General features: G+C 42.2%; 2 protein-coding genes across 4 annotated transcripts; both read left to right on the forward strand.

Moving 5' to 3' along the window:
• Positions 1 to 31,669: 31,669 nt before the first annotated feature.
• On the forward strand, positions 31,670 to 36,245 carry kbtbd8 (kelch repeat and BTB (POZ) domain containing 8). Of its 2 annotated transcripts, none has more exons than XM_031878487.1 (5): positions 31,670 to 31,905; positions 33,475 to 33,682; positions 33,872 to 34,178; positions 34,368 to 35,187; positions 35,358 to 36,245. In XM_031878487.1, the coding sequence occupies exons 1-5, from the start codon at positions 31,890 to 31,892 to the stop codon at positions 35,819 to 35,821; spliced, it is 1,815 nt and encodes a 604-aa protein (XP_031734347.1). In that variant the 5' UTR covers positions 31,670 to 31,889; the 3' UTR covers positions 35,822 to 36,245. The 2 variants fall into 2 exon arrangements, with proteins under 2 accessions (XP_031734347.1, XP_031735155.1); XM_031879295.1 differs by having other exon boundaries at positions 31,886 to 32,211.
• A 38-nt stretch (positions 36,246 to 36,283) lies between these two features.
• On the forward strand, positions 36,284 to 51,441 carry LOC116387359 (monocarboxylate transporter 2-like). 2 transcript variants are annotated; one of them, XM_031854365.1, is made up of 5 exons: positions 36,284 to 38,850; positions 39,710 to 39,930; positions 43,860 to 44,003; positions 45,299 to 46,114; positions 49,840 to 51,441. In XM_031854365.1, the coding sequence occupies exons 2-5, from the start codon at positions 39,714 to 39,716 to the stop codon at positions 50,028 to 50,030; spliced, it is 1,368 nt and encodes a 455-aa protein (XP_031710225.1). In that variant the 5' UTR covers positions 36,284 to 38,850; positions 39,710 to 39,713; the 3' UTR covers positions 50,031 to 51,441. The 2 variants fall into 2 exon arrangements, with proteins under 2 accessions (XP_031710225.1, XP_031710216.1); XM_031854356.1 differs by having other exon boundaries at positions 36,284 to 39,930.
• The last annotated feature ends 11,849 nt before the right edge of the window (positions 51,442 to 63,290 follow it).

The following is a 63,290-nucleotide window of genomic DNA, read 5'->3' on the forward strand; positions in this document are numbered from 1 at the left end:
ACGTCTGCTCACTGACTCATAATCCATATGATCACTAAGCAAAACAACCCACCCACAGACACAGACACACAAAACCTCTCCTTTGTACCCCACTTCCACAACCAGCAACCCTCACACGCAGTCAAACAGTATCAGTGCCGTTGCCATCCCGCTGAACTTGCTGGGTGCGAATCTGTGCTGTGTTTAGCGAAGAGAGATTGTGTATTTTGAGATTGTATTGGAAGTACAGCAGGTCAATAAATATTTGATGACAGTGCCACCTCTCCTCAATGCCCAAGCCCAAGCAGATGATCTCCTGACCTTCACACACCCAGGGCCAGATGAATTATTAAGAGCAGAGCTGTCAGTCAGGAGCGCCGGGACCAGCTCCAGGTGGAATAGAGAGGGAGGGCTATCTGTGATCACATCTCGCTCAGATGTCAATCGCCAGACCACCACCTGCTGATTGGACACTTTGACCCAGAGGAAAAGTTTCTGTCGGCTCAGCAGGATTATCTTTGTGACAAATGCACAATGTAAGTGCTAAAGCTGATTCAGTACGGGTAGATGGATGAAAGAGTGATCGATGTACAGATAAATTAGAAAGTGTCCTTTTCATCTTTTGGCATGATGATGGACGCCTATGTCCTGACATCCAAGATTAACGGGATTCTTTGATCTTTGTGGCGTTAGTAATGCATCCTGCCTCATATGGAATTATCTTTTTAAAATGTTTCAATTGTCTTCTACGAGACTTCTGCTTTATATTATCTTAATATTTCCTGCTTAAATATGTGCGTTCTCAGAAGTCTAATGTCTGATGAGATTGTAAAGAATTGTTTTGGATTTTGCGCGTGGTGCGGACTTTCTGTGGTCTCAAGGCCCTGCGAGGGACAGCAGACTATTGAATTGATTGTGACCTGTTTAGCTTTGTTTGGGTGGAGCCCTCTGATTTCACCACTCAGCTGTTAGAAGCTGTTGTGTTTGTGCTAGCCCATATGGATTAATCAATGAGTGTGTGTGTGCCGGCAAACGAGCCTTCTGCTGAGAATGTGCTTTGGTGCCCGCTTTCGTCTTTGAATATTTGTGTGTATGTGAGCAGAGAGTGGTTATGTGTGTGTGTGTGTGTGTGTGTGTGTGTGTGTGTGTGCGTATCCGTCAGCTTTTCCCAAAGCCTGTGGTCCAGGAGGCTGGCTCAGCCTGGAGTAACCTTCTCGCATGAAGGTGTCGCATATGATACTTCCTCAGGCCTTGGCCAAACATCACCCGATCCCTCGTCCAACACTTCAGCCTGATCCCCTCCATCCCCTGTATTCCCTTTCTGCCCTCCCATCGCTGCCGCCACCTCACCGCCGCCCCTTTCCCTTCTCCCCGCACTGGACATTTAGTCCCCACCCCACGCCGCGCTCTGCTCCATGTGTCCCGGCCCCAGCAACAGCTGGGCTCAACTTGCAGCTGATCGGCACTTTTGCTTTTGTTTGGCTGTGGCTGGATGCTGTAGCTGGGTGACAGGGGACCGAGGCCAGCTTCTCTGACCAGACAAAGTTGTGTCTCAGGCTGAGACGTGACACAAGCAAAGGGCTCATTTTCCAAGTTATGTTATTTACCTTACTTTTATTTATTTTATTTTGCAATAGTCAGTATTATTTCTTTTACACTTAATAATTATATTGTTCATATATGTTTATATTTTTATTCTATTGTTTTTGCTATTCTTCTGTTGTAATCTTTAATGAAACTCTGGCACAAGAATTTCCTTCTGGATTAATAAAGTTCTATCTTATCTTATCTTATCTTCTCACCAGAAACAAGAATAATGATACTGAATTAGAGAGCAAATCGTTTTTACCATCAAGTAAATACAATAATTTCTCATTTCAGACAACTTACTGCACAACTTAACAAAACCACTTACATTTCAGAATGTGCATCTATGAAACAATTCTATCAGACCACGTCTCGACCTGCAGACTTCCTATCCATCTTGTCTTTCTGGCCAACTTCTGTGTGCTGTTGACTGCAGGGTTTAAACCACGATAAGCAGGGACAACAGCAGGGCATTTCATTTTCTTAGTGAGTTAAATGCTGGCGGGCCCACCTAATCAGATCCCCTGGGGGCCTGAATGGTTTAATGGCGCTCCTGAGTGACAGGTGACATTGTCGTCTCTTGAAGGCAGATGCCCGTGAGAAGAAGTGGCTTGGCATGGTGGATACACAGCAGATTGCCCCCAGCTGTCATTGTGCGGTTAGAAATGAAAGGCTAAGGATGTTCCTCTTCTTGGATCTGACAAACAACATTAGAGTGAAGTGCGCTGAGCCTTATGGATTGGACTTCAAAAGAAGCAGATTTCTATGTCTATCTCAAAATGAAAGGGGGATTTTTTTCCTCCTTCATGCTGAAAGAGAAGGTTGGAGTCAGGGTATCATATTAATATGATGTGTCCTTGAACGAGAAAGCTCTTATGCATCTTTCACATGTGGACTTTGATTTGCAGGAAACCTCAGACACACATAGCACACGCACACACCAGCCCATTCTCACTCCCAACTTGTCAAATACCGACGGTTGGTCAGTTCCTCGCAACACTGGAGATCAACGGTCAGAGGCCCCCTTTAACGGCTGTATGCGACGCACCGGGCTTTCAACTAACTCCAATGTAAACCCTCCCGCTGCATAAGTGGACAGTGAGAGAATGTGACTTAGTATAAAATCCATAAGAATCTGTCCAGGGTGAGTGGGTCAAACAATTGCAGGACTTTTGTCCAGGAGATCGGGGGTTTGTGTCCCGTGTATATCTAAAAATGTAATTTGACACATTTTCTCATCTCTAGCAGCTAGTAATGTGAGTTAGTTAGTAAGCTAACGTCAACCACGCTCTTCTTCTAAACCTATCTAAGTGGTTTGTTGCTTAAACCTATCTGCCTGTGAAGACGGAAGTTTATTTGGAAAGGAAACTATGCATGTAACGAGCGTGTATTGACACACTAGAGGGGTACCTCTGGGTCGATAAGCAATGCAAAGGGGCACTGACCAACCATCTGTGTTTCACACACACACACACACACACACACACACACACTTGTTTGCAATGTAAAGAACGTATATTCTCATGTTGCCATGAGAGTGATTAAGCCAGCATCAGTTTTATTGTGCCCTGTGGACGCAGGCTTGTGTTTATTTCAAACACAGCGGCCCTACTGCCGTCATTTGCTATCTCAGCTATGGGTGTCAGGGGAGGCATTCTGCTCAGGGTTTGGATTCTTATGGGTTTTCTAAGTGAAAAGACAGGCCCTGCCAGGATTACTCCTCCACTTTACTGCAATGGCTTTTCCAGTGACTGGACACTTGCATACAGTAAAGCTCTTTCATAGGGGGGTTGTTTCTGTGCTGTCAGCGCTTTTTTTGCACAATGCCTCCACAAAAGTTCAAGCTCAACACGGGTCTGTCTGCTTTTTAGATCTATTGTATCTGGCAGAGAAAAGCAAGACGGATTTCATGTAACTTCCTACATCAGCTGGGACAACGGTACGATTTTTCTGCGTCTGATGTCTTGAGCAGCGCATTGCTTTACAAGGTCAGCAAAAAAGAACAAGCCTCATCGTTTTACCTCCATCAACACTCCGCCAGTGAAATATTATCGAGTTAAAAACACAGGTGCTGAATATGACTGATATTCATAATCCAACGTGTGTCCAGTTTCATAACCTGTGAGGAAGACATACGGCTGGTATCAGTCTATTTGGCAAATGATCACCCCTACTCTATTTCTTGCTTGATTTTCAATTTCATATTTATCACTTTCTTGGTGTCTCTTTAACACGTATCCCTATCTATCACCCCCCCCCCCCTTTCACCTTTACCATTTCTCATCTTCTCCCGTCGCTTTGCTTTCTTTTCTCTTCCCCTCCTCTGTGTCACTACCTCTGCATCCTCTCTCTGTTGCTGTGTGACTCGTCATCATGTCACGATCAAGCTTCGTGTGTGATGGTGTGTGTCTCGCAGTCGCACCTGTGGGGTTTTGGATTCCTGCCTGTCCGTGGAGAAACACTTATTTCACAATTAAACCTATTAGCACAAAGTCCTGTGGGCGCAGCCAGGGGGAGGCGGTGACAAATTGCTATATGAATGGAGGAGGACCAATTATGAACATCTTCTGTGTTTGTTTATCTGTGACTGCGGTCTGGGGACAAGGAGGTACAGCCTTCTCCTCAAATATATTACTGAATAAATTCTCCATACACTGCTTGGAATTATACTTGAGACAAAAGAATTCTCCACTTAACTCATTTCATCACCCAATCAACAATGTCTAACTCCCGATGAATCAGTAATTTTTCTTTTCCAAAGGCCCCCTGAGGTCTATTTCCTCTCAGGATAGTCATGAGAATACCAGAGAATTACAGTAGACGAATCCAAGGAACATTTACTTCATCTTGTATTTCCGTGGGAGGCCCTAAGAGAGAAACAGAGATGGAGAGAGAGAGAGAGAGTCAAAAAGAGTTTGACGGCTGTGATGGTGAACTTTTCCCCAGTTCCACCTGGCTGCGGTGGAGGGCTTTTCAGCCACAACGGGCCCCTGGGACCTGGTGCTCAGCAGAGCAGACCATGCATATGGGCTGTGATCCTGAGTGTGTGTGTTTATATGTGTGTCTGGAGAGACAGCTGTCCAGCTCATCTTCCCCCCTTGCGGCCTGCTACATTTATAATTAACCCAGATGACCAGGTGGCTATGTCCCTCTGTCCCTGCCAAGGCATGCTTCGTTCTGACCTCTGAACTTCTATCAGACATTCCTCGGCTCATGTTTACCGCTCATGTACTGCTTGGTTGACTAGACATCCCTGCCCTGGTTTTGGAACAGTACAGTAGATACAAAAGTTCTACACGATAGAGTAAGGGCATCAGTTAGCTTTAACTGAGGTGCTTGTCACCCCACAATCAGACAATCGCTGCCACTTCATGCAGCAATTTGCTGCAAGCTCTCTTTTTACATTCTTCACACATTTATATCTGTCACTTTACTGTACAAACTTTGCTCTACAAATGAGTGCATCATTATGAATGCCTTTGAGGAAAGGGTGTATGGAAGTCTCTCTCTATAACAGCAGACAGTAAAAAAAAAGTTTTACTGGTGTAGGAGGCTCTCTGAGATCCATGGTCAGGTCAAGGCAACAGGAAGTTACATTGCCACCTGCTACTCTCTTTCTTGTTAACCCTTGGGATGACTGCCCTTGCAATTGTGCTCAACCAGTAGAGAACACATTGCATTTCCACCAGGCCCACTGTCAAAAGCAAGGCAATAGGTCCTTAGATCTGCCTGATCATAATAACAGCCTGCAGTCTAACCTTTGGCTTCTCTACTGCTCTTGCTCCTCTCCCGGCCATCACCAACTCAACGCCCTATCCTCCTGCATTGAAAACTTTTCCAGATGTGTCTTGGACCTTCGGCTAACAATGCAAACTCTCTACAGTCTCCATGCAACCTTTCGTCCACAAAATATGTCCTTATAGCCAATGGAGCTGCCCACCAGTGTTCAGTCAAGAACGGGTTGAAGCGCACACATTCTGTGGGCCCTTCTTTCGTCGCCCTCGCTGAAGGTCCAAGGGGGGCTGAGGGCAGGACAGGGACCCAAGGTTAGTGAACAAGGCGTATCCGGTTTCTGTTGTGTAACAGCAATGCCTCCAGGCTTCCTGTGCACATGTTCTGTGAAATGCTCATGTCCTGGTGATTAGATGGGCCATTAGAGGACATGAGGCAAGTGAAACTCTACCTGATCCATACTTCCTCCCACTGCTGCTGCTGCTGCAAGTTGGAGCTGGACTGAAAGTTGTCTTACAAGTGCAAGTAGATGAAAAGTAGATTGCCCTTCAAGCACTGCCTTTTGTTGGGCAGAGAAATGAAAGCTGACTTGGACATTTTTCATTTTCTGTCTTGCATTATTTCATACTGAACTCTGTTCTGAGGTCATTCATTCGGCACCTTGCTTGAAAACACAAAGGCATGATGCAGCAGAATGTGACCCTGTGCCCTGACACCTCTCTTTTTCACTGTGCTCCCTCCCCTTCTCCTCTCTCTAAAGGGCAGGGCCATGGCACACTAATCTCCCCATACCCGCTTTACCCTTCTGACTGCCCCACCCTGACCCCACCTCGCCTCCCTGTGTTTGCTTTGGCACTCCACGGGACATCCGTCACAGCACCTGCCACTGCGGCCCGCAGCCTGCCTTCACCCATACTCCCTCAAGCGTGCTAAATCGTGAGCCACGTGTCTCCGGCACCCTCTAAATGGGTGACAATACCACTGTCCTCGCCCGTCTGGATTAAGCACCGGTACAATCCACTCTCCATACCCATGTGGCTGCTCCAAGGGGAGGGAGTGGAGAAGGCGTTAAAAGGGGGGTAACAGGTGTGTGTTGTTTTTCCTTAGCTGTCCCCTAGGCCCCCATACAAAAACATTTCTCTGTGTCCCAGAAAAGTAGCACCGGGGTTACTGGGAAGGGGACAAACTAATGGGCTGGTTTAGTCAAGGCTGAAATGAATTTGAATGCGGTAAACATTTTTGTGGCTATTACACATGCTTTCCTATGGCTACAGCAAATGCTGAATGTCAGAAGATATCAGGATCTAAAAAAATATCTGAATTCCGATATACCACCCACCTTACATGTAGGGTTGTCTGAGTAGAAATGTCTGTTGAATGGACAAGGTAGAAGAAGGCCTGGCCTTTCGGGGCCTCTGTCGCTTTGTCCCTTTGAGTAAAAAGTAACCTAAAACAAGGGTTGAACTCAACACACCGACCAGTCAAAATGATTGGCACCTCTTGACACCTGTATCAAGGCGTCTTTGTGTAGGTACCCATATGTGGAGCGTAGTGGCCCTGCATTGGCCACAACTAGGCCAGACTGAAAGGGAGAGAAGCTGCTTTTGTCCTCGGGGGTCTGTAATGGACTGATAGCATCGTGCTGGCCTCCCTCCTTCCCCACCTGCTTCTTTTCCTCTCTTTAGTCTGCTGGCTGTTAAAGGCCCTATTTAGGGCCGCTGATACTCTCAACTTTTGGCTATCACCGACTGAGGGCCAGTGAGTGGTGCAGATTGTGTACTGCGATAGATGAGGTAAGTGAATGGGCAGAATACAAAGAGTAAGCTCTTGTTCAGAGTGAACTCTGTCTTTAACTAGTGTTACACATTCTGTAACATTATATGGTATGCATTTATGCTCACTGATACCGGCTCATAAATAAAGCTTTAAGGGGGCACAATTGAAATTGACGAGCTCATTTTCAATTTGTCGATGCATATCAGCACAGGTGGCTTTAAAATCCTCGTTGACTTCACAACGTCACCACCTTAGAAGCTCCCACCTCTTCCACCAACAGGGAAATAGATGACAGGATCACCCCGATGTTAGATCTCTCGTGGGTGATTAGGTCCCCTGACCATTCCGACAGCCAACATCATATCGTGATTCCTTTCACTGTGTGAGAAGACCTCTGTCGCAGTAACCCAGAATGAAAGAGACCACTTTTTTCTCCCCTCGCTGGGCCATCTGACAATCCAATCTACCAGGCCAGCAGTAACATAATATCCCTCTTCGGATAGGGACTCTCTCCCTATCTCTCTTTACCTCACTAGCTTTTCTTTCAGCCCCTTTCAGCCCCTTTTCTTCTCTGTCTTTTTCTCCTTGTTGTTGTGGCAGGGATCTGCAGAGAGGGGCGAAGGTTGGCAGGGCAGGTGTCTGATTTTCATTAGAATTGCAAATATGAGTGAGTGGATGCCCGATCAGATAAGAAGGAGAGGAGAGAACAATGGGGGAGAGCAGAGAGGAGAGAAGAGGAGACGGGAGGAGAGGAGACGGGAGGAGAGGACTGTGTTTGGGTCTGACTGGGCTACCTTTGATCCCTGAGGGGTTTACAGCCAAGGCTCATCTAACCCCACCACACCCAGAGGACAGGACTCCTTACCTCACTTATCCTTCCTCCTTCCCTCCCTCCATCCACTGGAGTCTCATAGGTCAGAGCAAGGGGAGCAGGTCAATAACACACAAACATGGATAGAAAAGATCTTTTAACTCGTACTGGGTAAATCATAATTACATGTTCAGTGATTTTATATCTCCATCTCACTGATATTTCACACCTCATCACAGCTCATTCCAGTCTCTCTCAATCTTGCTCATATCATTTGAAAGGCACAATTAATTGGTGGACATCACACTGCATTAAATTAGCTATTAATAAAAATAAAAGTGAATGGACTTAACGGATATGAACCAGTGGTTACCTTATATGTGCATATTAGCCACACCTACACCCACATACACACCCACACATATACACACCCACACATACACATTCTCTTCCGAAAAACACACACACACACACACACACACAGAACATGAACAGACCGAGACCAGCTGTGCCCTAAAGCTGTCAAACCCAACAGCTGGACTTTACAATTCTCCCCTCTCTGTGAAATATCACACCACATTTCTGGCACCAAAACCCAAATTAACAAAAAGGATGTGTGTCTGAATACCGAGTTCGGAGCAACAGGCAATCGTCAGGGTTGTGTGAAAATGGCTACGCTTTAACCCTGTTTCTAATCATATTTTTTAGTGTAATATTCTTTTCGTTGGCATAGACACACCTTGCAGTCCCTATCGTCAACAATCAACACACTCCCTGAGGGGGAAGTGTTGAAAATCATCAATTCCTCTGGGCTTGTTGCCGTGGTGAAGGCTTGCAGCGACAAGGTTGGCTGTATGTGTGTGTGTGTGTGTGTGTGTGTAAAAGGACAGGATAGGCCTGAACGAAGGAACAGCTATGTCAATACCGCCAAAAACAAACATTTCTGGGTGAAGAGTTTCAGTTATTTTTTCCCCTGAATAGTTTTCCCTCTATAAATTCCCCCTAGTATGCAGACTATGTAGTCAGACAAAACTATTTTCCTGTAAACATTTGAGTATTTTTCCCCTCCATGTTCCACATTTCCTACAAAATCTCTAAATCAGACATCTTTTTGCTTGCTTTGCATCAACAGCGGTTGTTGTGACAGACAGGGATATGAAGGAGTTATACAAATCTTTGTGAGTAACCCGTCTCTTATCCGTGGAGAGCCTCATGAAGCAATGGTAGCCTGCGTGGGCGAGCTGGCACTGTGTTAAACTCTGCTCTGTCCTGGATCAAGTTTACAGTTCTGCTTGGTTTAATAAAGTGGATTCCCCCCCGATGAACATGGCTCTGGAGCACCTGACCTTGCCATGCTCCCAGTGGGCTCTGTGTGTTCTCACGACACTGTGCTACTCCGCAGCACCTGTTGGCCGGACCTCGGGCAGCAGATGTTCCAGCTACATTCCGTCAAAAAAAGCGTGACTATTGATTTGGAGGAAATCCCTGCCAGAATCCATCATGTTGTTTGCTTTGAATTGTGAAAGTGCTGCGCTCCAATTTTTCCTGCTCTGAAATGGTGGGAAGCGGATATACTTTTGGTGAGGCGCTGGAAGCTGTTTCCTATTTTTTCACAAGATATATATAATTTAAGGAGAAAGACAGACAGGTTAACACGGACACACATGAACATGTGCATTTAAACACACACACTGCCACAAACACCATGCTCCATTTCATACAAATCAACAATTTACTGCTATCCGATATCTGTCCTGAGACAAGAATCATATTTTCTTCTCTCTAACGATCACAATACGAGCATTTACTATGAAAAGGTGGTGTTTTTCCTGCCACTATACTGACACAAAATGGGCTCAGCGTGCCTCAGGAGATACGGATTGCAGAGCTTGTCGGCTGACGGATAGGAGTGTCCAAACGAAGCAGATCCGACAGACTAACAAGTGGCTGACTTACCGACTTTACAGCACATGGTTATCTTGTCAATTACAGAGGTACATGAAAGAAAGAGAGGGGGGTTGAGAAACTCAAGGGAAGTGAGTGACATAATAAGTGAAAAGAGTAAAGAGGGCATGTGACAGAGCTGCTGACAAAGAGGTGGGAAAGTGAGTGAGCGGCAGAAACAAACTGAAGCAATGAGGGAGTAGGTGCAGAGAAAGAAGAGGACAAAAAGGAGGGAAAAGCTTGATACTTTTGAAAGACGGAAAAAGTGGGAGGCCCCCCATTTAAGACCCGGGCCAAAACTCCCTCTCCTTGCCGTTATCACCAATGGCCAAAACAGGGCTCTGTCACGGAAGAGCCTGTGCAGCTGCAAGCTCTAAAGTACTAACAGACAATTACAGGCTCTGGTTGCCTTGGCAATATGTTGCTTTCTTCCAAGCCATGCTACTTACCACAATGTTCAATAATGTGAACAAAGGCAAGGAAAGGCCAAACAATAGACCTTTGGCCATTGCTTTTCTCTCTCCCTCTTTTCCCCAAAATGATGCATTCTCCCTCAATGACTTCAAACGTCCCACTTACAAAAACATTATTGAATGTTCTGTGCGTTTCAGACCCTGGTATTCAGGGGTGCAAAGGGGCTCCTCAAACTCCTTCACTTGTTATTGTGCTGCTTTCTTTTTTATTAATAGGGCATGAGAAGGGTCTGGCATGGGTGTGTGACATGTCCTGTGGACTGACGCACTGTGCATGTGTGTGGATGTTTGCGGGCATTGTGTGTGTGTGTGTGTGTGTGTGTGTGTGTGTCCTCTGCATACAGACCCCATCTGTTTGGTGGCCGGACACAGTCTGGGAAAGTGTGTGCAGGCGAAGAATTCACACACAGCATAAAGGTCCAATTATGAGCCCCCACTCAGAGAAAGAGAAGGGGGGTGCACGAGGGCATAATAGGGGCTTGTCCATCTCGGAAGGGGGTATGATGGTTTCCTTGCCTCTCACCTCGACCTCCTCTCTCCTCCCTGCCCCAAACAAATATGTGTCAACAAGAACTTAGCATAGAGGAAATTCCCTTAAATAAAAACAGGTAAAAGCAGTATTTTATGCTGTGAATCAGCAGTTGTCAGAAAAGCGGCACCTTTAAATTAAATACAAGGCTGTAAAGGCAATGAAATAAAGCTGATAAGCAGAAAAATTAAAACAAAAACCACAAATATATATTCTCTACAAATAGTTTGAATCTCTCATGTGCGTACATGAAAGTGCCGCTTTCCTTCCTATAGACTGTCTCCAGTCTCGTCTGATGTGAGTTTAATCTCTGGAGTGTTGGGCTTCTGGCGTCTATACTGCTTCACCTCCAGTCTGTCTCTACTGTAATACAACTGATTAGATTAGTTTGTATTGGAAGAAATGATAGTAGCTCTGCCACCATCACCTTCCAAGCCCCACTGTTGGCTCAAATGGTGCCAGCTCAACTTTGATTCCTTATCTCCAACTTCAGGCACACACTTTGGGCAAATTGCTGTTTGATTCAGGATCGTGATGTGCCTGTTTTATCTCAAACAAATGTCAGGCGACTCCACGCTTTAGTCTGACAGCACAGTGCTGCGGTAGAGTCTAGACAGTCTTTGATCTTACGTGTCTTGTTTGAAGTGGTCAGGACAATGTGTGTGAATTCCCTTAATGTGCTATCAGTGGAAAGCTGTGTGCACAGGTACAAACCTCGACACTTGTGGCTGGGACAAAGTAAACAGCTAGAAGTACATGACCAAGTTAAGAATTACGAGGGCTGAGCTGTGGACAATTCACAATGTCAAAGACACTGTTAAAGTGTACCTACCTGCTGTTTACCGAGTCAGAGAATGAAATAATCCCACACTGGGCCTATTAATCATTTAACAACCCCCCTGAATATGTTTTTGAAGAACACGTTCTCTGAAAGAGAATCAGTCCACAACGTACATTAAACACCAAGTGAAAACCTTTTTTGAATGAAGGCTAGAGCAGATAATTGTGTTGTTTTTATGTGTATATTATCACTATAATAAAATTGATACTAAAAGGGAATTTAGCAGAAAAATAGGACTTTGAACTGGTTAGGAAGAGTTAGATATTTTTGGAAATCTTTATTCGCGTTCTTGCCATGAGTTAGGTTTGAAGATCTCATGTCTGTAGGTAAATATGAAACTACAACAGCAGCTGGTTAGCTTAGTTTAGCTTAGCATAAAGACTGGAAACAAAGGGAAACCGAACGTTAGCCCATCTGTGTTCAAAAGTAACAAATACACATCTTGTCATCACCGTGAGGCAAACAGCACAGACTCGAGGGAGTCACTGCACCTGGTGTTGGTAGGTGGACTTTGTAAGAGCAAGGCTAGGTTTCCCTAGTCTATATGCTAAGCTAAGCTAACTGACTGCTGGATCCAACTTTATATTTGATGGATATATATTATGTGAAGTGTGGTATCAATCTTCTCATCTAACTCTCAGCAAGAGAAAGAGAATAATAATATTATTATAATATTAAAGTATCTCCCAAAATGTTGAGATAATAATTTAAAGGTCCTCACTTTTATTCATTAACGTTTGTGTACTAAGGTGAATAAGACAAATATAGGTACATTGTAGCTAAGTAGTACAGTATATATATATATATATATATATATATATATATATATATATATATATATATATACTTATGCATCTGTTGACATAATTTACTTTTAAACTGCACTTAGGTTTTTTTTTAGATCAGAGTATTTAGGTTCATTGTGTCCCAGGAGGAGCTGCATTCAATATCATATTGCGTTGCGTGTCATTCTTTGTTGCACTTGTGAATGTAGAAATATGCATCCATGCATTATATGCAATGCGTGACATGGAGGAGCATGTGTCAATGCAAGGGCGTTGTATACATGCACACATGTGTAGGGAATGAAACGAACAAATATACAGTTGTGTGCATACCGTATGAGTGTGTGTGTGTGTGTGTGTGTGTGCATCTGACATTCAAGCATCAGCAGCTGGTGAAGTGCTCTCACACACCAGGTGCGACTTGCAGCTCTAGGCGCTGTGTCAGCACATAGTGTGGCAATATGACACTCTAAAGCACAAACTCACACACAAACATTTACAGTTATGCACACGCATAGACAAATACAGAAGAAACTGTGCGCACAGATATGCATACAGAATACAGCAGGTTTAAATATGAAAAGCATAAATCACTGATCGTATCACAGTATTCATTTTGATCTGATAGGCTGACGGCCTGGGGAGCTTTGTAGATTGAGAGGGAGAGAGAGAGAGAGAGAGAGCTCCGTGTCATGTAGTCCCTGCAGTGTTCATGACTGATGTGATCGGGACACACAAGTGGTAAAGGCAGGCAATAAAAGGCATTTGGTTGCCATCTGTCTCTATGGCCTCAGTGTCAAACAGTTGGCTGTCAGGCTCATGCCATCGACACACAACCAGGATAACCATTAGGCCATAAACAGGCGCCCTTCTATAGACAAATGGTTAGGGATTTCTATGGTCATATCTGTCGTGAGATAATGGCCATAACGCTTCGGCATACAGCCGTTCACGTGAAATGCAGGCTAAGTGGAACTGGAATCAAGTAAAAAATGCCTTTAAGGAGTGTTTGTTTATGTGTCAAAGAATAACTGGGTGACTTATTGAGGATCATCTAGGATGATGTGGTTTGGTCTTTCAGCACAAGGACAATTCACGTGGAGACCTCATCAGAAATGACTGTTTGTTTGTCAGATTGATACATGCTTATTATAATTTATCCAAATGAAACATTCAATTTTGCCATTCATGTCAGTTGGAATTGTCTTCCTCTTCCTCTTTCTTTTCTTCTCTCTAAAAAGAACCGGATGGCCAACGGAAGTCAAACGTAGATAGGTTTGAAATTTCAACAACTATACGCAGGCAATAATACTTCTGTGAATTTGCCAGATAGTGGTGCAATGATTTCCTCTTGTACACCCTAGCAATACTTGTACAGATTTTTAATATTTGATGTATGGTTTTCTTATCTTCAGAAATTCTGGAAAGGCAAAATGCAAACAGACTTGGCAAACTATAAACTACATGACTGTAGAGGTCTTAGGGTGCCGTGGCTTGACCCCACATGGTGCCACAATTTCAGCTAATTGCTGGACTTGACATTTAGTCTGTTGATCAGTACATTTGTTTTATGGCTCTTTACCTAAAGTCCTTCTACCTTTTCCCTCCTAATTTTAGGAAACTGTATGTTGTTGTGTTTACAAGTGTACCAAAGTACACCATTCTTTTGAAGGTTGTACAGCGATGTGTCTACTCTGTCCTTTACCTCTGTTTGACTGCACATCCTGCATGTCTGTGCAAGGCATCAACTTCTCCCAACTACCGGTTAACAGTAGGCACTTTATTGAAGCTTGATAATCTGCAGAATTAATCTTTTTCTTATGAGGAAAACAGAGTGGGCGATAGGAGCAGCGCTGACAGACAAGCTGAGGATACAAACACAGCCGGCTCCCACATCTCTCCCTCTCAACAGCAGACTTCCCAATCGTCTCCGGCTTCACATAAGCCAGTCATTGGGATTTAGAGGTTATTACTTCGTGTTCCCTTCTTTGTCTGAGGGGTTATCTTTCTGAGTTGAGGTGAGACTGGGGTGAACAGCGTAACTGGGTAATGCAATAATGATGTTAAACACACAATCCTGAACACTCATCGAGTGTGATGGAAAAAATCTTTGATGACAAACGTGGGAGTGTGGAGTTAACTAATATTTGTCAGTGAGAGGTAAAACGATGAGAGGAGAAATGGTAAAGTAGCTCGTGAGGAACCCCTCCCCCTGCACCCCTGTTTGTGAGGCCTGTAGTGTTTGAGCACTGAAGGTCATGGGTGACACCTGTTTCCCGTCTCATCTCCCAACATCAAGTTGAGTCGCTGGGAGGGGTGGGGGGTCTCAACCCCCACCGCAGCGTAGCACAAAACCTCCTGTGTTCGTTTCCTGCCTCGAGCAAAAAAGAAAAGGGGATGAAACGGCCAAGTTTATAAATCAGGGTGGGAAATTAATTTCCGAGGTGAAAGGAAAGGCATGCATGCCTTTGAATAAAAGGAGTCGCTCTTTGCTTTAAAGCCTGTTTTGAACAACAGACTCAAACTGCAAGCCAGCCTCAAACTTCAATACTTGAGCCAAACAATTGTGCCACTTTTGTCGTACTTACAAGACAGATCTGTTGTTTGAGTAACTGCAGCGCACTTTAGTCATGACTCCAGTTAAAGCAGGTCCACATGGACCATACGTGCAAATGTTGGAGAGAGTTTGCCCCCTTGTGGAGGAAGATAGTGCCTCTATGTCTGAGGAGTGAAGTGAGCCAAGCCAGAATGTCTGCAAAATCAGACAGAATAATAATCACTTGTGCAATTTAAAATGTATTTAATGTGACATGAATTTCCCCAGATAATCTCGAAAAAGCCACAACAAGCAATGTTTGCCAAAGGCTTTGTGGTTTTATTGGACCTCTCGGGTTGGGAGAATCGTACCTGTTTATGCTGTGATGCTGGATGACAGAGAGACATCTGTTTTCTGTTGTCATGGTCAGGATCAGGCCCTTGTTTTTCACCATATGGTGATATTAAAAAAAGAATAGAATACACTCAGACATATCCACAGTACATACAATGTACTCAATACATACAGATAGAGTCCAACACCCTTTAGCTTGTGATGGGGAAAATCTCTACAAAAGCAGAAAATCATCTGCTCCCGGTCTCTTTATTAGCCCCCTGTTTCCAGGTCAATTTTCTGCAGCTGAGGCGTGAAACTGCTCCATGTTTAGGCCTGGCCTTAGCTTCCATACAACCCACTGTGCCTGCAGCTGTATCCTGACTCAAGGTACAACCCCAGCTGGGTCTGGGTCCTAACCCTCCTCCTCTTCCACTATTTCTTCTTTGCTCCTCCCTCCATCCACATGCCGAACCACTTATATCTCAGTTTATTAGCCTCTCTCGCACTTGCCCTCTCCGCCACCAAACGATTATATGGTTTTCAGAATGCATAAGCCACGCTTACTAAAACAGTTTGACTAACACTTCCAATGACTTGGAAAGTATTGGTTATTTCTAAGGAAAACAAGACTTACTTTAACATTCATTCCTTTATTGAAATTCGGAGTTGTATGTAACTGAAACTAACGAAACACAGTTTTGAGACCTGAAAACATCTTGCAGATACAGTGTGTGGACAAGGAACACTGTTCATCAACATACATAAGAATATCCAACAATGCCTCAAAACATAAAAGTACATTCTGGTCATATTTCATTCAAATCCAGTTTTGGGGGAACAGACAGCAGATGGCATCAGTGTGCCAGACCTCTCAGTGTGTTGTCAGCTGAGCTCTGACCAGTTGATACTTTGCTCAGGTTATTCCGAGGAGCACATTAGGTGCTGAATGTCTAATATTGACATCTGTCTGCCCTCTGGTGGATCTACACCTAATCACTAGCCATGATAATATGATAATTAGCATCAAACAAGTGAGTCAGAGCAGCGTCAGCGAAAAAACTATATGGGGTTGCCTCTGCATTCTTACCTCTCAGCAGTTTGGTACATGTATCCCATACTGCAGTCTGCAGAGGCAAACGGTGTCATTAAAGGAAGGGAGTCACACACAGTTAATATTGTAACTCGCACATTAACGACACCAATCAGAAATTATCACTTCACAAGCACTGTAACCAGATTTCTTTTCTAATCTTGCGACGATAACGTCAGCTTCTTCACTCCTCCGCCCACTGTATCCAGGTGCTGTCATGGGAACCTGCCGTAGATGGGAGATGACAGCTGTTTGGCGCTCGCGAAATTATTCAGCCAATCTGGCAATTCCGCCTCTTGGACAGATGGAGAGGTTGGCAAGGTAGTGATCACATTTAGCAACGTCACACATCACTCTGGATTTGCCAGCAGCCAAACTCGGTCCATCATTTTTTTTCCCCCCCACGACAAAAAAACAGGACTGGCAGCGTGTTTTTTCTATATTTCTAGAGAATAGCAAAGTGGAGAAATAATGAATGAGGATGGGATATGGGATTCAGTTGAAGCTCAATAAGGGACCGCAGATGGACAAACTCTTCTTGCTTTCTTGTGGTTCAAAAAGTAGCTTTTATAGACATAGATTTAACATAGATACATATATAGATAGACATAGGGGGTCACCAAAGTCTTGGTCATTGTCTGGGAGCCATGCATGTCAATAAAATTGTGTGCCAATCAATCGAGCAGTCGTTGAGAACAACTCTACACAGGACGTTCTCTGGAAAAGTGTTAGTGGATTACTTCAAAGCAGAAGCTGCACTCTCTAAATGTGGCTCATCAGAGGAATTTATTCACATGGCCGCCAAAGACCTAGTTTGTCTCCCACTTGGTGACGTCTCAGATGAAAGAGTGCTTGCATTTTACCCCCTGCAAGTGGCAGCCAACCTCAGACAGAGAGACTGAGTATGAATCAGGCCTCGCTCTCTCCTCTGCCGCCTCTGTTCTCACCCTCACCTCTCTGGGTGCTCCCACTAAATGGGCATCTGTGGTCAACACTGGAAATTAGCCTTGAAAGTGTAATTAATGAGTGCAATGGTGAGATAATTAGAGAGAACACAATTATTGATCAGGCCAGCAAACTCCTGAATCTTAAAAATGTCTGACCTGAAAAGTCTTACCTCATACTGGTGTCAGGAAATATGGCGAGTGAGGTAATGCAATACAGTGGACCGTACCTGCGAGATTATTGGGACTCATAAAGAATAAACTCTGACCTTTGATTTAACCAGAGCGGATATCTGTCTTTGGTGGAATGATTGCTCATTTTGAATGGGGGATTATAACAGCAGGACGATGCCAAAGGTTATCTCGTAAGTATTTGTGCTGCCAATATAGCACAAGTCACAATTTAAGTGCTTGATACGTTTAGCCATGAGTCTTATGTTAAAGCGTACGGTTTGTCCAAAATATGATGAGTAATGATACAGTATCCTAAGGAAAGTGCAAGCAGAATGTTATGAACTGTGACTATAAGGACATAATGAATTTATAACATCATAGTTTAATCTCTGAGGGTCTCAATTTACAAAAGCTATAGTTTGGATTCAACAAAGAGTTTATGTAAACTGTGATATCCATTGATATTCAATACTCTGTGTTAGGCCACCTTAGAGCCTCTAAAGCTGCCATGGGATTGACATTTATGGTTTTCAGTAAAATGCCTTAACAATTGGATTACCGGGAAATTTGGCACAGAAATTAACAACCCCCTCAGTATGCTTTGTTGATCCCTTAACATTTTATGAAGTGCCATCACAACGTCACAATTTAAAGTCGAATACGTTAGTTTGTGACCAATTATCTGCAAAACTATTGACTTCATTGTGTTTAGTAAACATCAGCATGTTAGCTTTGTCATTGTAGCCCTGTTAGCATGCTAATGTTAGCATTTAGCTCAACAGATAGCTGTGCCTAAATATAGCTTTACAGAGCCACATGGTTGAGGACTCTTAGTCTTGGTTGGTGTTCAACACCTGTTACTTTAAACATCCCACAACTAAAGCAGCCCGTTGAGAAATTTGACAGCAGCCATCTTCTTTCACTGGCCTCACGCATGAAAAGGAAAGATTAGTGATTTGGATCAGAATATATGGTAGTTGTATTACAGTTATTTTGTAATAAAATGTATTAATATTGGCTTATGGTTTTACATTTTTTGAGACATGAATAAAACAAGTAGCCTTACTACTGAGATTCTATTTTAGCAGCGTGTGCTGCTCCCACTGGAGTCTGAGCTGGTGGAGTTAATTGTAAACCTGCAGGATTTCATCTGAATTTGCGTGGAATCCAACCCGGTAGCACAGATGACAAGCATTAGGAATAACTATACAGAAATTGCTGATCTTCTCGCTGATGGTCTCGTTTACATAAGAAAATATAGACGTTGTTGATTGGCAGAACATATTCATGTATACTGTAAAGTATGCATACAAAGTAGTTTGGCTCATACAGCCTGTACTTTTACAGACTTCAAATGCAGGTTAATCTGTCTCACGTCACGTTTACTTAAAAGACCTATTTGAGATTTTTCTTTGACGTTGCAAAGTGGGCTGTGATATCTCAGTGGCTTGTGATCACACAAATATGTATAAATGAATACCGGCATTTCACAGGGATGACTGGGAGAACCTGTAACCCAGTAATGATACAGACTTCGAGAATGTACTTCTAATTGGTCAAAGAGTTAACTATCATGAATTAACCAAACAAACCACTGTGTTATTACCGAACCCCTTGGAATGTATCAGGACTGCACTTTGAAAGTGGGACCGAAAATGTAACTGAAATATTGATTACAGGACAGAAGAAAGATGATGATATTGCCTGAAATGAGATCAAATGATTGTCTGACATAGTGTTGAAGACCTGTTAAAGTGTGTGTGTGTGTGTGTGTGTGTGTGTGTGTGTGTGTGTGTGAGAGAGAGCAAGCGAGAGAGATAGAAAGTATATATGTGTAAATGTATGTGTTTGCCTCTCTCCTCTCCTCTTTCCTTTCCTTCCCTCCCCTCACCTGTCCTGTGAAGGTAATGAGGCTGCAAGCTGATGGCCAGATGAAAGATGGACAGTGGGATGGGATCTTTTTTTATTTTTGGTTTTCAAAAATACCACGTATGAAAAATTACGTGCCAGCTTGAATAATTAAACAGCTTCAGAGCTCCCCTGATCCACCTGTCCACAGATCAATAGACAACATTCAGATGGAGCATGCCATATGCTCAAAAGTGTCCCACACCACCCAAAACCTGAAAGAGGCTGTCCGTTTTATATCTGGCAAAGGAGCTGCTTAGCAGTTATGAAATGCTTCACAGATAGTACAAATGAGCCAATTTTTCTTTCAGCAGGAAGCCTGTTATAGTTTTGTCTTGTTTGACCAGAAGAGGTTATAAATGTCTTGCTCTAAACACAATATCATACCTGATAATAATTCCATAATACCCTTCCTTCCCTGTCCACTCATGGGCTAATACCTAATGAATACTCTTACTGTCATTGCTCTGTTCTCAGGGCTCAATTTTCTATTCTATTTCTGTGTATTGGACATCAAATGCTGTGCAGGGCCCTTTTGTGGGATTAGAGGGCTTGTTCCTTCCTAATAGGTCCTTGACCTTCGCAGATCCCTGACAGGGCTCTCTAACATTAGCCCTTTGTGGTCGCATCCGCTGCCCGAGCTCCCATGATGCAAATTTCATGTCATAACATCAAACAGCGTGCTGATCAAAGGTCAGCCCTCCTTTTTTGTAGGTGTTTGATATCAAAATTTCTATTTCATCTCCAGCTGTCAAGGGCTGTTAGTGCTGAAGAGCAAAGGATGGAGGGAGGCAAAGGAGAGCAAGAGAGGTAGCCTGATTAAAATATCTATTCTGCAGATGTATAGCATAGCGGAAATTATAGTGAGTGCACACAATGTTGTAATCAAATGCTAAGTCTGAAATAGCTATAGTCTGTACTCTTTTTCTGGGGAGTTTCTCTGCTTTGATTGTGTTTCTGTTTCCTCATGCATTCATCATAAGCCCTTGAAAATTGCAGAGGAAAGGGAATAAGGAAGTTGGAATCGATGCATCATTCCGATTAATTAGGGGAATGATTTGCTGAAGCGTCTCAGAAATAAACCAATCTGAGTGTGGAATTAGGATTCAGGAGAGAACAGTCGGTTAGCGCAGCATCCACATCTGTGACATTATGCATGAAATTATGGTTAAGAAAGAAGTCGTCTCTCTCAATCCTAATGACATACTCCTGTGGCATTCGCTGAGTGTGTCATGGTGAGTGGATGGATGCACTTTATATGTTTGCATGTGGGCTAATAAAAAAGAAAAGGTCATGCATCACACACTCTGATGTCACTGCTGCCATCCCAGCAACAGAGGAAACACACAGCCACATCAGCCACATGTTTAATCACCCGCACCACCTTCACTTGTAATCTTTCACACAGACAGACGGGCCACTCAATAAAACACACTCTTCACTAAATTAGCCGGGGGAAATTAAATCACATCCATGTGAGGCACCGGTGGGGCTTTTGGGAGCAGCAGCAAAGCGGGATTATTATTCGACAATGTGGCAGCATCACCGCATCCAATGCAAACACACGATCTGAGCGCAAGCCTAAGGAATAAATCTCAGGATGGCGGTGGAGAATTCCCATCCAAGGCCATGCTGGAAACGTTATATGCATGAGTACTGTCAGTATACCGTCAGCGTGTCAGTCAATGCAGAGTGATAGGATGGAGGGATCTTGTTTAGCTTGCTTCGGATACATTTTTTTCACTTCACAACCCTAACTTTTAACCTGCTTGGTATTCACTACGAATACTAGATTAAAACGTTTAAGATATTGTAGCATAAATACAAACAAGATACCACATGTGTGGTTTGTTTTAGCATTCTGTCAAGAGATCTTGTCTTTCATGAGTTTGTATTTGTAGACATGTAAAACACCCGATTTCAAGAAGCCAATGTCAGTTTTTGTTGTGTATCTGCATTTCCGTTTCTCAGGGATAGATGGCAATGTTGCTCTTCCATAGAAAACCACTCAGCTACACTTAAGTTTGGGGTATTTTCAAATCCTTCTTGCTAACTTTTATTCAGTAATTGTTCAATTTAAGCCCATCAGAACACTATTTTGGCAAATGTACTGTTATAAGGAAGCACAAATGAAGGTAACACTTTCTAAGGATGTTGGACTTTAAGCTTAGAAAAAGGGGATCAAATAACTCTCACTTTCCACTATAACTCCAAATTTGTTTTATTTCTATACTTTTTTTCTTCTATATTTCTTCATGCAACCTTTTTTATTCAGAATCTGTTGTCCTGAAATACGAAATATTCATACTACATCTGCATGAATCTCTGTATCTACAGTTCACTAGGATGAAGTGGTCGTGATACAGATATGACTATAGAGGCCAAGATTATGAGACTGACACAAATTTGCACTCATGGAATGTTTTCTCTGTAGTCCATAATGTTCCATCGGAATTAAATAATGACAAAAATGGGGGTTACCCCCTAATAAAGGTTGCCACATAGAAGATGAATCTGTAGCTGCAGAGATAGATTAGTTGCATGGGGGTAATTACTCTCCCCCTGATACAAATGAAGGCACAGGGGTTATCTCCCAGCTCATGAATAGGCTTTGCTTATAATGAAAAGGCCCCTCATAGCCGAGTAGCTACATTAATTGCCTGATAAGCTTAACCCTCACTATGTTCATGGAAAGGCATAAGGAGCAAAAAAGGGGGATCAGTCCCTTTCTTCTATTTCTTTCAGGGTTTTTTTCCTGGCCTCACCACCTGTGGAGGGCTGGGGAGTGAGGGAGAGAGGGGGAGGTTGAACAGAATTTAAATGAAGTTGGAAAAGTTGGGAGAGTGAGAAATGATAGGCAGAGAAAATGGGAGATAGGGGCTGACAGAAACATAATCAGCGGCAAAATGAAACAAAAAACAAGACAGAGGAGGGCAGGTGAGAGGAGAGCCGAGCGAAGACAGAGAGAAGTGGAGAGAAAGAGAGACATCGCTTCCAGAGACTGTTCAAAACCTCCTTCTGCACCAACTCTCATCCGTGATGTGGAGTGGGGCTTCTTCTGGGGTTGAACACCTCATTTTAGAGCACTTACGCACACACTATCCACACACACTGGTGGTTTAGTGTCAGCGTGGCAGATAATGCATCCCTTAGAAAACTACAGTCTTTCAAGGAGTTAAAAAAAAATTTCTCCACTAAGTGAGATATAACGGAAAACATCTCACCCTTGCTGCAGTGATTGTAGTGTAACAAAATCGTCGTGCTTCCCTCCGTCATCCCAAAAAATCCCCATAGTAAGACAAATGAGACAAGAGTGTAGCTTGCTATCAGCCCCAACCGACTGAGAGCAAGCCAAGCCAGAGGTAATAAACTCTGACATTTCTGGTCTCATTGTGGCAGACGGAGTCTGGCTGAACTCAACCCCACCACTCCTTGGTCTGCGCTCTATCCCGACACCTCAGGTCAGTAACTTTGACTCGCTAACCACCCTCATTAGTATTCTATAAAGCTCCGTGGCAGACATCCAGTTTCTGTGTGGGGGAAAACAAAGGCTGGCTGTGTAGTTGTACTGTAGGATTCTGCTTCTTCCAAATTGCTGAGATATGACTGCGGCGGAGCCGAGGATGGAGGGAGAGGGCTGAGGAGAATGGGGAATTTGCTCTGCAATGCACGTTTTAGTCTCTAAAGGAAACTCCTGCAGAAAAGTACATGAAAACCCAGCGACGCTTGTGTATAAGTTGAAGGGCTGTGGTTTAGGCCTATGCCTCAGAGGGTGTTAAACCCACATTTACTCAAGTTCTGTATTTAAGTACAACTTTCAAAAGCTTGTGCTTTACTTGAGTATTTCCATTTCATCAGATACCAACATTGTACTTTTACTTCTCTATATGAATCTAAGAGCTTCATCTACAAGTTATTATGAAGATTTTATATATAAAGGACAGGTCTGGTGAAATTCTATATTGTGGATCAATCCCTTGAAAGGACCAAAACCAACAATGAATTGATTTCATTCATCCGAAATAAAACAATATATTTGTGAGATTTACAACTTTAATGTAAAGAATGGACATAGGGCTGACAGCCAAAGAGAGGATAGGGAACGCAGAAAGAGACTCCTTGAGGGTCTGCTAGGGTCCGGGTGACATGAATTTTGCCTAAATTTCAAGGGTGTACGCGTATGTTCTGTGCGGACGTCAATACCTCTAATTTGTTGTAATCGTGAGGATTTGTCGCTGGAATAAGTCTTCCTGTATTAACCAATCTACTGTGCATGTTTAAAAGGTGTCCTCCAGACTACTACAGAACTACTACACGCCAGTGGTGTCCGCAGGTGTCCATGTATGCGTACACAGGATTTGTTGACTGTATACAAAAAACATAGAATATCAGCAGCTTTACCCTAAAGTAAATGAAACCAAAGAATGCTGCACAAATCTGCACTAGTGCTCTCTCAGTATAGTGCATGAAACATCCACATTTATGCAAGCAGACACATACAGACATACTCAATATAGGCAGTAAGTCAACCTAGTCAAAATGAATGGACCAAATAAAAGACAACACAGACACAAAAATGATCAGTTTTTAGGCACATAGACCCAAAAAAAGACTTTAAAAAAATGGCTTTTACTCGACAGTGTGGCGTTTTATAGACCTGAATAAAATAAATCTAATAAAAACAAATCGCTGATTGAAATGTGACCTGATGTTAGTTAATCATCAACATATTGCCTTACAATTGTTTTAGATGGTGCAGTTTCAAAATACAACCATCCACCAGCTCTAATGCGTTGCTTTCATATTGCATCAAAAGCAGCCGGGAGGAGAAATGAATGAATGTGCAGATGTTTAAAAAAAAAAGAAAATCCAGAAAATGTACAGTGTGTAGTCATAACTGTAATTAATCTTTAGCACAAATCCTACATGTGTTCCTTTTAGATATGTCCTAAAAACACTGTCTGCAGCTTATTTATCAAACAAATAGCTCTCGGATAAACCTCCTAGTTAAACAACCTTGCCCTTGCAGTTTAAGCAGCACTGTTATGCCTTGCCCACTAATTCAGTGACTTGGCCTACGGTCATGGGATTAAAAGACATAAGCACTGGTGAATATTCCACTGCTTCTCCCATTTATCACCCAGTGAGACCAGTGAATAATACATGGGCTTGTCCAATCCACACACAGTAAAGCAAGGGCACTTGTAGTAAAAAAAGTATCGCCCTTGTCTAACCAGTTAGGCCTCCCCGAGGCTGAATCCGACAGGTCTATTTGGAACAGTCTTGTTTGACCTCTCCCTTTGTCTTCCCTTGGAGCCATACGTGCAGCCGATCAATCACTTGATAATACACACACCTCCCTGTTCATTTCTATGCATTACACACACACACACACACACACATACTACTTTTTTATGTCTCTTGCTTAGCTTGGACAAACACATTAGGGCTTTTCTGTATCTGTTTCCTATCAAATGTGAACTCTGTGGCCTTGTAACATAAAATAGTAACGTCTGGTATACATGTAAGCCAATATCAATAAAGCCCCACATCACTCTACTCTGGCATGCATGGTCCTCCTCAGTGGCACGGCATTGATCACACTAGGATGACTCTGATTGCCGCGCACTCCTCAGTGAGGAGATGGGATTCATGAATCCAGCAGGAGTCGGCAGGTAACATCGCACCCAACTGAGGTCTTTTTCCGCATGGGCTGAACTGACATATAAGCACAGGTCTGAGGCAGAGAATTTGCTGATCTTCAAATGGGAAGGCGGGATATTGGGGATACACAACAGCATGCCCACCATGAGGGATCTGGTTTCACATTGTGTGGAAAACCTTCCCATAGACTGGTGCGGCAGCTATGGGTGAGATGATTAAGTGCTAAAGTTGCATTTTCTCCTCCGAGCAGGCAGCCCTGAGGCCAGAGAGCTTGCATGATTGCCTCTGTGTGCTACATTACGTTGACATGATGGAGAATACTCTCCTGGGGCCTGAAATAATGTAAAAGGAAAGTGGGAGAGAGGGGAAAAAAGCCCATCCCAGCCTTTTCTGGACCTCAGAATTCTCTGCGTGCAATCAGATTTGCTGATAGATCTCCCCGCGCTCCCGCCTCTATATTGATGACAGGCAGAGCATTCACACACGGGTGCATGGCGACACACACCAGGGGAGTCCTCTAATCCGATTCTGCTATTAGAGCCCGAGACCTCCCCACTGGGTGCCTTGAGCCCCCCGGCCACTCTGGCTCACCCTGACACAGAGAGCTCAACCATGCAGTGGACGCACAGGTCTGTGAAGAAGACCACAGGAGAACGATTTAGAGGGAGAAAAAAATAAAGCTTGTCAAATTGGACAAAATGTGTGGAGCGCATGTTTCTTTTTTTCTCCCTTAACTAATTAGCGGAGGCTAAAAAAAGCCTAATTTTTTAAAACCAAATCCATCAGCTGGACAAGTGGAACAAATGAGTCGACCTCACAGTGGGAGGCAGCACAACATTATTTGTTTGCTTTTACAACTTGAAGGGCAGACGATGCACGGTCACCCAGCAGCAGCTTAGTGAAATTGTCCCCAAAGTTAGAGCCAATGTGAGCCGCGGCTTCCTACTTGTCACAGGGATTTTTGGCAGACAGATCAAAACACATGAGCTTTGAACCAGTGTTATCAGTGTGGTTACATTTTTCGGCACAGTTTCAACACAAAATGTCTTCTTTCTTTCATGGGCTCATCTCTGCTAACCCGAGAGTTTGCCTTCCCTCTTATAGCTTTGAAAGCATAAATGGTTATTATCGCCACATTATAGGACCGCCCACTGTGATTCCATCAGCCTGGTGCAATTATTACAACTCCCAAAAGACTTATATTTGTACAATCTTATCTTTCCTTAAACAAACTCAATCTTGACGAGTTTTGTCTAGGTTGGAGTATTGAATTGTAAATATAAATGTTTATCATACCTTTCAACCCCTTTAATGCAAAAGAAGTTTGATGCAAACTATGAAAGATGTAGCCAAACAATTTAAAGAAATAGTTCAACATTTTGGGATACAACCTTATTTGCTATTGTGCCGCAAGTTAGATGAAAAGATTTATAACATCAGTGTGAAGCAGCAGCAGTCATAAACTATAAGTTAACTTAGTTTAGACCAAAGATATGAAACAGAAACAACTGCAGGGGGAACAGTTGCCTGGGGTTTGTCCGAAGGTAAACATATCCACCTACCACCACCGCTTAATCTCACTATAGCTAAAGTTTTATATTTTGTATTGTTTATTCTGTACAGAAACCAAACACACGACATTTGCCGTTTCATAGGGGGTTTACGTTATGTGTGGGACTCCAGAAAGTTACTGTTCATGGCAAAGAAGTAGTCAGGCATTTTATACAAATTAGATACAAAAATATATGACGTATTAATTACTGGATTTTGTTAACTTTTCCCCCCCGTTTCTAGTCTTTATGCTAAGCTAAGCCAACCGGCTGCCGACTTCATATTTAGTGTTCTCATAGCAAGAAAGTGAAAAAGGGTACTTCCCAAAATGGCAAGCTATTCCTTTAAAGCAAAGCATAACATCTTTTTTACTTCATGATTTATTTACAATCAACAAAGCCATCAACAAAATGTCCAAATCTGGAGTTATGCAGCAAAAAAACTCCCATTAGGAAACAGCTTTCTCAGCAGGTTGAGGTGCTAGGGTTGCAGTATAGTTGCTATCGACTCAGCTCATCTGCTCCTCAGGTGGGGTTAGTAGGAGAGAAAGTCAGAGGACAAGAAATGGACATTTTAAACATGGAGAAGCATCAGCTCTGTATTTACAGCAGCCTCCCATTGTGCTCCTATTTGTCTCCCCCTGAGTGGCGGGATGGGGGAGCCCGTGGCTCTTCACAACATCTGCAGGCATTCTTATACAGGCATATAATAACCCATTACCGCCATCTCTGACAAAAACACTCATTTAAACTACAATTACACCCCCTGCCTCCTCTTCTTCATGCATCCCATCTTGTATCTTCTTCTTCTTCTGTTCTGCCATTTAAACGTTGCCAACATGCGACTTCACCGTTTAACCCCCCGCACTGTCTCTCTCTCATTTTCCCAAGAGATCACAAGAGTCGGCCCCCACAACAAAAGTGGAGCCTTATGGAGAAGATGAGAACACTTAGTACAAATGTAGACCCTTTCACTTGTGTATATACATATTATACAAAACACAGTGATGAATATACATATTTACCTCATTCAGGAGGTAAATGTGAGTTATACTTGGAATACAAAAGGCAGTTGTGTTCCTGGATCTGAGAGTAAGCAGCAAACGATGATCCCATCTCTTCCTACATAGTCTCTGCCGATCTCTTCTAATTTCAATGGTTACAGCCATTCTTGCAGTTTTTTCAGGCTGAACGAGTATCATATTGTGAATGCACACTATGGTAATAAATCTCTCGTTCGGGGTGCAGATCAGAAAATTCTGTGCAACGTGGGCATAGGGAGTAGAAAGCGCAGACATCGGGTGATCAGCTTCAATGTATCAAATGGGACATCTGTAGAGGGGTAAACAGAAACCAGAGCTTTCATCAAATAACAGCGAAGCCAGGAAGCCTTTTTCTCTCATTCAACAGTAGGTAGGCCCAATTTCACAGGCCGCACTGTGGCTGAATGGAAAGAAATTGGAAAAAAAAGTGAAATCGATTGCTTAGATTGCAGTTGTACTTTTATTTCTCTCCCCTTCTGTCATTTTGCAGTGTTATGCAGTGTTAGAGTGCATTTCCGGCCTGCACAGCACTGATAAAAGCACTGCAGTAAAGGTGCCACTTTAAAGGTTTGCAACAATGTCTCCCTGCATTCAGCAATTACTGCTAAACATAATCCAGGCAGGAATGTAGGCATAATGTCGGCTGCAAGTGTCTCTGGCTACATGCTTATACACCTTCTGTCGAGTTTATTGTGTTGAAATATCTTCATAGAAAACATTAATAAAGAAGGCAAAGAAAGCAATATTCTGTTGTGCCGTTATTAGTTGTAAAAAAGTTACCAGAATCTCCAGTGCACATAGTCAGAAGTTGAACAGTGACACATTTTCTATTATTGGTGTGTACTCGAGCAGAATGGATTTGAAATGAATTTGAAAACAAAAAACGTCTGAAGTGCTGCCTTTCTGCCCTTAAAGGTATTTGAGGGTGTTCAAGTTCATATTGGGTAAGAGTGTACAGTGTTTCACTTATAGACCCATTTTATACATAGTCCACTAAATCTGAATACAACAAGACAATGATAGAACCACCTTTCCAAGAGTTTATCTAACTGCATGTAAACACCCTCAAATCAAAACTGACTGAGAATGTTTAACCTTATTGTCATTATTTTGTCCAGTATGTCATAAAACACAGAGCCAACACAATAGAAAATGTGTCAAATACTTTGAACTGCACTGTATCTTGTTTATTTATAGAATAGAGAAGGATGACCTTTCTTAAGAAAATTAACAATTTATTAAAATAGCTGAAATCCTGCAGGCTGAAGTGGGAGGAATACTTAAAGAAGTTGAAATCGCAGTTAAAAAGGAAGTGCTGCAAGAAGTTGAAGTTCAGTTTCAGTCTAAGCACTGAATGAAGGTGACGTGTCAATTTAAGTGTAGGTGCTTTATGAAGTTGAAGTATCAGCCGAGGTGAAGGCTGAAAGGAGTTGAAGTTGAGTGACAACGTGTAAGTGATGAAATACGCTACAACTGTCAGTTGAAGTGGAAGTCCTGAAAGAAAGTGCCAGTTCAAGTGTATTAACTGAAAGACAATGCCAATTGAAGTGTTGAGGTGTAAACAATAGAACAATTAGAGTACATTTTGTATGAAGAGTGGGAGTTATGGGACTTAGAGGAGCAGAATAAAATTTCAACAATTCAACATTGAAGACGTTAGACCTGAGATGGAAAGTTAAAGCATTGAAAGGAAGTGTAATCAGCGGGAGTGTAATCAGTGACAGCAGGTTAACTCTCAGTTAAATGATAAGAGATGAAAGCAGTGGCACTCTGGGTTGACCAACAGGTAAAGGAAATGAAAGCAGCAGGTTAATGTTCTGGATACGAGACAGACACAATTTGTCATGCTGCTTAACAATAACATCATCAGACAGGCTTATGTAATAATTCTTACAGATAAATTACATACAATTGAAGTGTTCAGTCAACAGCAATTAGTGTATTTCTTTCAACAGCATGTGGTTGCAGGTGTCTCCACATGTTGCTAAATGTCAATCAGGCCAATCGAGGCAAACGAGTCAAAGTCACGACTCGACTTTGTTGGAGAGCTCTAAATGCAATGAATTATCAACTGCCATCACCATGAAGGACATTGCCTCATTATTGTTGATAATTTGTGTGAAGAGCCTGAAATATGCAATCAACATAATAATAGAGAATTCAAATGACAACTGGTAATATTTAAATCTTACATTTTCCTTTTGAATAGAGAGATTTAATAAAACTTGCTTATTTGTTTCTGATAAAATAAATCATCTACTTAAGTGAGTACGGTTATGGTATTATTGATTTGCTGACCATAATATGTAATATTATGTCGTGAAATTGACTTACGTTTTTGTTAAATGTTGGCCTAAAACTTACTTATTCTCTGGATATGTCAGTAGCATATATGGGACAGTATGAGCCACTGTCACTAACATGCTGGTGGTCTGAAACTAAGCGTTATTTGTGCGGGTTAAATATTTGTCTTCCATCATCAAGCCTCGTTTGTTTAATCAAAAATAAACAAACAAATAAATACTATAGAAGCACAAATGATGGGGGTTATAGAATACAGCTCTACAAGAGAATGACATTTAAACAGAAATCTTAAATGTTTAATGGGCGAAACATTGAAATCATCTTCATACCATTTTCACAATCATTGTGTTAAATAAGCCAATTGATGAAACCTGTGACACATATGTAACAGTCAATTCTGGCGAAGACCACCGAAATGATGGAAAATATATAATTAAGAAAGAAAATAGGAAATACAATATTGTTAACTGAGCCTTTGAAGCAAACATAATCCTGTGTGTCAAGAATTCATAGCCTGCAAATATGAAAAGTAAGAGGTGTAACAGGTTATGTTTTATAAATTGATCTAAATTCGGAAAACATGCTGAGGATATAATATAAGTGTAATATAGTTTGTCAAAATTTAAATTTAATTTGAATTACCTTGGAGGTCTGCAATGAAAAGCTGTAAAATCAGAAATGTATCACTTGCATATTGATTTATAAAATTAAGTCAAGTAAATGTAAAAACAAGGCTAAACTAAAAATGAACTCTTTTAAATTTGTCCTTGGAACACATTGATGAGACAAATTAAATGTATTGACATTTAGTAAATATTGAACTCTGAACCACAGCGGTGACATGTGAATGCTTTTGCCAACTGTGCCACACAAACACACTATGCTAACATAGAGTTGGCAGTACGTGAGCACAGCCACAAAGCAGTACAGACAAAAAGGTGAGAAAAAAAAGAGAGTAAATTAACTTAATTTACAGGAGAAAGAAAATATATCTTAAGTGTGATTCTGGTTTCACATGCCAGCACGCCGCTACCATGTTCAAAATGACATAAGATGGTTAGATAACTGTAATTCAATTTGTTTATACAGCATCAAATCATAACAGACATTATCTCGAGACACTTTTCAAACAAAGCAGGTCTATAATTTACAGAGACCTAACATGAGCAAGCACTGGGGCTTGCTAAGAATAGAATTAGAAAAAGCTTCTGATCTGAAACTTTTCTATTATAGGGTATCGAGTCCTCTATGGAACATGTACTTTCTATTTTTAATGCGCTGCCACAAGAAACTGACGTTTGACGCTAGACTTTGCTTTTCATACAAAGTGGAAATGGCATATTTTAATCCCAAATGCCAACTGAGAGACTAAAACCTATTCATTTTCCAATATAATTTTGGAAAAAAGGATGTTTGATTTGATTTAGTTGCAGGATTTATAGTTTACCCGCTATTGTTTACACCAATTGAGTTACCCTCTTGTCTATATGACAAAGCATTTAGGAACTCATGGCGTAGGGAATTAACTTCTCTAGGAGAATATCGACTACCCTTTGTGCTCCAACATGTTTGTTATATCAGCTCAGGGCACTGCTTCACTCTCTGCTTTGGACTACTCTGTATCCACCTGTTTAGATTGGCTGCTTTGACTTATTTTGGTTGATTAACGTTACATCGAACATCTTGTTATTCATTTACATTGAATAATTTGCCCATACACGACTATGTAACTTTTTTTTTTTTTTTTTTTCCTATTTCAGATGAAAGGAACGTGATTGGCTGAGAGATCCCGGCTCCTCTTGTGATTGGTTGATCCTTGTTTCCGGGGCCCCGTTGTGCCCTCTCTGACGTTTCTCGGTCTGCCCCGAGATAGACTGGAGAGAATGGCTGCCAGTGGAGGTTCGCAAAAAAAAAAAAAAAAATCTTCATTGTTTTGTGTAGTAATCAGACTGAAATAACGCCTTCTAAAGTTAAAATGTGTGTGTTCATATGTTCGTGGAGTGTAGTGTTGTATACTGATAGAATGAGTCGTGACATGTTGCATTGTCGTTAAAAGGGGTCAGGCTCTAAACGACTCCTCAAAAAAGTGTTGGTTATCGTTAGCCTCGCTATGCGGCTAATGTTAGCTGCCGGGCTAACTTTCGGCCGGTTAGCTTGCTACCCACAGCTGATTGTGTAAACACTTGTTTATGACAAGAGACAAAGGTTAGACAAGTGTGGTTATAGTTACCGTTTTCAGTAGTAACGCTCTAGACACTGTGCTAAATAATGTTGTGTTTATCTAAGGTTGAAACGTTACGACGTAAAGCGTTTGAGTTATGATCGCCCTTTAAATCTCGCAATGTTGTGTCAAAGAAAGCTTTGCTAATGTTAGCTTGGTGCCTAGCTGTCTGCTAAAAGTTACGCTCGCTTGTCAACTAGCTAACGTTATGGTACGCATTGCTAGTTTTTGTGATAATAACGCATTCCGACCAACCGTTATAAACTGTTACATAGTTGTATTCCTCCAGTTGCCTTTCAGTCCAGTTAGCCACAGAGACACACACGTTAACGTTACTGCAGTCACCGGTCAATGTGAGATGTTAGCAAGCTAGCTACCACCTGGCGAGACAGTAGTTTTCTATACACTCATCGCGAGCCTTTGTCCTGTCAATGAGTTAGCGACGCACAACGCGAGTTATTTGTTGGAAAAAGTTTTTTTGTTCCTCAGCAGCTGATAATATAAGACGATATAGTGACACGTTACGGAAGGCATGACGTTTGGCTAGCTACTTGTATATAACTTGCCATAACACGCGTGATAATGAACATGTTTACTTTGCAGACACTACTATAGGGGGGCTGAATCCACGGGTTGATAGGCCCATATGTTATCCGTGTGATCAGTCGGTCAGTGAGAACATGAACAACTTTGACCTAAATTAAGAGACATTCAGATGTAGAACAGACGAGTAAATGGGATGAGGTGTTTTTTTTAAACTTGTCAGCCATTTATATATCTGGACCAAATATACTCTTGGCTCATACACACTGTAAATACCTAGAGGAGCACTGATTTTGTGATCTATTTTGAGATTTTATACTGTTCCTTTCTCAGTTAAAACACACACACTCGGTAACCTTTGCATTTTGTTCTTCTTTTAGCATGTTTTAGAATTAGAATCAACATTGTCAGTATTTTAAACACCTGCGTCATCTCAAACTCATCTTGTGTTCTGTTAAAATGTGTGACACAGTACAGGTGTAACAACAATCTATGTTTATGTTTTGCCGAGACTGCTCACCTATAAAAAAAGTGATTGAACGAAGGGTCTCAAAATGCTTACATGAATGACTGTTTACCAGATAAGAGCCTGTATCAAATCACTTTTTTTGTTACGGAAGTCTGGTCAAGTTTTTCGTGTGGTTTCCACACAGTTCTACAGGCGCTGTGCTGATGTGTTCCTCTCTCTTTGTTGTGTTGTTCAGAGGTAGGGAAGCTGTTACAAGTACAAAATGGGACACCTCCAAGCACCAACTACAGCGGGGTAGATGCTGTTCATGCCTGTAACGTCCTTCAGCAGCTCAAAGCCTTGTACGATGAAGCACAGCTCACAGACATCGTCGTAGAAGTGGACCATGGCATGACTTTCTCATGTCACCGGAATGTCCTCGCAGCAATCAGCCCGTATTTTAGGTGGGAAACGTCGGATGTTTACTAATGTTTGTATTTTCACAATTTAGTGGGCGATAGTCATTTCTTGAAAAATGATGTATTGTTAAGATCAAACGCCTTTGTCAAGTTTGAGTGTTTAAATGATAATGTAGTTGTGAGAACTGATTCATGTAGTTATATCATTTGTGTTTTCTCCACCATCACCACCAGGTCCATGTTCACCAGTGGCCTTACAGAGAGCAGCCAGCGTGAGGTCAGAATCGTTGGCGTGGAATCTGAATCCATGAACCTCGTCCTAGACTATGCCTACACATCCAGGGTCATGCTCTCTGAGTCCAATGTCCAGGCCCTGTTCACTGCAGCCAGCATTTTCCAGATTCCTGCCTTGCAGGACCAGTGTGCCCAGTTCATGATCAGCAGACTTGACCCCCAGAACTGTATTGGGGTCTACATGTTTGCTGATGCCTATGAACACCAGGAGCTGAGGGAACGCTCACAGGACTACATCCGCAAGAAGGTCAGTTAAACGTTAGCACAGGATTGGCTTCTTAACAGTAATTAGCATCATGATTTCATCATTATATCTGCTGCTACCATATTCCAATTTTCATTTAAAGACATTCTGTTTTGTTCTTGTAACAGTGCTGTCTTTGTGACTAGTGTGTTTGGTTGCTAATACTTTAAACATTTTATGTTTTTGTGGTAGTTCTTGTGTGTGTCATGGGAGCAAGAGTTCCTCCAGATGACCAAGGTGCAGTTGGTCAGCATTTTGAACAATGACGACCTCAACGTGGAGAAAGAAGAGCATGTCTATGAGAGCATTGTCCGCTGGCTGGAGCATGATCTGTCTGGCCGTGAGGCCCACCTCACTGAGGTTTTCTCCCAATGCATCCGTCTGCCCTTGCTGGATGAGGCCTTTCTCAGTCTGATACCTGCCCCCTTCGCGTGTGCCCTTTCCCTCTCTAAGGACCCTGCTGAGGCCAAAGCCCGCCTCACTGGCACCAATGGTTGCCCCCAGCGCCTGGGTATGACTGCATCTGAGATGGTCATCTGCTTTGACGCCGCTCACAAACACTCAGGGAAGAAGCAGACGGTGCCTTGCCTGGACACAGCCACGGGGAGGGTGTTCAAGCTCTGCAAACCACCCAATGATCTCCGGGAGGTCGGTATCCTGGTGTCCTCAGAGAACGATATCTTCATTGCTGGAGGTTACAGGCCGAGCAACAGCGAAGTGTCCATAGACCATCGGGCGGAGAGCGACTTCTGGCAGTACGAACACGCGGGCAATCGATGGCTTCCACGCGCACCTCTGCTGAGAGCACGGATCGGCTGCAGACTCGTGCACTGCTGCGGGAAGCTTTATGCACTGGGAGGCCGAGTATATGAAGGCGATGGGCGAAATGCATTGAAGTCGGTAGAGTGCTATGATGCCAGAGACAACTGTTGGACAGCAGTCAGTGCTATGCCAGCGGCCATGGAGTTTCACAGTGCTGTGGAGTACAGGGACCGCATCTATGTCCTCCAAGGTCAGTTAATGCTGCTGATGTGAAACGATGTAATCTCTATAGTGGACTGAGGATTTTGTGATAATGTCTTATTTCTCATATACACACATTTGTATGACAAACATACACGACAAAGTATGTTGAAGCAGTTCACCCCAGCTCTAAATTGCATTTCTTTTTGTTTTCTGCAGGTGAATATTTCTTCTGCTTCGACCCCCGGAAGGACTATTGGAGTCATCTCGCCCCGATGAGTGTCCCTCGTAGTCAGGGTCTGGCTGCCTTGCATAAGAACTGCATCTACTACATTGCCGGCATCTGCAGGAACCACCAGCGCACCTTCACTCTAGAGGTTTATGACATTGAGAAGAACACATGGAGCCGCAAGAGAGATCTGCCCTTTGACCAAGCCACAAGCCCGTATATAAAGGCCATGCTGCTGCAGGGCAAGCTACACCTGTTCGTACGAGCCACGCAGGTCATGGTGGAGGAGCACGTGTTTCGCACCAGCCGAAAGAACTCCCTTTACCAGTACGACGACGAGGCCGATGTATGGACCAAAGTCTACGAGACACCTGACCGCCTCTGGGATCTGGGTCGCCATTTCGAATGCGTGGTGGCCAAACTTTACCCACAGTGTCTACAGAAAGTGCTTTGAGGAAGCCGGTTAGGTGAACCCAACCTATAAGGCAGAGGGGAGTTGTGTGGTCCTGCCTGCCTTGTGCCTGGTGTTACCTCGGGTTTGCACCACAAAGGACCATTTTTTGGTTAAGTCTTAAGTTGTTCAAACTTTGGTTAACATGATCGAAATGGGGTGCTTTTAAAGATTGCAGTATTTTTCTTTCCTCCCAGACAGCACCAACTACCCACACTGATGCTTGTTTAACAAAACCGTACAATGAATCATAAGTGCAATTATCCTATTTTTTGCTTGTTGTTGAGCCATGTTGTTCCATTCTTTGTTTTAGATACATATAGGTAAGGATTTCTACAAATGATAAGCATGCAAAATGGGGGTATTGACAAGATACAAGTGCCCTCTGGAGATAGATGCTAGGTGTCGGCATAAAGTGAAAAAAAAATATATATATATATATATATATATATATATATATATATATATATATATTCAACTATATATTCATACGGGTAAGGTGAGTACCATAGCTCATTAGTTGGTTGCTGGCTCTGAGGTTTGTGTGTCTATTCTGTTCTCAAGTCTCTTCAGCTTATTTTATAGACGAGTTTTAATTTGAAGTCTGCTCGTGATTTGCATTACTTTACTGTTTTTGACTCTTTTTTTTTTTTTTTTACGGCTCCCTCTTCCTCCACATGCGTCAGTGTGTCAAACAATACACTATGTGTGGCTTCCGAGCTGTTTTTTAAGTTTTGTTTGAGATTCCAGTTGCATGGGAGCTCACACCTCCCCGCTCTTTGAGTTGGCATCCATTTTGTGTCACGTGCGAAAGACAACTTTAACTGTAAATGTAAGAATACTCACTCTCCACATTGGAGAAATAAGGATGGCGTCAAATTTGTGGCGACACTAAGTGGAAAGTTCAGAGCGACTAACGGGCTTACCTCAGAAACTTCAAACATGTTTGATTAGGAGAAAAGGGACATTTCAGGCCGTCGTGTTGATGAAGCAGCTGCGCGACAAGCTCAGTTCAGCATTGAGCTCTGTTGAGGTCGTCTTTGACATCGGATTATAACAATTTGAAAAAGGCTGAAAGAGCCTTCCTCTTAAATGCTAACAAAAAAAAAGCATTTGAGGTCTTGTTATTGTTGATCTGAACATTGAAAAGATTTTTTTTGTAGTAGCAATAAGTCATGGAACTGTGATCAGGCTATATTACGCTATGTTACCTTTCGTAAAAGTGCATTAATTGTTTTGTTTGTGTGCTCGTCTCGCTGGTGAAAATCACGATGGTTCCAATGATTGTGTGTGTGTGTGTGGCTGTTGCACGGGTGCAGGCTGGCAGCGATGCGTACGTTAAGTGCAGATCATTTGGAACGCCGATGTGCCTGTGGCTTCGTAAAAAGGAGGCGACGGATCCAAGAACTGCTCCTCCCTGGAAGAATATCTGAAAGGTCTTACTTAGCGTTGCACTGAATCCACTCTCCACTTCAGCAGTCAGTCACTGCAAACGTTACGAAAGCGCCCTCCTGGACACGCAGACTATATGCGAGGGTGGCTCCGGGTTGTGTGCTAATCCATCGAAACAGCCGTCTTTACACGCCATCACGCAGAGGGCACAAATTGTTGGTGCTGCTTTCTCTCTTTTTTTTTTTTTTTTTTTTTTTTTTGACAATCTTGTATAGAAGAATTAATACCACCACTGAGTGGCGTTCCCTGTGAAAGTGTGACATTTTCAGTGCCGTCAATTTTCCTCAATGCAGGTTCCTGTGTCATCTTTGCACTACAACTTTCTCTTGTGTTTTATTTTAAGGAGTACTCAAAAGGTTTCAGTAACCACATAGCAATCATCTATCAAGATTCACATGGACACGAACACCAGAAGAGTCGCATCCAGTGAGGACTTGAGGATACGATGTAACTTCTCCAAGAGAAGGATCCACTGTTGACTGACTTGGAGCTCATGTTTTCTTGCCCCCCCCTCCGGCTTTGAACAATACTCTCAAAACTGCCTTTCATCGAGCGTGAGAGGAGGTTTGAGCTACATCCACGTGTCTACAAAACGGCCATTTGAGAACCAGGAACGGAGAACTCTCAGGATTTCTACTGATACACAGTACTGTATTTAAATGTTTTTGTTATGTGTAATATACTGTACTATAGGTTTGCTGTACTTGCACAGTTTTTTAAACTTCTCTTCAGTTTCTTTTATAACTTGAAAAAAAATAGATGTGATTTTCTTTTTGTTGTCTCCAGTGGCTGTTTTTTTTTTTTTTTTTATGTAATTGCCTATTTAGTTATGGTAGAGTAATCCTGATTTGTTGAGAAAAAAATGATTCCCCCCTCCCCCTACCCTCCTCAGTAGTACAGTAGTATTTCTTTGTAACATGTCACCACAACTAAGCATTACAGATCAAGTAACTAAATAGTTGCGTCACGTTTCATACACCAGTCGTGTAATACAACAAGCTAAAAACCGCTTTCTATGTTCAGGAGTCGGAGGCCTTGGGCTGCAGTACACAGCTCACTCTGGTCATTTACATGCATCACTCTCGGGTGCTATTCCATCGTGTTCATGCTTTGCTTTCGCTGATTCGTCTGTTTTTGGGTTTCGGGTTATAGTGGTGGTTGAGCTTAACTGTGAAATTCACATTGCACATAATTTGAAAATAAAACTATTAAAAGTGAATATTGTTATTGTTTTCTTTTTACAAGTATGCTATTACTTGTGTCACAAGTAATAGCACAACTACTTGTTTTAGGGGTTGACGTGCATTGTGTGTGAAAAACACTGAACTGACTTACAGTTAAGGAGGATGTGGTAACCCTGTCAGCTCGTGGGCTCGACTCACGCAGCAGCGTAACCTTTAGGTTGACCGACGTGCAGAGGAGGCGAAGCTGCTGTACTGATGACACTGAAACCAGTCAAACTAGAGAAAAAAACCCATCTGTGTGTGAGACACGTGAGCATAAGTCAAATAAAGCAGTGGGCTGAAACTTCGTTCAACTGTTGAGAGGGGTAACGTGCTGCGAGGGCGCTCAAGTGAAAGGTAAAGTCTACTCAAAACTTAGTACAATACACTTATTAGCTTATCTGTCTTTAACGCTGCGGAAGTTACCGGTTTAACATAGCTGCGACGTTTTATGAATGATTTCGGAAATTGTCCACGTGGGAAGTGTCTCCTCCCGTCGGCTCCTAATGGAGGAGTAAAGATAAACACGAGCCTTTCTTTCATTGACGTTTGTTTTCTAGTTTGACGTGAACACGTGTAGTGCACGCGCGGTACACGAGTTTGTCTGAAAAGCTGGTTAGGACTCAGTCACTAAAGTGTTGACGTTAAGCGTTTCCTGGTCGGACTCTTTGTTGTAGTTTTATCTTGAATGGACCTGGTTTACTACTACTAGCTGCATTCGTATACACGTTACACTTTTCTCAACTTTCTGAGCTCAATTATTTAGGCTTACAGTCACGTGTTTGCTCCGTATTCGCTGTTAGAGGCTAGAAAATGCTACATTTTTATTTCTGAGTCATTCATGATCATATGAATAACAGGTTTATTCACTTTCAGCATTTCTCATCTAATCATTATGAACATATTGCTCGGTCAGTTATAGCTTTGTGTTTATAAACACAATGTATGTAAACAAGCCTTTCACAGCATCACTTTGATTTACTTTTCTTATATTAGTCCATGTGTTAGATTACGTGAAGCTATATATTCAGGCTTTTATTTTGAAATTTGGCGATTCGTTTGCTGACATAAGGTTCACAGACTGTACATTTGAAACATCAATTCTGCATTCTACATAATAAAAAAAAAAAGCTTAAAAAATGACCCACTAAGTCATGTAATTTTCCACATATGTTTTGTTGTTTTCATACATGTATGTTTCCCTCTGTTTGAACAGGAACATGTCCCCTGCTCTAGCAAATGATTTGGGCTACAAACCCCTGGATGGTGGTTGGGGCTGGATGGTGGTGGTTGGGGCCCACATTTCTATTGGATTTGCGTACTCCACGCCCAAAGTCCTCTCCATTTTCTTCGAAGAGATCCAAGAAAATTTAGGGGCCAGCTACCGTGAAATAGCGTGGATCTCCTCTATCATGCTAGCTGTCATGTATGCAGGCGGTGAGTTGACTCAATCTGTATCTGTTACATTGGTCTGCCCAAATGGAAAAATTATCACTATTATCAGTAGCATTCCTTGTGGCCAAATAAGCAACAAATAGTTCACACATCAGTTTCTTTATACTATTAGAAGATGGTAGGGAGCTCCATGTGGCAGTAATAGTAATATAACGGGATATTCAGCGATGTGCCAGCAAAGTCCGGGAAGAAGAAGACTGGTGTAAGAGGGCCTTATCTCATTTTCCGATTTTGGGCTTCTTCGTCTCCTCGAATTCTCTAAGCGCTAAGCAAAGGTGCTTCAATGCTTCTTTTCCAATCTCCTTTAGCGTAGAGTACACGGGACCATCCTTTACCAAAGGATGAGATAATGGCGTCCAACAACTTCTTGCAGCAACAACATTTAAAGCAACACACCACTCAACTGTTGATGAAAACAAATGATAATGCTGTCTTGCATTGATTTTAAAATTATTTCCATACAGACATAAACCAATTGGGATTCATGTTGATAAATACGAGTGCACAGTGACAAACATTTCCTTTCATTTTATATGTATTCACATAATTGCACGAAGGAAACATTGTCGTTTCACCACAGCAGATCCATGTCATTAAGGTCACTTGACAACAAGTGCTGTGCTGTATATTTATTTTGAGAAGATATATAATTGACTTCATGTGAGTTACTTCACCCACTGAAATAGTGTTAGGGTGCCAACAAGAGGCATGATGTTGGCGTGTGTTGCTCACCTGACTTGAATCTAACTGTCCACACTGACACCGTCAGTGACACTGAAAGTCAGTCAGAGTTGGGGTTGTCTGAAAGGCAGTCAGTCTGTAATGAAGTCAGACTAAATGCTGCATGACATTCATGTTCCTGCTTTAATTTGAATGGCCCGGATCATTTTTATTTGGTAGTTGTTAACAACATTCCACATACATTTTCAGGTTTTTTACTTATAACTATGCAATTTTACATCACTTTGTACCATTATTGCTATAGATGACGCCCAAAAAGCTTAAAGACAAAACTTGTTATAGTTGAATAATTGAATTGTTTACACGTATCTCAGGCTTTATCTGAAGATATCATTCTTATGGCAATATATGGCCTGTATAATCCTATTCTGTGACTCAGAAGAACAGATTTAGAAAGCTGAACATTGTTCTCTCAGTGTGCCACATGTGACTAGATCAATCTCGTGAGCCCTTACGTCCAGACAGACGACTAAATGCAGCCTCCTTCATTTGAATGGGATTCATTTGTTGCAGATGCCAGTACAGACGGCTTATTCAGTAAAACAAATTGTACCTGGCTCAACCTTTGCTGGAACTCGATGCAATGAGTTGTGGCAAGTTGCTGCGCTGGCCAGTCAAATACCTGCAAACACACATTCCTGGTAGATTGCTTTGTAATGGGATTGGCATGTTTTTTTGTTTTTTTGTCCACCTCACATATTTGATAGTTGGCACTACACAACCTCAGCACTGAGTCCGCAGTACATCTTGCCCGTCATGGTTCTGGTCTGAACCCATTTCTTGGTTTCAGCCACAAAGCAGCAATGGTAACAATTGGAGTCGGTAGGTCTTTACATCTTTTATCTACCAAAGCAAAGTACTACTGGTGGGGGCACATCATTGCTTCCACAACAGGCAAAACAAATTGCGGGATTTGAAATATCTTTTCCACAGTGGATTTGAGAACTTATTGGAAAACCTATTAGACGACACAAAACACGACAAAATAAAAGTGTTGTGGAGGCTTTACTTGAATTTATCAGTAGCTGCCTTCAAGGTCACGGGACAACAGGGTGTGTGACTCACCTGCACTCTACTCAGAGAAGCCGAACTGGTGAAATATTCCCCTCCACTGTGGCTCAGGCACAGGGCTTCATCATATTGTCCTTGGCAAGGCTTCAGCAATGTCACCCAGTGGAGGAGAGAGACAGGGGGAATATATCAGAGGAAGGTTCAGCACACTTGGGTCCGACACCAGTTCCCCACGGGGGAGACGGGACAGCCTTTTCAGAGAACCTCTGACTTAAGGAGCCCGAATGATGAAGCTCTAATGGAAGTAGAAATGGTGGTAGTGCGGGAGATGCCCTATTGAGACACGGCTACAGTGAGAGAGAGGGTTGATCTATCTTTGACCCCCGCAGGCACCTGGTTAACTATGTAAACAGCGGATGGATATTTTTGTTTCATGTACTGTAGTTAAAGTGGTACAGCAGGCGCAGTCGTTGAGGACAGTTTTTAACAGCTCAGCTTGAAGCGAGAAAGAGAGATAATAAATGAGAGAGAACTCTTCATTTTGACTCAGGTGTGATTGATTGGTACCCGTACATATATATGCATATATATTTATGCATATAAACATTAATGTGTTTTTTTTAGTGTAGAGTTAATGATAAACACACACAAAGGCATTTTTAAATGGTAATTTATGATCTCAATTGTGATATCAGTGCATGGACATCATGGGGATCAGTCGGTGAGTCTTTTAGTCAGAGATGTCCCAGCCCAGCTCAGACAAAAGTAAACTGCTGAAAAAGTTTAGGTGCCTCTTTATCCTCCTCTCGGTCCTCTCTGTACTGTGAAGCTGAAACATTTAGTCCATTAAGTGATGAATCCACTAATTTATTAATACATTTTTCAGGAAAAATTGCCAACATTTCCTGGTTCCAGACTAAATTGTTAGGATTTACTGTTTTTCTTTCAACTTTGTTGCCGTAAACTAAATAAATATCTTTGTGTTTTTTTGACGGTTTGTAAAACAAAACAAGAAATTGTGACTGTTAACGTTCTTTTATTTTTTTTTTCATTTTATAGAGGCAATAATGAGCAGATTAATTGAAAATGAAAATAATCCTTTGGTGCAGCTCTGTGTCCTGGTAGTGTATTTGTTTGTGGAATAACACCGGTTGATGACACTGTAGCCTGATGACATCAGAGTCAGCGTAGAGGCAGTGTGACATGCTAACAGACTCCAGTGTATAGATATAGGGAAATGCATTGAAGAAGTTCTGTTCTGTTGATGGTCAAAACTGTGTTTAATGTGGTGTTAAATGTTGTTGTTAGCTGCTGCTGTTTGACAAACTGCTGCCTGTAGCCTCTTTAAAGTACATGCATTGATTCATATCAGTGTGGAAGCTTAGATATTGTTCTTGAAAGTGAACATACTTTTTGTTCACATGGATTCAGTTTAAGACAAAATACTTTCCCCCCTTGTATGAATCTGTTTTCTCATGCACTGAGAAATTAATCATCCGCCGTGGTAAACATGCTCTTGAAGTCAGTGGGTCTTTGCCAAACATGTAATCCTCTTACGACTCACTGGGCTGTTTGCAAATATCATCACCCACACAGGAGCACTTCTCAACACTTCCGTGAAAAGCGGCGGCTGCATGTAAAGAATTCAATAATCATGGCAGCATATTAGTTTGATTGATGCTCTCCCAGTTTTTCTATATGAATTGAGTAAAAATAAATGTATATTGAAGCGATTGGTCTTTATAGCAAGGAGAGAAGAGAAGGCTGTCGTTATGATTTGCTGCAGAAGGAATGGTGGTGCAATGTCACTCTTTCAGGCAAGGTTATGAATGAAGGGAAGAGTGACAGCATATAAAAGGCTGTTTAATTGCTGATTGATCATGGAGTGCGGCATTTTACATTATATGGGGAGAGTATAATGAGTCCCCAAGTTGCGTCGCAGCGGATGCAAAAGTTTTTGGAGGTGTTCCATCATCCGTTGTGATATCCTTTTGTCCTTGGTTTAGCACTAGAGGGAGAACTGGTGATGCTTTGTATACCCTTCATCACCAGCAGTAGCCAAGTGTATTACTAACAAACTACTGTTTATATTGAGATGTTAACATAATACGTCTGAACCGCTCCCTCTGTCCATCTCTTTCTGTTCCTTCTCTTTGCAGGACCAGTGAGCAGCGTGTTGGTCAGTCGCTTTGGAAGCCGGCCAATAGTCATACTGGGGGGACTGCTGTGTGGAGTCTCTATGGTAACCGCTTCTTTTGGGAACTCCATCGTTTACCTCTACCTTTGCATTGGCGTCATAGGAGGTACAGTACTTATACAATATCTGGTGACACTGCTTCCTGCTTTTTTTGCCAGGTTGATAGGTTTTACTACTGACATGCTGGCTTCCGTAGATAGTTAGTTGATTAGAGTCCAAAGTAAGACAAGGTACCGAATGTGTTTGCAATCATGTGAATAAGTCAACGAATTCCGTGGTGGGGATCCTAGGATTTACCTCTTTCCTTAGCTTTTCCATCAGTTCTGGTTAAGACCTTCTGGGGTAGGGAAAGTTTGCAACGTTTCATATCCTTTCAGAATCTCTGGGTTCCCTTGACTGAGCTGCCTTCCCGATTGTCGGGGGGGCCCAGGGCATCTGCCCCAGCTCCTGGAGTGCAGTTAAAGCACCAAGGGGACCAAAGACCAGGACGGTAATCAAGACAGACCCGTCCCCGCTCCCAGAGAGTCGTCCGTGGCCCTCTGTGCCCTCCCGTAGGCTCTGATCATGGTCGTCACATGGGGGCTCCCCGCCACCCTGTGAGGCTCATTACCCTGCCAAGGACTGCTGTGAAGGATTAATAGGCCCAGCAAGTGGCTGGGCCATGTGCGTTGCCCGGGGGGCATGTGTGTGCCCTGCTCTGCTCCCCTGTGCTCTGGCGCACCTAGCAGACCTAGCAGACATATGCTTACACACATATAGGCAAAATTATGAAGAACATCCCAGACTCAGTGAGTAGCTTTTGGTAAATACTTATCCTTATACAGCTCCTAGCCCAGATTTTAAATTTGATTGATTGTCCTTCTTTTGGACTTTATATTATGTATTGATAATCCCCCCCCGACCAGTAAACACATGGCGATTAGGTTGAAAAACAGTGGAGCGTTCCTTTAACACTTTTTCTATAAATCTTCATTTTTATAAATCCTCTTTTTAGATCCACTATTAGATATTCACAAAAAAAAAGCCTTTAACATGGAACCAGAGGAGAAAATTAAATCGTCATTGGAAAGAGAATATAGCACCCTGACCATAGCTCTTCATCCTCCAAAATAAGGTAATATTAAATTACATTTTGGGGTAAAAAGGTAAGCGTGTAAATGCAATACCCAGGCTTTCTAATTTACTTCTATTTAAATGAAGAAATTATTCCTGAAATAATTTGATTATTCTGTAATGAGATTTTAGCCATTAAAGTGAAATGAGATGGAACCTTAATGAGCACCAAGCTGAATCATTCTGTAATTTCGCAGGCACCCTTTGGAGTTTAGGTTCAGGACGGTTTTCTCACCGAGGCTTTTTGAAATGTGACTGTTTTTGTTTCTGTAATCTGTCTACTTACAGGCTGCGGACTCTCCTTAAACCTCAATGCGTCTCTCACCATCATCAGCAAGTATTTCCTGAATAAGCGTCCTTTAGCTAACGGACTAGCCATGGCTGGGAGTCCAGTGTTTCTGTGCATCATGGCCCCCGTCAACCAATATCTACTGCAGAAGTTCGGCTGGAGAGGAAGTCTCTTTATCCTCGGGGGTCTGATGCTCAACTGTTGTGTTGCTGGGGCCTTGATGAGGCCTGTTGTTCTGCCTCGTAAGCCGTCCACTTGCGCCGCGCAGAAAAACGTGGAGGAAGAGCCAAACGAGTGCAACACTAAGCAAAAAAGAAGTTGTATGAACAACGCTAAGACGTTTTTGGATTTTACCTTCTTCAAGGATAGAGGCTTTGTCATCTACCTCATTGGGAACATTCTGTTCATCTTCGGTGCCTATGCGCCCATTGTGTTCCTGTCAGCCTACGCTATTAGCCAAGGCGTAGAGGAGTACTCCGCAGCCTATCTGCTCTCTATTATGGGCTTTGTCGACATGTTTGTTCGGCCTGGCACTTGCCTGATAGCCAGCAGCAAGTGGATCCGGCCCAGAATCCAGTACTTCTTTGGCTTTGCCATGGTTTTCAACGGCACATGCCACTTACTGTGCCCGCTGATCAAGAGCTATGCCTTCCTGGTGACGTATGCTGTATTCTTTGGCGTGGGCTTCGGCATGGTTTTCGGCCTGATATTCGAATGTCTGATGGACCTGATGGGAAATCAACGCTTTCCCAGCGCTGTTGGACTGGTCACCATCATCGAGTGCTTCCCCATGCTACTGGGACCACCTGCTGCAGGTAACCGCATAAACATAAGCACACCGACCATAAACTGTCCATTTACTGACATGACAGAATCTGAATAATGGGAGCTCTCTGAAAAACACTTTTCCATGTTTGTCTGGATTGTTGAATCTGAGAAGCCAGTCACAGACACCAGTATTTACTTTTAGCTCACGTTACAATGCCTCATGTTGATCCTTCTGACTGAAGGGCCAAGATGAACACATCTATACAAACACACACTTTGAAAACAAACAGCATTTTTTACAGTAGAAATAAATAGCCAGTTTGGTACAAGCTCCTTTGTAAATAGTGCAGCACTGACTTGCAGCAAAGTTACATTCTTCCTTTCTCTTTGTGTGTTTTTCTCTGTTTTACAGGCTGTGCATTATTATGTTGCATGAGACTTAAGTTTTCTGCTAGGTTGTCATGACTGTAAGACAGAGTAAGTTCGGCACTGGTGAGTAAGGCTGTTATGGGGTGCACAGAATAAGGAATCAGAATCAGAACCGTTTATTGCCATGGTATGTTAAACATACAAGGAATTTGACATGACGGGAGGTACATAACATTTATCAACAATCAACAGTGCAAAGTAGAAACATATTAAAATTTACAGAATATATATAATATAAAATAAAGTAAAATATGAAATAAAGTGGAATATAAAATAAAGTGCACAAACGAACAGATAAGAGGACTATAAACAAGTGAGATGTAAGTGTAGTGTAAAATCATAATCATAAATAACCATGATTGGTCAGGCTCGTTTAAAGTCAACTATAGGATTTGGCCTCCATACAAATTATGGATCATAACTCAAAGCTAAGAAACTCAGGTTTTCTGCGCCCCTTTACTGTTTTGATATTTAATATGGGATATTGAAAACAACAGACACAGTCTAACAAACGCTCCCTGAGTTACTCTCTGCCTGTGTGTCCTGTGCAGTCTTTGGATCTAATGAATGAAGCCGTGTTCTGGCTGCATGACCCAAACGTGATTCCAGTCTGAGACAGACTAAGAGGCAGAACCTATGACAATATCAGATGTTTTTGACGGTGAACCATGGATGATAAAAGGTGAATGCACCAGAGGGCCAGGGTTTGGTATCTGGTTAAATCTGTTGTCTTCAATGGATCATATGAATTATTTACACAATATTAATTCATTCCCTTTAATACATGTTGATACACTCCCTTTTACTTAATTATATTGCTCGGCATCAACTTACAAGCTGCTTAACTCTTTTTCTTCCCTTTTTCTACCTGGTCACTTGCTGTATATCTCCAGCCTTCTTCTGTCTCTGAAAGGGCTTTAGATTGAAGTGTTGGGCAGCTACCTTCATGGTCTGAATAACCGTATAATCCGAAAGATATTGTTTACCCTCTCTGCTTCCCTGCCGTTTTCGAGATTAGTGCACTTTTGAAAACTCCCACTATGAAACACTCCTCTCTTGAGTCAGTAAAGGAGAAGCATGGTATCCAATCACGGTAACTGCCTCTGAAAAAGGAGAAAATTGTTTTTAGTGACAAATTCTCATCAACAGAACAAAAGTACTTTTAAATTGAGGTATTACTTTTGTCAGAGTGCTTTCTGCTGAGGTAGCTACTTACTTGTGAAATAATCTCAAAGAAAGATTTTCACTTTGCACAATAAAGCAGAAGTACCATACCCAAAATGTGTCTTAAAAGTCAAATGAGCCAGCTGAGTATGGCTTTGCAGTGATTGCTCTACAGACAAAATCATTTTTCATATGTCAAAGTTGTATGTAATCATAGCGCAGTGGCACTTGGATTGCATGCGTTGCAAAATAAGTTGTTTACGTGTCAATCAAGACAATGAGGCGATTAGTCAACCAACGGAAAAATAAGCAGCAGACACTTTTCAGAATTCCAAATTTTAATCTATAATGAAAATAGTTGTTAGTTGCTGCCCTTGTCAAGTTATTTATGTAGCCCAAACTCACAATTTTGTCCCAGAGGGCTTCTGTACAACATATCGTTAAACACCATCTATCTTCAGCGATGCAAAAGTTAATTGAGGTTGATTGGCCTCGAGATGGTCGAAGTCATCATTGGAAAGAATAAGCTAGAAGACAGACGCCATGCAAGTTTTTCTTTCTCACCCATAGTGCTAGTACTAAATATTAAGTAAGTGATGTACTTAAATACCTGTCAGGCACAGAATAAACAAGTTTTCAAAATGGTAAAAGTTCTTCTTTGGTATTCAGCTTGTGCACCAATCCATAGTTTAGTGTCCTAGATAAATGCACCGAGGACCTGCAGAGTGCTGCATGTCTTAACAGCCGTACATATCGGCCCACTGACGAACTTTTCCTTTGCCTCCAACCTGAGTTCTAATGAGGTTAAAATGAATAGGGCCCCCCAGTTTGTCTGGTGCGACCCTGTTCTGAGGCGCTCATTAAATGGGGTAAATAAGTGCCTTCCTGCACGTCTACCATTCTCCTCCAGAGGGCACAATCGTTATGTCTCCCCCAACAAGTCCGCTTGTTACTGCACCCCCAAACCTCCGGGTCAGTCCAATTAGGAGAAAGTGAGGTAAGTGGGTGTAATTAGCCTTTTGCTTTGGGTGTTTAATGACGCTCTATTCAAACTCTCATTGAAGTCCTGTACCTGGGCCATCATTAAGCTGTGAATACATTAAAAAAAGAAAGAGGTGATCACGCCAGATGGATTTAATTACCACTCAGCCAATCAAGAGCTGACTTAATGAGGGTGATGGTCATTGTCGTACACGTAGCAGATGAGGGCTATCAATCAGATGATACAGACTGCATTGAGATCCAAATACAAAATGACCCCTCCTAGTATAGTACAAGACCGTACATGCACACACACACAAACATTATCATTGTTTGATTCTGATAAGATACTGCAACTTGCTAATAAAGGTGCCTTCTACACTGTTAAGTGTACCTGGTTGTCAAAAACACGCCTGAGTTTGGTATAAGTAATAAACAAATAGTTAAATCATTTTCACATTTATACTACATATTTTTTATTATGGGATGATACTGATGCTAAATTATTTATATCTATATATCTATACATATCTCTTCCCTTCACTAAATTAAATGAGCTTGTTTTATAATTTTTGCTGAATGTCAAGCCGATAGAACATATTCCTTAAAAATTCATTCTTATATTAAATGGTGTAAAGCAGGGATTGTAATATAGTGAGATGGACAAACAGACGGGCCGTCATACATGCTGAGACAGAGAGATCCTAAGACCCCCCCCCCCTTATCCCGTTAAGACCCCGGAAAACCTGGAGGCTTAAATCTGATCTAAACTACATTTGTCACTTTTCTGCAGACTTTGGCTCGATATTTATGGCTCTGAGAACGGGCCTCTCTTCTGATTCGTTTTGGTAGCAGCCGTCCAAATTGCCTTCCCAGAGATGCAGGCAGAGCCAGGAAGGGTGTAATGGCCCTCTGTCATTTCCGACATGGCGCTTCTCAAATTGGCCCCTGCTCACTCTCAATCCCTCGAACACACACACACACACACAGAAGCCAAGAGTTCGGTCTTGCTCTTCACCTTCAAACTTGTAAAGTGGTCGAATAAAGATACTATTCAGTGACATATTGTGTTGCGCTTGTCATGATGTACAACATTTCCGAGTGTGTTTTTTTTTAGTGTGGCATAAAATGGGTACAACTGACACTCCCTTGGTTTGAAATGTAACTTCATTGCACCCTTCTGCCCTTCTCCACACAGGGTTACTGGTGGACGTCTTTGGTGACTACAAGTACATTTTCTTCATGTGTGGCTCAGTGATCGTGGCTGGCGGGGTCTTTATCTTCGTCATGAACATCTACAACTACCACATGCTGGAGAAGGAGAAGCCAGCGAAGGTCAGAGAGCAGAACCAAATGACCATAGAGAACCAGGCGAGCGCCTCAGCCTGAAGAGCATAACGGAGCCCAGAGAGATCCATGGCCGGAGAGAGCAAAAAAACACCAAATTAAATGGGAATTAATTTAACTCGCAAGTCAGGAGGTGCTATTTGATTATTGCAGGAGAAGAGGGGCCAACGAGACGACACGATTAAAAGAGCGCCAGTCAAAGCTGACACGGTGGAAACTGTAGAAAATACGATGGAAATAAGGCATTTGTGTTTGTTTCATGTATTCATTTGAGGAACGTTGCTGTCTCCATGTCATTCTTGATGTTTTTGCGACTATTTTTAGTATCTTCAATGGAAGTTTCAGTAAGAAACGAGTCACATGCTTGTTTGTACAAAATTCTCAAGTCACAAGGAATGCGTCAATGCGCACAGCCTCAATACCTGAGTTACTGTTAACGTCTTTCTCTCACGTGATCATGAACGAACACTTTATGCTTTGGAATTCCTGGCTGTTCATTGCACAGTAATCGAATCCGTCTCATTATAATTGTTTTTGTGGTAATGTACCTCAGGAGACTGTCATGAGATATTTTTCACTTGCAGTGTTTACGTCATAAAACTGGCAATTTGTTTTGCACGTGAAATACTGTAGCTGCCAGCAAAGACATGGACGTATTTAAAGTGGAACTATATGCTTTACTACTGCACAACCTGAAGTGTGGCATACCATGAAACTTCAATTAAAAGCCCCCACTGAGCCCCTTTACTCGCCAGATGTGGCGAATAAAAGCAGGTCTCAATTATACTTATTTCAATATGGACATGCTTCACATTGTTAGATTGGTTAGATTTTCCATAATTAAATGGTTAAAACTATGAGCAATCAAAGTATTATTCAGATTTACCGCCGTGGTAAATGAGGTCATTTCTTTTTTACATTCAAAGCTTCTATTGAGGTTTTCGAAGCTTTGAATGACTGCCATCATATTTTATGATGTCCCCCTAAAAATGGGGAAAATATGATTTTGTGTCGTTAAATAAATGTAATTTTATAGTGCGGTTAGATTGCTACTAGACCGCCCTCTTAATACTTTTTATTTTTTTACCACAGTGAAGGCTAAATGTCAACAAATCCAGATTGAGGCAGGATACTTTGTTAGATAAAAACATGTGAATTCTGGAAATTATTACATCCATCTCTTTTCAATAAGTTTTGACTTTTGGACTAAGGACAGACATTTACATGGAGAGAGAGACCAGCGTCTAAAGTGAATGATTGGCCAGTTGAGTTAATAAAGGCTTGGGCTATTAATTGCAGTTTTACGGTAATGGTCTTATAAATTGTTGTCAGTCTTTATTTAATTTGAACATGTATGCTTAAACACATTATAAAATATGTGTGTTCCACAATACTGTAATTTTTTTTGACATTTAGCATTGACATTTGTTATTTGGACCAGAATGGATTTGCATCCACTGTTAATTAATCTGTTACCGTGTGTATTTGTGCATATTGGTGCAAAGAGAGAACGTGGATTAAAAATAATCCTAAATCAAGATATTCTAGGTTTTATATTCCAAGGTGACGGCAGCTTTTTGGATCCTGTTGACCGGAGAATTAAACCATTAGCTTGTTTGATTAACAGCTGCATTTCATGTACCACTGAAACGATGGATAACACTCTATTGTTAACCTTAATAAATTCCCGTTGTATTTGTTATTGTGTTTTATTTATATATATTCTTAAAGGTAAAGTCAGAGATATTTGTTGTGGGTGACGATTTCGTTCTGCAGATGTGGAGGAATAGTCTCATTTCCTTCATCGCTTATTGTAAAGTCTTTGCATTCCACATCCACGCAGCAGGTAAACGGCACACGGACACGAGAGAAACGCCGTCAAATGGAGATCTACCACGTAGCTTCTCAATGTTGGTGGCTGTGTCCAATTTTTCACGACAATTAGAAGACTGGGGAACAAGTTTAGAAATGTCAGCAGCTTAAGGGCGTGAGCACCTAATGAAGCAAGGCCCGGATGTTCCAGGCTAGTGCTCTTGAGCTGCATGCAGCTCCACACACATCAGCAAATCAGTGGGCCAATAAATTAGAAACGCAGTCGCAAACACGCATACACACACATTGGTGCTATGTCCCGTCCCTTCGCTGAGTATTAGGCAAGGTCTTTGGACATGACAAGGTGGAAAGGTACCCCAGAGGCGAGGCAATGGGCGCTGTGACCGGGAATCTGTTCATCATTGTTATATTTTCTCTCACCTCCTGTTCCCCTCTCGCCTGCTGACCCTCCTCTACATTCCACCCTCCCTACAATGTGTGTTCTCTATGAACTTCATGACAGTTGTCCTCCATGCTCAATTGTTAAAAAAAAAAAAAAAAAAAAAAGACTTCTAGGTACCCCAGAGGGGCTTGTAGTGGTACAAAATTATGAATAACATGCTTTCAGGCAGTTTGATAATCTGTTTTATTTTGTAGTAATTTTATATAGTATAAAAATAGCTGCAATGTTGTCAATAAACACAAGTCACATGTTCCCTGAGATGAACATGAGGCTCCTTCCCTTTGAAGTTCAGAGCCCTTGTATATTGGGTTTTAGTGTCTTCCTCAAGACACCTGAGCAGGATGCTATAAATTTGCTTTAATTGCAAAATGAAACCGACTAAGTGGCATCCATGTCAGCAAATTAACAAATTAAAATTGAGTCCATTAAAAACGAGTCTATGAAAACAGAGAAGCTGTGATTGAGTTTCTCACTCCTCTCTTAATAAGGATTACCACGGTTCACCATCTGACTATAAAGCAAGGAGCCGTCTGTCTGTGTGTTTGCATATCTCAAGAACCGCTCATCTGATCTGGTTCACACTTAGGGTGTTTTGCTGGGGACCCCATGGAGTGCTTTGTATAATTTGGTGCAATTTGGACACGCGAAATGTTCAATGTAAATAAACTTTGAATAAACAAACGAAGAGCGCACTGTGCAGCAGCAGGGGCGGAGCTTCAGGGCTTTACAGGCCCTGATTGACAGCTCTCTGTTAACTGTCAGCTCTTGTTTACCGAGTAGCCAACTTTGTAGTGTGTGATTGTAATTGGGTACCACTTTTCCTAAACGCATACCTTCTTTGAAAAAAGAAGAAGTGTTTGCTGCAAACATTTTGTGTTCATCAGCAACTACTGAACCGACATAAATGCAGCGTGTGCTGATAATAAACTGATCTCAGTTGTTTACAATAGGGGGTCAACCTGGTGAATCTTGAATGGTCTCACAAGCGATGAGTCGGAGACAAGTGGGAAGGAAAGAGTGTGCTCCCAGAGGGCTGAAAGAGCACAGGCATCTATCAACAGAAGAAATTGAATTGGATATTTCAGAGCAGTAGAGATCAGATAGGCACAGGGTGTTGAGCAAGCACAGGCTATCCCTCGAGTGAGATCAAACTTATAGAACACAGTGAAGCAAGGACAAGTGTGTGCGCACACACACACACACACACACACACACACACACACACACACACACACACACACACACACACACACACACACACGCGCCCACGCGCCCACGCACTGAGATTCCTATAGTGGCCTTTAGGTTTGAAGTACAGATATGATGCTTTATTTGCTCAGGGAGTACACTGAGGGATAATGCTAGATAACACTAGAGACAAGCAATTTCCACATTTGCCACGTCTTCATAAGAACATGTATAGGTCCGGTATCATATGATTCCCATTGGAGTGTTAATATTCACATCTGAGCAAAAGTTCCTCAAAAAGGGCTTACATAGTAGTTTTCATCGAGCTCCGTCTAAAAAAACCACAATATGCTCCTATGCAGAATGTGATATTTGTTTTACACAAATAATACGTTACATTTAAAAGACATACTCCAAAACTGAGATCCGTCTGGTGAGGAGCTGCTTCTAGAGCCTCTCAGTGGTCAGTTGCTCCTCCAACGTTTTGGGAGGACAGAGACGCAAAGAATTGTCAAATAGGTGCGTTTGCATTCTTTTAGTTAATGAGAGCGGACATCTTTCCTGCTGGAGTTAGGGCTACATGGTTAGGCTAATTAATAGAGCTGTGCTGAAGTGTTCAAAGCTTCATCCATAACGTTGACCTTCAAATCATTATTATTAATAACATTGTGTGCAACATTCCACCGGCCTCAACCCTCTCTTCCCTCTTGCTCTCTGTGAATCAAACACACATCTCGTCTCTGTAACTATCTCAGTCCTTACAGTCCAAATGTCAAATATATTTTAAATAAAGTTAGATGTCGTCATCTTTAACAATCACGACATGTTTTATCTAACAAAATCAATTGAATCCATATTTGTTGGCGTTAAGCCTTTCAAAAACAACATTTTCACTGCGGACAGAAATTGTTAACTCTCCCACACACACACACTTAACAGGGCGGTGTAGCAGCGCTCTAACAGCACCGTAACTTACATCTTTATAACCACAACATCAGATATATTACTTTTTTTTTCTCTTTATGCTTCAATAAAGCAGTAAAGCACAGAGAAAGCCAGAGAAGAAGAGAGTCTGAATATAATAGAAAATTAATAACAAGCCTTGCATTAGTGAATATTGTTCTGTAATTGTGGACACGTGAACAATTATAGTGTTCAGCTTTCATGTTGAAAAGTACTCTCGCCATATCGCCCAAGCCTTCAGCACAGGTCCACCTCTCCTCACCTTGATGTCCTCATCTCCATCCAGTCTGCTGCTTCTCCCCACACACCACGTGTCTTCTTACTGAGAACCAACAAAGTCGACTAATGAGCTAGATAAATAGGCTATAATGTCAGTTAAGATGAACAATGATATTCTCTGGATGTCTGAATGTCCATGCCAATTACAGATCACATCCAATAATTTCACCAATTTTTAAGAAGTTTACAACGAAGCTAAAGAGGTCACTGAATTAAAGTATTTTGTACACTTCCACATATGGACATGCCAGTAATGGAAGAGAAGACGCTGTCTCAGTTAGTCTTAATAACGTTCCTCTTCTTCCCAGATGTCATCTATTGAGAGAGCATATCGACAAGTGTGTGACAAATAAAAGCACCTGTCTTAACATGCAACACAACTGTTACCCTTTTGAGGATTTGTGCCTTTACTAATAACCTCTATAGTTAATATGCTCTCTTTGGGCGGTGGGTTACGAAGAGTGTTTATTATGCGTGTGTGAGGGAGCCGGCAGGACGGGGCATTAGACCACTGACATGGTAACCCACTAGCCATCACTCCAGCAGCGCCGAGGTCAGATTGGTGCAGCTATATGGGGCTCCGCCCGGTTTCAGCGCTCTCCTGAAGAAAGGGGGAGAAAGGAGGCACAGCACGTAGCGGCGCCCCAGGCAAATGTTCTCCCTCTATGTGTCCTGCTCTTTCTCCCTTTCTTTCTCCCCTCATTCCTCTCTCTGCTCTTCGTCGAGTAAACTCCCTTTCTCCCTGTCTGTCTGGCTCCACCACTTTATCTTTATTTCTCCAAGTATTCTCTCCTTCCCCATGAAAACTCAGCGAATGCTCTTCAGGAATTCCTTCTTTTCTTTTTTTAAAGGCAGACTGCTTTGCACAAACACAGTTCAAACCCGACTGCCCTCAGTGCTGTCTCCTTTTTAAACTCCCTGCTCTTTGAATACAATCCGTTTGAAGAGAATGCCCTCTGCATTTCTTTAACACAGCCATTCAAGTGCGCTCGCACGCTCTCTTGCATTTTACACAAACACAGGCATATTAGGCTTACAATCACATCAAAATATAATGGCATGCACACACACCTACATTAATCAGGAGTGTCATTGGTGTAGAGAGAATTTATTCTACCACTTTGAACTCATGCACCCTTATTTCATGTCTGCCCCTCTCTCTCTCTCTCTCAGGCTGCACTTAAATGCATGGCCTTACTCCCGCTACTGGCCATGTTTCACTAAAGGTCTAATTCAGATTCAACTGCTTTCATGCATCTTTTACTCTACAATTGAGAATTAATGTTGTTGCCTTAAATGTGTTAAAGGGTAAATTCACTCAAATTACAAATAATACATACCTCTAGCAGTACAGGTTGTTTTGGGGGTTTATTTGCACAGGAACTTACCTCTCCACCATTAATCTGGATGTTTCAAAGATCACACTGACACCAGGTTTCATCGGGGTGAAACTAAGTAAACTTTATTGATCACACATGAGGAAATAAGAAGTACAAGAACAGATGCACAATGAAGCATGAAGAACTAAAGTGAATGATACTAAATACTATGTGCACCATAGCAATCATAGTAAGTGTACTGAGACAGAAATTGTCATGAATGAAAGTTGACGCCAAGGAGGTTGCTATGAAAAGAAAAACCATACTTTATATAAAAATTGTACTCAAGAGATTACAATTGTGTGTTGGGGAAAGTGTTTTGTGTTGCATATAGCAGTGTTAGCGTCTTAAAATACAATTAGTCCATAACCTGTATAAGAAAAGTAGTCCCACTGTTCACACTGAGGTCTGTGAATTATGTGGAATTGAACACAGTTTCATGAAAAACACGCCGCTCACTGTCAGAAAATACACAATGTACCACTGTTTGAGTTGCGTTTGCTACAAACTACAATGCCCAGCTGCTTTATGAAATCGTAAGCCTTTTTTTGAAATGAAAGGAATATTTGAATATTGTTGGGACCTGTTTTTATGTTGGTTTACATCTTGGGGCTTAGTGCTGCAGTCAGGGGAGGAAAGTCATAAAGTATTGAGACACGGACTAGCACATTGTTGATTTTGATCATTTCATCATCAAATCGTTAATAGATAGAAAAATGTAGATAACACCGGCATTAATCTTTAAAACCCTTAAACAAAACATTCTTCTTTTCTCTCGGACCACGCAACTGTAAAAGGTTTTGCATCGTAGCATGAGTTAATGAGTACTAGACCTATCGACCAAAAGTCAGTTTACTTTAGTTTCAGCAAGACTGTTTCGTTTAGCTTTCCTTCAACTGTCGGCTGTCCTTTCCTCGCTCTCTTTGCTGCATGTGTTTAAGGCTTTGTCAACAGATGTGCAGAGGGTCAAGAGGTGTGTGAACATTGCCAACCAAGTGCCCACATGTCTGATTTTAATGGGCAGCATATGGAGGTGGTGACTGATGAGTGGGACTCGGCCGGTGACAGGTGCTGAGTCGTCTGTCTCGCTGACCCCCGCCCCACAACGGATCAAATCAGAGGACACCTTCATTCAGCAGGCCTGACCCTTACAGAGACACACACACACACACACACACACACACACACACACACACACACAGATTTATTTAACTCAGTGTTTCCTTTACATTTATTTGCTAACTGCTCACGGCCAAGCCGTTCTAGAGAAAAGGCTCGGTAAAGCTTTATGGGTTGTCTGTTAGGTGTAGTCAGCAAACTATTCTTGATCTTCGTATCTCTTTAATACGTTTGACTTTTCTTTTTGTCTTTTATTACGTAATAGTCACCGACACCATTTCAGGAAAGCTCAAACGCTGCTGCTTTCACCAGCATGACACCATTACAGAGCCTTGTGAAACCAAATTTTAAGCATTTTTCGACATACTATCCTCAAGGTAAATATATTTATCAATATTAAAGCACATAGTCAGAGAACGTACTGTATATAGCTGCATAAAAATAAGTCAAGTGTTTTTTTTTCAGCTCATGATATTGAGGAAAGAACCAAAACACTATTATCTGAATATTATGCCATTTATGCTGACAATCATAAGCACGTTGTTATAAAACTCAGACCATAGAACTGTAAAAACATGTCTGCATCTTGCAAGTCCATACCTCCATTTCGACTAGTAGATAGTGTACAATACAATTTTTTATACTGGTATGATAATTATGTATAATTATTTATAATAATTAAAAGTAATGAGCTTGCAACTGCTCATCCTTCTGTCCCTTTACCCTTTTCTCTCCGTCTATAATTCAGAGATGGGAGATGCAGTTTGACGCAGGGCCCAGAAGACGTTTTTCTGATTCTATGGCAACTGACGCCTGCAATAAGGTCGCTTAGGAGGTGTTTAATTAGTGGGCCACAGCCGTCCCTGCAGAGCAGCTTTTTATTACCTCAATATGTCAGAGTACATCAGCTAGCAGCCACACAAACACACATAAGCACAGAGGAAGGCATGCACACACACACACACACACACACACACACACACACACGCACGCACACACACACACACACACACCAGTGCTGCCCAGCGAGAGGATGGCAGGGCAGAAAAAAAAAATCCTGAATGAGTGTTTTATGTGATAGAAAAAAAGCGAATGAGACATTAGACAGAATGGCAGAATGAGAGTGAAAATGAGACAAGAGGAGGAGATCGAGGTCAGAAACAGAGAGACTGAGTGAGGGTCAGCGGAATATCAGCTAAGTGAGGATCAGCCCTAAAACTGGCAAGAGCAGGAAAAGGACAAACAGAAAGTAGGAGAGAGAAACGCTGCCACTGTGGCGAGGCTCCACGCTGTGCTGTCACCCAGCAGAGCATTCGTTCCTTTCATTACCAGCCTGCTGAGATTTTTTAGGTGTTTAGCCAGCTGATTGCTGGGTCACTTTGGCCAGCAGAAATGAGTGGCATCTGTTCAGTCCTGACTGTGTTCGTGCCACCAAGCCAGTTGGATGTATCACTTTACCGTGGGCGTGGGGTGCCAGGGCCATTAACTCATGCCAGCTCTGCGAATGGCTACGCAGCTACACGGTGCGTGCCAGTACATCATTAGCTGACTTAGAGGATGACTGTGAGACAGGAACACACACAGAGGGTGTATAGTTTTGTAATGATCTCTGATAGCTGTTTGCTCGTGAGCTGGATCTTTTTGTGTGTTGAACAAACAAACAGTATGTGGATAGTCAAATTCAACTGAGTGGAAGACAGAAAGTCTGTGTGTGTGTGTGTGTGTGTGTTTGTGTAAAATCATGTTTGTGTGAAGCTCACATTTAAGCATTTACATGAGTGCTTGGATGAATAACTAGTCAGTATGAATGTTAACCTTGGCCTCATACTATACACGCCTTTACATCAATGTGTGTCTCACCACCCTCTTGCTCTATGTTGTCTGTGGCACCCTATATAGCCGTGTATTAATGAGCACGTCTGGGCCTTCGAGGACCCCCGGGGCAACCCCCTCTTTCCTCCCCAACGCGCTCCAACTGCTATCAGCTTGAGGTGGCATTCTCAGCGCCCATCTGAAAATCAACTAAAGCTTTTAGAGGAGAATGGAGTTGAGCCAGGGGGTCCTGAAAGGAAAGATGAATGGTTTTATGGATATGGATGAGAGTAAAACCCTGCCTGTCATCTTGTGTGTTCTTCTCTCTGTACCTCTCATTTCCAAGTTGACTAAAAGGTGTGCACTGTAGCCAGGTTATTAACACGATTGTACCGTTACTTCCACCCAGGTGACCTTTTCCTGTGGCTGCGGCGGTGGGGTGTTAAACTGCGGACTTCATTATGGGTGGCCCTCATTGGAGCGGGTGATTGATTACATTTTTATAAGAGCGATGTAGAACCTGAGCCAGTAATTGGCACAGGGCTTTGTGTTTTTTTCTTATTATTTCTACTCCTCCGCGTGTTTGATCTATGTTCCCTCTCGCTCACATGGATGGATGATTTAAGGAAGCAATTTTAAAGCCACTGGTGGGGGAGTTTAAGTGAGTAACAAACACTGACAAGAAAGATGTGTTTGCCAGCAGAGGTCAGTGTTGCTCCATTGATGAAGTTAAAAGCAAGTTACCTCTCTCTCTATCAGTCATCCGTCCATCATTCTCATTCTGTTTTCTCTCCTTACTGTCTCATTTTGTTTTCTCATTCTCACTTCCTCCATTCATCTTAGTCTGTATCATGCTTTAGGAGCCCTGGGAACAGTATGTGAAAACCCCAGTATATCAACTTCTCCTCCCCTTCCTCCCACGAATACAGCAGATACTTGCTCTCGCTGAACAACCGTGAGTTGTAATTGCATTTGACTCCACTTAATCGAATGGCTTTACGAACAATAAAACATAAAAGACGCGTTTTAAATGAGGAAATCCAATGAGCAATGTTGGAGAAAAATTAATAGAGTTGTGTGTGAGTGATGCTAACAGGATATTAACACACACGCTAAGACACACACATGAGAGAAAAGAGATTAACATTCCACCATCAAAGGATCCCTCCCATCCTATATTGATTGGTGAATGTGTTGTTGTCAACGTTTAGATTTGATTACCACTGACACGCAGGGCTGATGCTGAAACACAAGGCTGGTAATGGCCGCGATGCCTCGTGCATATCAAATATAGCACGAATCCTACCGGAGTAATTAATATCGCACTGTGGTTATGAATTTCCTGGCATAAACGGCCAATCGGATTTGCATGGCTTGCACGGCGGTAATTAAGATGAAGCATCAGGGAAAATGTTACATGAGTGTTTCAGCTAATTCTCTCTCCTCTCTGTGTTTCTCTTTCTCTCTCTCTCTCTGAGGACTTCTCCTTTCGTCACAGTTTTCTTAAATATTTGCAGGGAAAAGTTGGTGTTGACATTTTGCCATGCTGCTCAGAGGAGACACATTGGGGTAATTTCACAGTTGTGTGGGGTGATGGCAAGGAGTAACACAGGCCATGCCGAGTTATTTCTAGCATTACTTATTCTTCCTATGAACAAAATGGTAGGTTGTCACAAAATGCTTTCCACAGCTCTTGATTTTCACATGTTTCAGCTCTTGTTTGATGGCTTGGAGTGCTGTGTGTCCCCTTAGGGGGATTTGGCTCTTTAAAAAAAACCAAAAAAAAACCTCCTCCTGTCCCATTTTACACTGGATTGTGTTTCCCATGTGCTGTTGGCCCAAACCTCCAGGGCTTTGCAGGCGGTTTCTCAAAAATCATCCCATCAAAAAGCTGTCAGTGTAGTTTGAGATCAGTCTGCTGTCATCAGGTGGGGGCAGATATTGACCTTGTGGTAGGTAAGCTACACCGCACACCACTATTTTCAACACATCATGGGCAGATGTGGTGGTTATTGGGTCATGTTGACGATTGATTTTGTTGCAATCTTCATGTCAGAAGGCAGAGCGTGGTGGTGACTTAAACATGATTATGGGCCCTTTAACTCAAATATACTAAAGCCAGATCCTAGAACTCAACATCAGTATTATGGTGTCCTTTATCTGAGTGGGGTCAGGGGATATGTTTTTCTATTTCTAACTGCGTTTGCTACATATTGTTTGAGTGCCTTTTGTGACATGTTTATCCAGAAATGTCTTTCTTATTAGGGTGACAATAACAGTAACCTTGACCTTTACACCCCAAACTATCTGCATGGCTGTATATAACCAGACGTAAGTAAAATAAATTGAGCTGTATGAATACATACACTCATGTGTTAGGTACCTCTGAAGAGATCAAGTGCCCATAATGTCCTGAAACCATAATAAAACCCCATAATAATCCTTTTTAAAGCCATATTTAAAAATCACACATAAAATATTATACGGTGTGTGTGTGTGTATGCATGTGTGTGTGAAAGGGCATGCATGCATATCCCATGGTGAGTGTGCGTGTGCGTGTGTGTGTGTGTGTGTGTGCCCTGCGGTGGGGCGATGCGTCTTTGTCCTTTCTTCTCTCCCCCTGCATATGAGATGACTGATTTGGAGGTATGGGGGCTCTTCCCTCACTCTGTGTCATTTCCAGGCCAGCACCCCCCAGGGACCCTCCTCGACGTTCCCTACCCAGCAGCCCCTTGAGCCCCCCGGGCCTAGGACAGACATAACACATTGGCTCTGTCACCACCACAGCTTATTTTAGAGCGGCCTTCTTGGCTGCCAGGAGAACTTTAACTTTATGTAAATCATATTAATACATTTGCGGGAGTTAGTGGACGGGGAGGAGGGTGAAGTTGCTCTGAGGATTTCAGCACACATGCCAGCGCCATAAGGTGAGCGGGACAGTGACAGTAAGTTGATAGATGAAAGAAGAAGAGGAGGAGGAGGAGGAGGGGAGATGGAATGCAGTACGGTCCAGTAAGTACCGTGTTGGTGCGAGACATACAGAGCAAAAGGAGGTCAGGACTAAAATGGTTTACAGTAACCTCCAGGTGAGGATTGTTATGGTGTAGTGGTTTTACAGGTAAAAAACATTTATAAATGGAAGCAAAGTGATGGATAACAGGATAACTACAATACATTGGCTGCAGAATCCGTAAAAGTAATTGGTGGAAAATTCTCTCATTTTGTGGAGCAAAGCGAAAAAATCATTCAAAATTGAAATAAAAGCTCGCACACAATGAAAATGTTACGTTAGAATGCAGTAACTCTAACAACTGAGCCGGGCTAATTTACAGACCACATCCCCGTAGCTGTATGTGTGTGTGTTTGCATGTTCCTGTTTATCCTTTGATGGAATTGCGTTCAGTCGGCAATGGGAAACCAAAAGGACACAGTGTTTCTATTTGTTCAATTGAGCCCCTGCTGCTGGCTTCTAATGGGTCTTTTAACTGAGCTCAGCTTTTCTATTTAATCCAACACCTGCCTCCCTGTCACAGGCATTGGGAGACCATGGGAGACAGAGAAATCAGCTCTCGGTTGAGGCTCGAACTATTGCAGTGATTCCCGATCGTCCTGCTCTGTTTCTGACCCCTCAATAATGAAGAATGTTTACCGAAAATACCGAAAAAATAACCTATAAATATGACTGATTTCATCATGAAAACAGTGACAAGTTATTTATATTAGTGTGAGATGTCATAGACAATGGAGACAAAACAGCAGTTTGCCTGTGATGATGTCAGGTGAAATTCTGCATGTTGAGCACAGCTCAGGACGGCACAAGAGAGTCATTGATCGGTGAGGAGGAGATACTAATGCAATCGATGCAACACTCTGATGAGGGTGTTTTGCAGGAAGTGAAGCCCATCATCTTCCTCGCTCACCTCATCTGACACCCACATTAGGGAAGCAGAGTTTAAGAGACAGGGGAGGAAAATGTGAATAGAAGATGGCTGGATGAGTTGCTCACCTCTGACAGACAGCGAACCTTAATGTACTCTGGCTAACATTTGGTGAACATGCCGACTCAGCATGCACTTGTTTAGGGTACTATTATGCACTGAAGGTGAGCCTCTCCATCACTTCTCTGTATGTGATATACAGGATGCATCCTGTTATAGTTACAATTGTAAATGGTTTACTGCATCAGCTTTGAACTAAAAAAGAAGATTTTGCACATTGTTCTTATTGGCAACAAACCCCAGAAAAAAATGTATTCAAAAAGGCGTTGGTCTGATTCTCGATATATAG

Source organism: Anarrhichthys ocellatus, unplaced genomic scaffold (assembly GCF_004355925.1).
Source record: "Anarrhichthys ocellatus isolate YVR2014 unplaced genomic scaffold, GSC_Weel_1.0 scaffold1, whole genome shotgun sequence".
Lineage (NCBI taxonomy): Eukaryota > Metazoa > Chordata > Actinopteri > Perciformes > Anarhichadidae > Anarrhichthys > Anarrhichthys ocellatus.

Coding starts and splice junctions, on each gene's coding strand:
- LOC116387359 (XM_031854356.1), top strand. CDS start 39,684: ATGTATGTTTCCCTCTGTTTGAACAGGAACATGTCCCCTGCTCTAGCA. Junction 39,931..43,859: donor AGCTGTCATGTATGCAGGCG/GTGAGTTGACTC, acceptor TTCTCTTTGCAG/GACCAGTGAGCAGCGTGTTG. Junction 44,004..45,298: donor TTGCATTGGCGTCATAGGAG/GTACAGTACTTA, acceptor GTCTACTTACAG/GCTGCGGACTCTCCTTAAAC.
- kbtbd8 (XM_031878487.1), top strand. Junction 33,683..33,871: donor GCAATCAGCCCGTATTTTAG/GTGGGAAACGTC, acceptor CATCACCACCAG/GTCCATGTTCACCAGTGGCC. Junction 35,188..35,357: donor CCGCATCTATGTCCTCCAAG/GTCAGTTAATGC, acceptor TGTTTTCTGCAG/GTGAATATTTCTTCTGCTTC.